General features: G+C 46.1%; 1 long non-coding RNA gene and 1 pseudogene across 2 annotated transcripts; one reads left to right on the plus strand and one right to left on the minus strand.

Annotated features, from left to right (window-relative positions):
- Positions 1-24,951: 24,951 nt before the first annotated feature.
- Positions 24,952-27,277, plus strand: LOC123059019 (uncharacterized; annotated as a pseudogene).
- Positions 27,278-27,309: 32 nt separating this feature from the next.
- Positions 27,310-30,136, minus strand: LOC123059020 (uncharacterized). Of its 2 annotated transcripts, XR_006427345.1 has the most exons (5): positions 29,798-30,136; positions 29,423-29,540; positions 28,477-28,691; positions 28,125-28,248; positions 27,310-27,868 (listed from the first exon to the last, which is right to left on the minus strand). It is a non-coding gene; the product is annotated as an uncharacterized lncRNA (long non-coding RNA). The 2 variants fall into 2 exon arrangements; XR_006427344.1 differs by lacking the exon at positions 28,477-28,691.
- Between the last annotated feature and the right edge of the window lie 41,953 nt (positions 30,137-72,089).

Genomic DNA, 72,089 nt, shown 5'->3' on the forward strand with positions numbered 1-72,089 from the left:
AATATTTCAAGCAAATACCCGAGTTGAGAGATATGAAGTCTCCAACAAGTTCTATAGCTAAAAGATGGAGGAGAATCGCTCAACTAGTGAGCATGTGCTCAGATTATCTGGGTACTACAATCGCTTGAATCAAGTGGGAGTTAATCTTCCAGATAAAATAGTGATTGACAGAATTCTCTAGTCACCATCACCAAGTTAGTAGAACTTCGTGATGAACTATAATATGCAAGGGATAACGGAAACGATTCCCAAGCTCTTCGTAATGCTGAAATTGACGAAGGTAGAAATCGAGAAAAACATCAAGTGTTGATGGTAGACAAGACCACTAGTTTCAAGAAAAGGGCAGAGGGAAGAAGGGGAACTTCAAGAAGAACAGCAAGCAAGTTGCTGCTCAAGTGAAGAAGCCCAAGTCTGGTCCTAAGCCTGAGACTAAGTGCTTCTACTGCAAAGGGACTGGTCACTGAAAGCGGAACTACCCCAAGAGATTGGCGGATAAGAAGGATGGCAAAGTGAACATAAGTATATTTGATATACATGTTATTGATGTGTACTTTACTAGTGTTTATTGCAAACCCTCGGTATTTGATACTAGTTCAGTTGCTAAAATTAGTAACTTGAAACGGGAGTTGCAGAATAAACAGAGACTAGTTAAGGGTGAAGTGACGATGTGTGTTGGAAGTGGTTCCAAGATTGATATGATCATCATCGCACACTCCCTATAATTTCGGCATTAGTGTTGAACCTAAATAAGTGTTATTTGGTGTTTGCGTTGAGCATGAATATGATTTGATCATGTTTATTGTAATACGGTTATTCATTTAAGTAAGAGAATAAATTGTTGTTCTGTTTACATGAATAAAACCTTATATGGTTACACACCCAATGAAAATAGTTCGTTGGATCTCGATCGTAGTGATACACATAATCATAATATTGAAACCAAAAGATGCAAAGTTAATAATGATAGTGCAACTTATTTGTGTCACTGCCGTTTAGGTCATGTTGGTGTAAAGCGCATGAAGAAACTCCATGCTGATGGGCTTTTGGAATCACTTGATTATGAATCAGTTGATGCTTGCGAACCATGCCTCATGGGCAAGATGACTAAGACTCTGTTCTTCGGAACAATGGAGCGAGCAACAGATTTGTTGGAAATCATACATACTGATGTATGTGGTATGATGAATATTGAGGCTCGTGACAGGTATCATTATTTTCTGATCTTCACAGATGATTTGAGCAGATATGAGTATATCTACTTGATGAAACATAAGTCTGAAACATTTGAAAAGTTCAAAGAATTTCAGAGTGAAGTGAAAAATCATCGTAACAAGAAAATAAAGTTTCTACGATCTGAACGTAGAGAAGAGTATTTGAGTTACGAGTTAGGCCTTCAGTTAGAAACAATGTGAAATAGTTTCACTACTCACGCCACCTGGAACACCACAATGTAATGGTGTGTCCGAACGTCATAACCGTACTTTATTAGATATGGTGCGATCTATGATGTCTCTTACCGATCTACCACTATCGTTTTGGGGTTATGTATTAGAGACAGCTACATTCACATTAAATAGGGAACCATCTAAATCCGTTGAGACGACACCGTATGAACTATGGTTTGGCAAGAAACCTAAGCTGGCGTTTCTTAAAGTTTGAGGTTGCAATGCTTATGTGAAAAGATTTCAACCTGATAAGCTCAAACCCAAATCGGAGAAGTGCATCTTCATAGGATACCCAAAAGAAAATGTTGGGTACACCTTCTATCACAGATCCGAAGGCAAGATATTCATTGCTGAGAATGGATCCTTTCTAGAGAAGGAGTTTCTCTCGAAAGAAGTGAGTGGGAGGAAAGTAGAACTTGATGAGGTAACTGTACCTGCTCCCTTATTGGAAAGTAGTTCATCACAGAAATCTGTTCTTGTGACTACTACACCAATTAGTAAGGAAGCTAATGATGATGATCATGTAACTTTAGATCAAGTTACTACCGAATCTCGTAGGTAAACCAGAGTGAGATCCGCACCAGAGTGGTACGGTAATCCTATTCTGGAAGTCTTGTTACTAGACCATGACGAACTTGCGAACTATGAGGAAGCAATGATGAGCCCAGATTCCGCGAAATGGCTTGAGGCCATGAAATCTAAGATGAGATCCATGTATGAAAACAAAGTATGGACTTTGATGGATTTGCCCGATGATCGGCAAGCCATAGAAAATAAATGGATCTTCAAGAGGAAGACGGACGCTGATAGTAGTGTTACTATCTACAAAGCTAGAATTGTCGCAAAAGGTTTTCGACAAGTTCAAGGTGTTGACTACGATGAGAGTTTCTCACTCGTATCTATGCTTAAGTCTGTCCGAATGATGTTAGCAATTGCCGCATTTTATGAAATCTGGCAAATGGATAAACAAAACTGAATTCCTTAATGGATTTATTAAAGAAGAGTTGTATACGATGCAACTAGAAGGTTTTGTCGATCCTAAAGGTGTTAACTAAATGTGCAAACTCCAGCGATCCATCTATGGACTGGTGCAAGCATCTCGGAGTTGGAATATGCGCTTTGATGAGATGATCAAAGCATATAGTTTTATACAGACTTGCGGTGAAGCCTGTATTTACAAGAAAGTGAGTGGGAGCACTACAACATTTCTGATAAGTATATGTGAATGACATATTGTTGACCGGAAATAATGTAGAATTATTCTGCAAAGCATAAAGGAGTGTTTGAAAGGAGTTTCTTTTCAAAGAAAGACCTCGGTGAAGCTGCTTACATATTGAGCATCAAGATCTATAGAGATAGATCAAAATGCTTGATAAGTTTTTTTCAACGAGTACATACCTTGACAAATTTTGAAGTAGTTCAAAATGGAACAGTCAAAGAAAGAATTCTTGCCTGTGTTACAAGGTCTGAAATTGAGTAAGACTCAAAGCCCGTCCACGGCAGAAAATAGAAAGAGAATGAAAGTCATTCCCTATGCCTTGGCCATAGGTTCTACAAAGTATGCCATGCTATGTACCAAACCTATTGTATACCCTACACTAATTTTGGCAAGGGAGTACAATAGTGATCTAGGAGTAGATCACTGGACAGCGGTCAAAATTATCCTTAGTGGAATAAGGAAATATTTCTCAATTATGGAGGTGACAAAAAGGTTCGTCGTAAAAAGTTACGTCGATGCAAGTTTTGACACAGATCTAGATGACTCTAAGTCTCGATCTAGATACATATTGAAAGTGGGAGAAATTAGCTAGAGTAGCTCTGTGCAGAGCATTATAGACATAGAATTCGCAAAATACTTACGGATCTGTATGTGACAGACCCGTTGACTAAAATTATCTCACAAACAAAACATGATCACACCTTAGTACTCTTTGCGTGTTAATCACATAAACAATGTGAACTAGATTACTGACTCTAGTAAACCCTTTGGGTATAGGTCACATGACAATGTGAACTATGGGTGTTAATCACATGGTGATGTGAACTATTAGTGTTGAACCACATGGCGATGTGAACTAGATTATTGACTCTAGTGCAAGTGGGAGACTGAAGGAAATATGCCCTCGAGGCAATAATAAAGTTATTATTTATTTCCTTATATCATGATAAATGTTTATTATTCATGCTAGAATTTTATTAACCGGAAACATAATACATGTGTGAATACATAGACAAACAGAGTGTCACTAGTATGCCTCTACTTGACTAGCTCATTAATCGAAGATGGTTATGTTTCCTAACCATGAACAAAAGAGTTGTTATTTGATTAACGGGATCACATCATTAGAAGAATTATGTGATTGACATGACCCATTCCATTAGCTTAGCACCCAATCGTTTAGTATGTTGCTATTGCTTTCTTCATGACTTATACATGTTCCTATAACTATGAGATTATGCAACTCCCATTTGCCGGAGGAACACTTTGTGTGCTACCAAACGTCACAATGTAACTGGGTGATTATAAAGGAGCTCTACAGGTGTCTCCAAAGGTACATGTTGGGTTGGCGTATTTCGAGATTAGGATTTGTCACTCCGATTGTCGGAGAGGTATCTCTGGGCCCTCTCGGTAATGCACATCACATAAGCCTTGCAAGCATTGCAACTAATGAGTTAGTTGCGAGATGATGTATTACCAAACGAGTAAAGAGACTTGCCGGTAACGAGATTGAACTAGGTATTGAGATACCGACGATCGAATCTCGCGCAAGTAACATACCGATGACAAAGGGAACAACGTATGTTGTTATGCGGTCTGGCCGATAAAGATCTTCGTAGAATATGTGGGAGCCAATATGAGCATCCAGGTTCCGCTATTGGTTATTGACCGGAGACGTGTCTCGGTCATGTCTACATTGTTCTCGAACCCGTAGGGTCCGCACGCTTAAGGTTTTGATGACAGTTATATTATGAGTTTATGAGTTTTGATGTACCGAAGGAGTTCGGAGTCCCATATGAGATCGGGGACATGACGAGGAGTCTCGAAATGGTCGAGACATAAAGATCGATATATTGGACGACTATATTCGGACATTGGAAAGGTTCCGAGTGATTCGGGTATTTTCGGAGGTACCGGGGAGTTACGGAAATACGAGGAAGAAGCAATGGGCCTTAATGGGCCTTAGTGGAAAGGAGCAGGAGGTGGCGCGTGCCCCTCCCAAGCCCAGTCCGAATTGAACAAGGGGTTTGGGGCGCGGCCCCTCTCTCCCTTCCTTCCCCTCTTCCCCCCTTTCCCCTCTTCTCCTAGTTGGACTAGGAAAGGTGGAAACCTACTCCAACTAGGAGTAGGAATCCTACTCCTCCTTGGCGCGCCCACAAGGGCCGGCCGGCCTCCCCCTTGCTCCTTTATATACGGGGGCAGGGGGCACCCCATAGACACACAAGTTGATCCACATGATCATATTCTTAGCCGTGTGCGGTGCCCCCTTCCACCATAATCCTCAATAATATTGTAGCGGTGCTTAGGCGAAGCCCTGCGACGGTGGTACATCAAGATCGTCACCACGCCGTCGTGCTGACGGGACTCTTCCCCGACACTTTTTTGGATCGGAGTCCGGGGATTGTCATCGAGCTGAATGTGTGCTAAAACTCAGAGGTGCCGTAGTTTCGGTGCTTGATCGGTCGGGCCGTGAAGATGTACGACTACATCAACCGCGTTGTGCTAACGCTTCCGCTGTCGGTCTACAAGGGTACGTAGATCACACTCTCCCCTCTCGTTGCTATGCATCACGATGATCTTGCGTGTGCGTAGGAAATTTTTGAAATTACTATGTTCCCCAACACGACGGTCGGGACGGGCCTCGTTCCCGTCCCCGATAAATCTAAGGGACACCTAAGCGATGCATTAAATGTGTCTTGTCTTGTAATACTGGTGATAAGCTCGCAGTACTGTAGGCCTTTCCACCTCCTGTGTGCAACTGTGGCAGCCCCTTTCGACTATAAAAGGAGGCCCATGGCGTACTGGAAGGGGATTCGGCTGTTTTGAACTACATAGCGACCGTAGCTAGTTCGAAAGCCCAAGAACACTCAATACATCCACCAAAGCAAGACTAGGGTTTTATGGATCCTTGCGGCCCGAACCTGGGTAAATGATCTTTGTGCTAATTGTTAATCCTTCTCTTCTCACGACTCCGCGTCCCGGCAACCATAGTAGGGATTCTTGTGGTCCCATAGGTGTCGTTTCCCACCGACAGTGGGTGAACAAATTACTGTTTGGCAATTGATAAAACTTCAAATAATCATGACGATATCCAGGCAATGATCATTATATAGGAATCATGTCCAAGATTAGTAGACCGACTCTTGCCTGCATCTACTACTATTACTCCACACATCAACCGCTATCCACCATGCATCCAGTGCATTAACTTCATGGAAAAATGGAGTAATGCAATAAGAATGATGACATGATGTAGACAAGATCTATCTATCTAGAGATAGACCCCGTTGTTTTATCCTTAGTAGCAACAATACATACGTGTTGGTTCCCTTTCTGTCACTGGGATCAAGCACCGTAAGATCAAATCCACTACAAAGCACCTCTTCCCATTGCAAGATAAATAGATCAAGTTGGCCAAACAAAACCCAAATATCAGAGAAGAAATACGAGGCTATAAGCAATCATGCATAAAAGAGATCAAAGAAACTAAAATACTTTCATGGATATAAAAAGATAGATCTGATCATAAACTCAAAGTTCATCGATCCCAACAAACACATCGCAAAAAGTGTTACATCATATGGATCTCCAAGAGACCATTATATTGAGAATTCAGCGAGAGAGAGGAAGCCATCTAGCTACTAACTATGGACCCGAAGGTCTACAAAGAACTACTCACGCATCATCGGAGAGGCACCAATGGAGGTGGTGAACCCCATCCGAGATGGTGTCTAGATTGGATATGGTGGTTCTGGACTATACGGTGGCTGGAATTGATTTTCATTGACTCCCCTAGGGTTTTTGGAATATTGGGGTATTTATAGAGCAAAGAGGCGGTCCGGGGGCACCCGAGGTGGGCACCACCCACCAGGGCGCGCCTGGGCCTCCTGGCGCGCCCTAGTTTGTTGTGCTCTCCTCGGAGCACCCCCAGGCGCAGCCAGGTCCCATTATGTGTCTTCTGGTCCATAAAAATTCTCCATAAGGTTTCGTTGCATTGGGACTCCGTTTGGTATTGATTTCCTGTGATGTAAAAAACATGCAGAAAACAACAACTAGCACTTGGCACTATGTCAATAGGTTAGTACCCAAAATTGATATAAAAGGACTATAAAATGATTATAAAACATCCAAGATTGATAATATAACAGCATGGAACAATCAAAAATTATAGATACATTGGAGACGTATCAACCGCCCGTGAAGGCGCCAATGAACTCATGGCATGAGTTAGCCCAGGCCGAAATAGAGTTCTCCGGCAGGTGCATCAGCCAAAACTTCACATTTGTCTTGAGTGCCAAAGGGAAGTAGTTGGCAAACACCTTCTCATCTCTTCCCCCGGAAGCTTGAACATCGATAGTGTAGATGCTCAACAACTTTGCCGGGTTCAGTCTCCCATCATACTTCTCGGGTATCTCTAGCTTGAAAGTGCGAGCAGATGGCCAACGAACTTGCTGCAGCTCAAGACTAAAGCCAGGCCACCCAACCTCGAAAGGTAGGCACCCTCCATCTTTGAGCGTGGGCTCATCGACGTCGGGGCCATCGCACCCATTGGTCCGGCGGTGGTTGTCTTGGCGCCGCACGACGGCGACGCGCGCCTTCCCTTTGCCTGTCCTCCGGGGCCTGTTGTTGGCCTGGATGTGCTCGAGGGTCAGAAGAGGCCATCGAGACGTCATCGGGTTCTTGATTTCACGGTTCCCGTGCTGATTGCCGTGGAGGGGACTGTACCGTGAGGGTAGCCCCTTCCGCACGGCCGGTAGTACAAGCTGTTGGGAAACATAGCAATAATTCAAAATTTTCCTACATGTCACCAAGATCAATCTATGGAGTCATCTAGCAACGAGGGAGGAGTTCAAGAGAACAGGGAAGCGTTCAAGAGAACGGGGTTGATGGAGTCGTACTCGTCGTGATCCAAATCACCGATGATCCTAGCGCCAAACGGACGGCACCTCCGCGTTCAACACACGTACGGAACAGCGACGTCTCCTCCTTCTTGATCCAGCAAGGGGGGAGGAGAGGTTGATGGAGATCCAGCAGCACGATGGCGTGGTGGTGGAAGTAGCGGGATTCCAACAGGGCTTCGCCAAGCGCTGCGGGAGGAGGGAGGTGTGTCATGGGAGGGAGAGGGAGGCGCCAGGGCTTAGGTTGGGCTGCCCTCCCTTCCCCCCACTATATATAGGGCCAAGGAGAGGGGGGAGGCGCAGCCTTGGCCGTTCCTCCAAGGAAGGACGCGGCCAGGGAGGAGTCCCACCTCCCCAAGGCACCTCGGACGTGCCTTCCCCCTTTAGGACTCTTCCTTTTCTTCTTCTCTTGGCGCATGGGCCTCTTGGGGCTGGTGCCCTTGGCCCATATAGGCCAAGGCGCACCCCCTACAGCCCATGTGTCCCCCCGGGGCAGGTGGCCCCACCCGGTGGACCCCCGGGACCCTTCCGGTGGTCCCGGTACAATAGCGGTGACCCCGAAACTTGTTCCGATGGCCGAAATAGCACTTCCTATATATAATTCTTTACCTCCGGACCATTCTGGAACTCCTCGTGACGTCCGGGGTCTCATCCGGGACTCCGAACAACTTTCGGGTTACCGCATACTAATATCTCTATAACCCTAGCGTCACCGAACCTTAAGTGTGTAGACCCTACGGGTTCGGGAGACATGCAGACATGACTGAGATGACTCTCCGGTCAATAACCAATAGCGGGATCTAGATACCCATGTTGTCCCCCACATGTTCCATGATGATCTCATCAGATGAACCACGATGTCAAGGACTTTAATCAATCCCGTATACAATTCCCTTTGTCTAGTGGTACGATACTTGCCCGAGATTCGATCGTCGGTATCCCGATACCTTGTTCAATCTCGTTACCGGCAAGTCTCTTTACTTGTTCCGTAACACATCATCCCGTGATCAACTCCTTGATCACATTGTGCACATTATGATGATGTCCTACCGAGTGGGCCCAGAGATACCTCTCCGTTTACACGGAGTGACAAATCCCAGTCTCGATTCGTGCCAACCCAACAGACACTTTCGGAGATACCCGTAGTGCAACTTTATAGCCACCCAGTTACGTTGTGACGTTTGGCACACCCAAAGTATTCCTACGGTATCCGGGAGTTGCACAATCTCATGGTCTAAGGAAATGATACTTGACATTAGAAAAAGCTTTAGCATACGAACTACACGATCTTGTGCTATGCTTAGGATTGGGTCTTGTCCATCACATCATTCTCCTAATGATGTGATCCCGTTATCAACGACATCCAATGTCCATGGTCAGGAAACTGTGACCATCTATTGATCAACGAGCTAGTCAACTAGAGGCTTACTAGGGACATGGTGTTGTCTATGTATCCACACATGTATCTGAGTTTCCTATCAATACAATTCTAGCATGGATAATAAACGATTATTATGAACAAGGAAATATAATAATAACTAATTTATTATTGCCTGTAGGGCATATTTCCAACAGTCTCCCACTTGCACTAGAGTCAATAATCCAGTTCACATTGCTATGTGACTAACACTCAAGGTCACATCCCCATGTGACTAATACCCAAAGAGTTTACTAGAGTCAATAATCTAGTTCACATTACCATGTGATTAACACTCGATGAGTTCTGGGTTTGAACATGTTATGCTTGTGAGAGATGTTATAGTCAACGGGTCTGAATCTTTCATATCCGTATGTACTTCGCAAATTTCTTATGTCATCTTGTAGATGCAACTACTATGCTATATTTGGAGCCATTTCAAATAACTGTTCTACTTGGAGCTATTCTAAATTGTTGCTCCATTATACATATCCGGTATCTCTACTCAGAGCTATCCGGATAGGTGTTAAGCTTGCATCGACGTAACTCTTTACGTCGAACTCTTTATCACCTTCATAACCGAGAAACATATCCTTATTCCTCTAAGGATAATTTAGACCGCTATCTGGTGATCTACTCCTAGATTACCTTTGTACCCTCTTGCCAGATATGTGGCAAGGCACACATCAGGTGCGGTACTCATCATGGCATACCGTATAGAGCCTATGACAAAAGCATAGGGGACGACCTTCGTCCTTCCTCTTTCTTCTGCCGTGGTCGAGCTTTAAGTCTTAACTTCATACCTTACAACTCAGGCAAGAACTCCTTCTTTGACTGGTCCATCTTGAACACCTTCAAGATCATGTCAAGGTATGTGCTCGTTTGAAAGTACCATTAAGAATTTTGATCTATCCTTATAGATCTTGATGCTCAATGTTCAAGGAGCTTAATCCAGGCTTTCCATTGAAAAATACTTTCCTAATAACCCTATATGCTTTCCAGAAATTCTACGTCATTTCTGATCAACAATATGTCAACAACATATATTCATCAGAAATTCTATAGTGCTCCCACTCACTTCTTTGGAAATACAAGTTTCTCATAAACTTTGTATACACCCAAAATCTTTGATCATCTCATCAAAGCATACATTCCAACTCCGAGATGCTTACTCCAGTCCTTAGATGGATTGCTGGAGCTTTGCATACTTATTAGCATCTTTCAGGATTGAAGAAACCTTCTGGTTGTATCACATACAACCTTTCCTCAAGAAAATCATCGAGGAAACAATGTTTTAACATCCTATCTGCAAGATTTCATAAATAATGCAGTAATTGCTAATATAATTCCAACAGACTCTTAGCATCGCTACGAGTGAGAAAGTCTCATCGTAGTCAACTCCTTGAACTTGTCGGAAAACAGCTTAACGACAAGTCGATCTTTCTTAATGGTGACATTTACCATCATTGTCCGTCTTCCTTTTAAAATCCATCTGCACTCAATAGCCTTACAACCATCGAGCTGTTCTGCCAAAGTCTACACTTTGTTTTCATACATAGATCCTCTCTCGGATTTTATGGCCTCGAGCCATTTATCGGAGTCCGGGCCCACCATCGCTTCTCCATAGCTCGTAGGTTCATTGTTGTCTAGCAACATGACTTCCAAGACAGGATTACGTACCACTCTGAAGTAGTATGCATCCTTGTCATCCCACGATGTTTGGTAGTGACTTGATCTGAAGTTTCATGATCACTATCATAAGCTTCCACTTCAATTGGTGTAGGTGCCACAGGAACAACTTTCTGTGCCCTGCCACACACTAGTTGAAGAGACGGTTCAACAACCTCATCAAGTCTCCACCATCCTCCCACTCAATTCTTTCGAGAGAAACTTTTCCTCGAGAAAGGACCCGATTCTAGAAACAATCCCTTATTGCTTTCGGATCTAAGACAGGAGGTATACCCAACTATTTTGGGTGTCCTATGAAGATGCATTTATCCGCTTTGGGTTCGAGCTTATCAGCCTGAAACTTTTTCACATAAGCGTCGCAGCCCCAAACTTTTAAGAAATGACAGCTTAGGTTTCTCTAAACCATAGTTCATACGGTGTCATCTCATTGGAATTACGTGGTGCCCTATTTAAAGTGAATGCGGTTGTCTCTAATGCCTAACCCATAAACTATCATGGTAATTCGATAAGAGACATCATGGTATGCATCATATCCAATAGGGTGCAGTTATGGTGTTCGGACACACCATCACACTATGGTGTTCCAGGCTGTATTAGTTGTGAAACAATTTCCACAATGTCTTAATTATGTGCCAAACTCGTAATTCAGATATTCATCTCTATGATCATATCATAGATCTTTTATCCTCTTGTCACGGCGATCTTTCAACTTCACCCTGAAATTACTTGAACCTTTCAATAATTCAGACTCATGATTCATCAAGTAAATATACTCAACATCTACTCAAATCATCTGTGAAGTAAGAACATAACGATATCCACTACACGCCTCAGCACTCATTGGACTACACACATCAAAATGTATTACTTCCAACAAGTTGCTTTCTAGTTCCATTTTACTGAAAACGAGGCTTTCAGTCATCTTGCCCATGTGGTATGATTTGCATGTCTCAAGTGATTCAAAATCAAGTGAGTCCAAACGATCCATCTGTATAGAGTTTCTTCATGCATATCTACAAACATGGTTCGCATGCCTCAAACTTTTCAAAAACGAGTGAGCCCAAAGATCCATCAACATGGAGCTTCTTCATGCGTTTTATACCAATATGACTTACGTGGCAGTGCCACAAGTAGGTGGTACTATCATTACTATATTTTGGCATGAACATGTGTATCACTACGATCGAGATTCAATAAACCATTCATTTTAGGTGTAAGACCATTGAAGGTATTATTCAAATAAACAGAGTAACCGTTATTTTCCTTAAATGAATAACCGTATTGCGATAGACATAATCCAATCATGTCTATGCTCAACGCAAACACCAATCTCGATGGTATAGGGAGTGTGCGATGCTTGATCATATCAACATTGGAAACACTTCCAACACATATCGTCAGCTCACCTTTAGCTAGTCTCCGTTTATTCTGTAGCTTTTATTTCGAGTTACTAACACTTAGCAACCAAACCGGTATCTAATACCCTGGTGCTACTAGGAGTACTAGTAAAGCACACATTATAATGCATATCCAATATACTTCTGTCGACCTTGCCAGCCTTCTCATCTACCAAGTATCTAGGGTGGTTCTGCTTCAGTGACTGTTCCCCTTATTACAGAAGCACTTAGTCTCGGGCTTGGGTTCAACTTTGGGTTTCTTCACTAGAGCAGCAGCTGATTTGCCGTTTCATGAAGCATCCCTTTTTGCCCTTGCCCTTCTTGAAACTAGTGGTTTCACCAACCATGAACAATTGATGCTCCTTCTTGATCTCTACTTTTGTGGTGTCAAACATCGCGAATATCTCAAGGATCATCATATATGTCCCTGATATATTATAGTTCATCACGAAGCTCTAGCAGCTTGGTGGTAATGACTTCGGAGAAACATCACTATCTCATTTGGAAGATCAACTCCCACTTGATTCAAATGATTGTTGTACTCAGACAATCTGAGCACAAGCTCAACAATTGAGCTTTTCTCCCTTAGTTTGCAGGCTAAGAAAAATGTCAGAGGTCTTATACCTCTTGACGTGGGCACGAGCCTGAAATCCCAATTTCAGTCCTTGGAACATCTCATATGTTCTGCGATGTTTCAAAAACATCTTTGGTGCCTCAATTCTAAACCATTTAGCATTACGCATTGAACTATCATGTAGTCATCAAAACGTGTATGTCAGATGTTCGCAACATCCACAGACGACGTTCGAGGTTCAGCACACTGAGCGGTGCATTAAGGACATAAACCTTCTTTGAAGCAATGAGGACAAACCTCAGTTTACGGACCTAGTCCGCATAATTACTACTATCAACTTTCAACTAAATTTTCTCTAGGAACATAACTAAACAGTAGAACTGAAGTGCGAGCTACGACATAATTTGCGAAGACCTTTTGACTATGTTCAGGATAATTAAGTTCATCTTATGAACTCCCACTCAGATAGACATCCCTCTAGTCATCTAAGTGATTACATGATCCGAGTCAACTAGGCCGTGTCCGATCATCACGTGAGACGGACTAGTCAACATCAGTGAACATCTTCATGTTGATCGTATCTACCATACGACTCATGCTCGACCTTTCGGTCTCTTGTGTTCCGAGGCCATGTTTTTACATGCTAGGCTCGTCAAGTCAACCTAAGTGTTTTGCGTGTGTAAATCTGTCTTACACCCGTTGTATGTGAACGTTAGAATCTATCACACCCGATCATCACGTGGTGCTTCGAAACAACGAACTGTCGCAACGGTGCATAGTTAGGGGGAACACTTTCTTGAAATTATTATGAGGGATCATCTTATTTACTACCGTCGTTCTAAGTAAACAAGATGCAAAAACATGATAAACATCACATGCAATCAAATAGTGACATGATATGGCCAATATCATATTGCTCCTTTTGATCTCCATCTTCGGGGCTCCATGATCATCATCGTCACCGGCATGACACCATGATCTCCATCATCATGATCTCTATCATCGTGTCTTCATGAAGTTGTCTCGTCAACTATTACTTCTACTACTATAGCTAACGGTTAGCAATAAAGTAAAGTAATTACATGACGTTTATGTTGACACGCAGGTCATAAATAAATTAAGACAACTCCTATGGCTCCTGCCGGTTGTCATACTCATCGACATGCAAGTCATGATTCCTATTACAAGAACATGATCAATCTCATACATCACATATATCATTCATCACATCCTTTTGGCCATATCACATCACATAGCATACCCTGCAAAAACAAGTTAGATGTCCTCTAATTGTTGTTTGCATGTTTTACGTGGCTGCTATGGGTTTCTAGCAAGAACGTTTCTTACCTACGCAAGAACCACAACGTGATATGCCAACTGCTATTTACCCTTCATAAGGACCCTTTTCATCGAATCCGATCCGACTAAAGTGGGAGAGACAGACACCCGCTAGCCACCTTATGCAACTAGTGCATGTTCCTCGGTGGCACCAGTCTCACGTAAGAGTACGTGTAAGGTCGGTCCGGGACGCTTCATCCCACAATGCCACCGAATCAAGATAAGACTAGTAACGGCAAGCATATTGAACAAAATCAACGCCCACAACTACTTTGTGTTCTACTCGTGCATAGAAACTACGCATAGACCTAGCTCATGATGCCACTGTTGGGAAATGTAGCAATAATTCAAAATTTTCCTATGTGTCACCAAGATCAATCTATGGAGTCATCTAGCAACGAGGGAGGAATGGATCTACATACCCTTGTAGATCGTGCGCGGAAGCGTTCAAGAGAACGGGGTTGATGGAGTCGTACTCGTCGTGATCCAAATCACCGATGATCCTAGCGCCGAACGGACGGCACCTCCGCGTTCAACACACGTACGGAATAGCGACGTCTCCTCCTTCTTGATCCAGAAAGGGGGGAGGAGAGGTCGATGGAGATCCAGCAGCACGACGGCGTGGTGGTGGAAGTAGCGGGATTCCAACAGGGCTTCGCCAAGCGCTGCGGGAGGAGGGAGGTGTGTCATGGGAGGGAGAGGGAGGCGCTAGGGCTTAGGTTGGGCTGCCCTCCCTTCCCCCCACTATATATAGGGCCAAGGGAGAGGGGGGAGGCGCAGCCTTGGCCCTTCCTCCAAGGAAGGGTGCGGCCAGGGAGGAGTCCCACCTCCCCAAGGCACCTCGGAGGTGCCTTCCCCCTTTAGGACTCTTCCTTTTCTTCTTCTCTTGGCGCATGGGCCTCTTGGGGCTGGTGACCTTGGCCCATATAGGCCAAGGCGCACCCCCTACAGTCCATGTGGCCCCCCGGGGCAGGTGGCCCCACCCGGTGGACCCTCGGGACCCTTCCGGTGGTCCCGGTACAATACCGGTGACCCCGAAACTTGTCTCGATGGCCGAAATAGCACTTCCTATATATAATTCTTTACCTCCGGACCATTCCGTGTAAACGGAGAGGTATCTCTGGGCCCACTCGGTAGGACATCATCATAATGTGCACAATGTGATCAAGGAGTTGATCGCGGGATGATGTGTTACGAAACGAGTAAAGAGACTTGCCGGTAACGAGATTGAACAAGGTATCGGGATACCGACGATCGAATCTCGGGCAAGTATCGTACCGCTAGACAAAGGGAATTGTATACGGGATTGATTAAGTCCTTGACATCGTGGTTCATCCGATGAGATCATCGTGGAACATGTGGGAACCAACATGGGTATCCAGATCCCGCTGTTGGTTATTGACCGGAGAGTCATCTTGGTCATGTCTGCATGTCTCCCGAACCCATAGGGTCTACACACTTAAGGTTCGGTGACGCTAGGGTTATAGAGATATTAGTATGCGGTAACCCGAAAGTTGTTCGGAGTCCCGGATGAGATCCCGGACGTCACAAGGAGTTCCGGAATGGTCCGGAGGTAAAGAATTATATATATGAAGTGCTATTTCGGCCATCGGGACAAGTTTCGGGGTCACCGGTATTGTACCGGGACCACCGGAAGGGTCCCGGGGGTCCACCGGGTGGGGCCACCTGCCCCGGGGGGCCACATGGGCTGTAGGGGGTGCGCCTTGGCCTATATGGGCCAAGGGCACCAGCCCCAAGAGGCCCATGCGCCAAGAGAAGAGGAAAAGGAAGAGTCCTAAAGGGGGAAGGCACCTCCGAGGTGCCTTGGGGAGGAGGGACTCCTCCCTGGCCGCACCCTTCCTTGGAGGAAGGGCCAAAGGCTGCGCCCCCCCCCCCCCTCTCCCTTGGCCCTATATATAGTGGGGGAAAGGGAGGGCAGCAACACCTAAGCCCTGGCGCCTCCCTCTCCCTCCCATGACACATCTCCCTCCTCCCGCAGCGCTTGGCGAAGCCCTGTTGGAATCCCGCTACTTCCACCACCATGCCGTCATGCTACTGGATCTCCATCAACCTCTCCTTCCCCTTGCTGGATCAAGAAGGAGGAGACGTCGCTGCTCCATACGTGTGTTGAACGCGGAGGTGCCGTCCGTTCGGCGCTAGGATCATCGGTGATTTGGATCACGACGAGTACGACTCCATCAACCCCGTTCTCTTGAACGCTTCCGCGTGCGATCTACAAGGGTATGTAGATCCACTCCTCCCTCGTTGCTAGATGACTCCATAGATAGATCTTGGTGACACGTAGGAAAATTTTGAATTTATGCTACGTTCCCCAACAAAACAGTGCTATCATACCTAACTCTGCAGGCTGATAGAGCACATTAAATGCGCCGCTCAATGTCACATCACGGCACGCCCGGCAGGCCCAAGCGGGATGTTTGCCAGCTTCGCGCCTGCTTGCTTGACACATCTCAGGACGGGTGTTGCCTGGAGGTATTTCTGTAGGAACTGGCTGCCATGTGGCAAACAACAACCACTTAGTCACTTTGCGGCTTGACACCACACGGATCGATGACTTGTGTCACTCGTGAGGTGGAGCGGTGGAGTGGTTAGCCTCCGTGAACCCCGGCAGGCCCGCCGAGACGATCCAAAATCTTACTTCTGGGGCAAACCCAACCTCGCCAGGCTCACCTGTCTGGCAAGGGAGGTCCTTCTCGTAGTTGCATTCTTGTCTCTCTGGCTAGTTTTGGTCTTCTCGATCTTCACCTTGATCCTCAAAGAACAGAGCTCTCGTGCTCTGATCTGATCTTGGTGTTGAAGTCTTGTTCTCGCGCCTGTGCATAGTTTGGGCAACGAACCCAGGGTTTGTTGCACCGACAACATTCAATTACTTTTCTTGTTTATCAGCCATTTGAATTAGAGAGGGTGATGGCAGTATCTAAGGGAGTAACAACATGGTCTTCAGAAAAGATGGTGCTAGCAGTCGATGTAGATAGAACCACAGTTGTACTTGCCCAAGAACCAGCCCTACCACACATAACCCAGACTCTCACAGATTGTACCCCTACCCAGTTGGATAGAGAACCAGCTACACCCCTTCTAACCCCAACCCTAGTAGATAGTAACCCAGTTCCAGTTGACACAACACTGTCTCCACTACAAAGCACCCAAACATGAGCAATTAGTAAGGGAACTGCAGTGCCCAAAGCACGAGGATGACCACTCTGAACCCCAACTCAACGCTTAAAGCAGAAGAAGAATTGTTCTCACATGAGGTTCTATAGCTATGGTTCATACTCCTTTTCTCTTGCATCATTGTATTTACTATACCAACTATTTTCAATTTTGAAGGATGGAATTGAAACTCCAATGGCACAACAGGTATGTTTTAAACCTATTTCTTTAAATGGTTTGCTGTTGTAACTTGCTCTATGTTGATTTCAATTTCAATTGAATAAACAGTTATGTTCTCATGCCATGCACATTACAAGTGTTGTTATTGCTCTGTAGTTTCTCACACTTATATTCTATCCATTCTGCTTTGTCTTAAATAGATATTATTTGAATTGTGTCTCTATCTTGATTTGGCAACAAAAACTAGAATGATATAGACCATACAGTGACCATGGTACATAGATATATTTTTGTTTCATGTTGTTATCCTGTCCACTTTACTACTGAACTGATTTACCAAAATGAGTTTCATATACAACATGGTAAACCTGTGATGTGTCTGCTTGTTTCTCTTTTAGAATGCAGACAAAATATTGGAGAAGAGTACCCCGTTATGCAGTGGTAAAGGAAGTAATGCAGATAAGGTTCAAGATAGTGAGATATCCTTGTTGGTTTCCATGAAAGCTGATAAAAACTATCTTGACGACAATAAGACAACCCAAATATCATGTCCTGATGTAGTGTTCAACTTACTAGCCACTACTGCTGGCACAAGCTCTTCAAACTCACTGCCTGAATCAGTTCGTCTTCTTGAGTTTCAACTTCAAGTTGAACGACATCGATCAGATGTGCCGCGACACGAAGCCGAATGATTGGGGAAGTCCCTACAGAATTCAGATGCATACTTTCTGGTGCAACAGCAAGCGCTGGAGGATTTAAGTGCCAAACAAGAGAAAGTTAATAAGCTTGCTAAGCATCTTGCCAGCATTATTGGTACCCATGATATTGTTTCTTGAGCTCTTCTGAAGTGGTTCAGTTCTGGACTTGTTTTTCTGCGGAGTTTATTTGCACTGGTCTCCAACTTTGACAACCAGTGTATGTGATATGCTGCTTTGTTTCCTATATTTGCACAGGTGGCGAACTTTGATGCCCTGTGGATGTAATATGTGTAATAGTCGTGATAGCCTAGCGTAAGTTTCTTGCTTATTTATTTCCTTGTTATCTTATTTATTTGTTTGCTTGTAGTCAGTGCAGTTCTTTTTCTGCGGTTTACTAGTGGCCGCAATAACCTATTTTTTAAAACTAGGTCACAATAACCATGGGCTACATATTTACTGTAGTGACCATGGGCCTCCTACGGGCCGTAGAAATAATGGGCCTTCTACGGACCATAGAAACAATGGGCCTTCTATGGGTCGTAGAAACAATGGGCCTTCTACGGGTCGTAGCATCAATGGGCCTTCTACAGGCTGTATGATTGATTGGCCAAACACGGGTCAATAACGGACCACATTATGGGTCGTAAACGGGCTAGAGTTGGAATTGTCCATTCATTGGCCGACCATAACAGGCTGTGGTTAATCGATCGTATTTGATGACGCTATGAAAATGGCCCAACGGATTAACGGGCCAAAAACGGGTCGACTGTAACCACGGGCTGAATTTGGCCCATAAGCAGAAAATGCCAATAATGGGCCGTAAGTAATCGAATGCTAGAAATGAGCCCAAGAATAAATGGGCCCTGAGAAGGCCGAAAGATAACACGGGCTGGAAACGGCCCAATGGAATAATGGGCCGTTAATGGGTATAAAGCGATACACTATTCATTATGGGCCAATTTCACCACAGGCCGTTAATGGGCCAAGAGTTAAGAAGGGCCTCTTATGGGCCGAAAGATGTCATGGGCCATACATGGGCCGGAAGTTACAATGGGCTGGAATCATATTGGACAGCCCAGGTGACGCTAATGGGCCTAATTCGGATAGGCCGTAACGGGTCATGAGTTAGCGGGCCGTAAATGGGCTACATACGAACATGCCGTTAACAGGCTTTCTGTGGGCCGACCCGCTACCTTTTGACCAAGTCAAACGGGCCGACCTTTTCACCAGAATGGGCCTCTGTTGGGCTATGCGACATGTCGACGTATCATAGGCGCCTCCGATCCAATGAGTGGATGACATCTGTCCCAACGGTGAGCCGACACGTGGTTCCTCTAGCCAATGAGAATTTTACACATGGAAAATCCCCATTGGTCTGAGCTGTTAACAGGTTATCGGATCCAAAATCAGACCCAATAGCTTAATGGCGACCCGTTACGGTGGATGCCACGTGTCGGTTACCCTTGACGAAAGCACTTCCATGACGCGCCATTTATCGTCATGGAAGTGGACACTTCCGTGATGATAATTTTGGTAATGTCATGGAACACTTCTATGACAGCACAGGTATGACTATCTTGATTCTGTCGTTAAATCATCATGGATGTACATGCATGACATAAAACGTGACCTACTGTGACAAAGACGTATCATCACGGAAGTGTATTTTTTTGTAGTGTAATGTCCATGTATACCATGTTCCATGGTATATTATATATGTTGTCCAGTCTTGCATAATTATGCTAGTATGCCCTGTAAATCATGCTTCTAATTTATTAGCTTGGTTTGTGTTGCTTCCTTTCCAGGGGAAGCTTCCAACGAGCATGTGAACACAATACTATCTCTGGGGATAAACTCTAGTGATGCTCAAACGGAAGTGTCCAACATCAGCTTGGTAAGAAACTAAGAACTGTACACTGGACTTCAGCAGTATCATGTTGCAATAGTTTTATCAGCTCATCACTACTACCCATGGCAACGCAAGCAATCCATGCACCTGCTAATAAGGAGGTCTCAACGGAACCAAAGTTTAGCTGTCCATTCCGCTTCGATGAGCTAGTCGATGCATCATCGACTATCTGCAGCCACATCTTCTGCCACAAGTGCATCAAGTTCTCCATCCAGGCTCAAAACAGGTTCCCTACCTGCCGGATGACATTAATAGTTCAGATAGGTTTATGGTTACCATTGAACTATTGGCATTTTATTCATAGGGTTATGATTACCATTCAACTATTGGTATTCAGGAGGTGTGTTACTGATCTGCATCCCTTGCTTGTAATAAACCGCAGTCTCTTCCTGTGGGAAATCCAAACATGTGCTTGTGACCATGAAAACATAGTCTCGGAATGTACCAACTGAAGCAATCGGGGCAGGAGGGTGCAGAACCACTCGGTGCTTCAGCATCTAGATCTTCCCTTAGAGATCGACATCTGTCGACCAGGTTCTGAGCGAGAACGGATCTTGCATTAAATGACGGGTCTCAGGCGTCCTTCGAGTGATGAGGAGGACTCGGCCTTCGGTCGCCGCCATGCATCTATCGGTCGTCGTAAGGCCGGCGCCCGTACGCGTCGTCACGCGGCGGGGGCATCAGAGTGCGGTCATGGTCGCCGTGCCGCCGGGGCGACGCTAATCTGTCGTGCCTTTGGTCTTCGTAATGATCTCTCAAGGAGGATAATGCTCGATGCTTCCATGAGTCGAGTGGGCTGTGGGCCGATTGAACGGTCTCTCCCCACACCGACGCATTATGGATGCGATCCCTTGATTGGGACACCGCCGCATTTTGCGACAACGCCATCTTCAGGAGCACTTGGATTTGGTGGATCCCTTTCCCAGCGGTGGAGCTAGAGGGCTGTATGGAGTCAGCGATCCGAGTAGCCGCAGCTAGATTTTGCAGCGGAGTACTGAGGACCTGATACTTCCAAGGCTGATCTCTCGGGAAAATCCGGCGCTTGTGCCGACTAGAGCTGGGCTAATGGCGAGTGCGGTCATCCAGATCATTCTGAAGCCCCTCGAGGCGGTCACGTTCGGCCAAAAGTGGCCAAGCGCATCGACTCCATGGCCAGGGCTCCAGGAGTCGTCCTCGTGACAGGGGTGTTCAAGAATTGTTCGTTCCTGCGACGAAGCTCCTCACGTTGCTCCCGAGTGAGAGCTTAAGGGACGTACGACTCGTGAGCACGGACGCAATTGTCATTGCCGCCGCCATTGTTTTTCCCGTGTGAAGTGTCACGTGTCCATCCCGGGGCTCCGTGTATCCCGGGGGCGGATGACGCTCGGAGTTGTTTGCCATGAAAACTTCAGCAGTTGATTTGACGCTCCCGCACTCGGACTCATCGAAAGAGCCGTCGACTAGCCCATCACAGAGGTCGAGGGCGGGCTCATTGGACTTCAGAGGCGCCACGTGCTTTTCCGTGGCCTGAAGGGCCAGGGCGTGCCTGATCCAGCGTTGTAGCTGAGAGCATCTGGAACGCTTGCGGCGGCGTGCGGCAGGAAGGCGAGCGGCCACTCGGGACGGAGCCGAGGGCTACTGGAGGAGGACTCCATACGAGGATGCATGGAAGTGCGCTGCGCCGTGGACAGGCGGCGCTTCCACGTCTAGCGGGGTCTCGCAAAGCCACGCTGAGTCGTCGGCGATGAAGCTGAGTGTCCCGAAATGGATTACGCCGCCGACCAACATGATGATGATCCACCTACGTCGTGAAACTTTGCTAGATGCCTAGCCCCATGGTGGGTGCCAACTGTTAGGGTTACGATCCTAACAATGAGTACCAGGGGTACGAAAGAGGGGCAGAGCCTATCTACGGCGCAGGCGTAACACTCGATGTTTAACGAGTTCAGGCCCCTCTCGGTGGAGGTAATAGTCGTACATCGCGTGCTCTGAGGCATGCTTTCCTTGAGGGTTGTGATTACAGAGATTTCTTAACCCCAGCTCAGGAGGAGGAGTGTGGCTTATATAGAGTGCGTTGCAGCTCCAACGTCCCCACGTCGCTAGGGCACTTAATGCTCATTACTATGGAAGTTATAGGTATAAAGCACCACAACTACAGCAGTTACGGGTAACGTTAGCCATGACTCCACTTTAAGGGTGACTTAGGATTCCTCGACCATTGCAGCTCCCACGTCATCCCTCCATCTCCCTTGTCCGAGTGGTAGTTGTCATGCCGACTAAAGAGTGGTCGCCAAGTGAACTCGAGGTTGTTGGGAAACGTTGCAAGGAAAACAAAAGAAAATCTACGCACATGCAAGATCTATCCATGGAGATGCATAGCTATGAGAGGGGGAGAGCATCTACATACCCTTGTAGATCACTAAGCGGAAGCATTTATCAAGCGGTTGATGTAGTCGCACAACTTCACGATCTTTTACGATCAAGAATCAAATGTACGGCACCTCCGCGTTCAGCACACGTTCAACTCGATGACGCCCTCGCCTTCTTGATCCAGCAAGAGGAGCGAAGTAGTAGATGAGTTCTGGCAGCACGACGGCGTGGTGACGGTGATGGTGAAACTATTTCCGCAGGGCATCGCCAAACACAACAGATTTAAAGTGGAGGATGAACTAGAGGGAGAGGGGGTGTCGGCACACGGCTCGGTGAATCATGGTGTGTGCTGCCCCCTACCGGTCCTCCTCGCATATATATAGGTGGAGGGGGGGAAGCAGCCTAGGGAGCACCCCAAGGGGTGCCGGCGGCTGCCCTAGGGCGCCTGCCAAGGCACGCCCCCCTTTTCCATACTTGGCACATGGGGGGAGGAAAGGGGGGCCGGCGGCCCATAGGGAGCCTCCCCTTCCCTCTTCCTTGCGTGGAGAAAGGCAGGAGGGGGACGGCCCCTCCTCCTTCCTTCCTAGGGATGACGGCCAGGAGGTGGGGCGTGCCAGCCCCCTTGTGGGATGGTGTGCTCTCCTCCTTTTGGCCGTTAGGCCCAACAACTCCCCGCGGCCTTCCGGAACCCCTTTCGATGGTCCGATAATTATCGGTGTATTCCGGAACCCTTCCGAAGACCGAATATTATCATCTCATATATCAATCTTTACCTCCGGACCATTTTAGAGCTCCTCGTCGTGTCCTTGATCTCATCCGTGACTCCGAACAACATTCGGTCACCAACACACATAACTCATATAGTACTACATCGTCAACGAACGTTAAGCGTGCGGATCCTACGGGTTCGAGAACGATGTAGAGTTGACCGAGACGCTTCTCCAGTCAATAACCAATAACGGGACCTGGATGCCCATATTGGTTCCTACATATTCTACGAAGATCTTTATCGGTCGAACCTTTATGACAACATACGTAGTTCCCTTTGTCTGTCGGTATGTTACTTGCCCGAAATTCGATCATCAGTATCTCCATACCTAGTTCAATCTCGTTACCGGCAAGTCTCTTTACTCGTTCTGTAATACATCATCTTGTAACTAACTCCTTAGTCACTTTGCTTGCAAACTTCTTGTGATGTTGTATTATTGAGAGGGCTCAGAGATACCTTTCCATCATACGGAATGACAAATCCCAATCTTGATCCATGCCAACTCAATAGACACCTTCGGAGATACCTGTAGAGCACCTTTATGATCACCTAGTTACAAAGTGACACTTGATACACACAAGGAATTCCTCGAGAGTACGGGAGTTTCATGATCTCATGGTCGAAGGAACATGTATTTGACATTAAGAAAGAGTAGCAATAAACTGAACGATCATATGCTATGCTAACGGATGGGTCTTGTCCATCACATCATTCTCCTAATAACGTGCTCCCGTTATCAAACGATAACCCATGTCTATGGTCAGGAAACCTTAACCATCTTTTGATCAACGAGCTAGTCTAGTAGAGGCTTACTAGGGACTTGGTATTTGTTTACGTATTCACACATGTATTTAAGTTTCTGATCAATACAATTATAGCACGAATAATAAACCTTTATCATGATTAAGGAAATATAATAATAATAACTTTATTATTGCCTCTAAGGCATATTTCCAACAGAGGTGTCCGAGTGAGCTTCCTGGTGCTCGCGTATGGACGCGAGTGTGGTCTTGAGACCAACCCACGATGGTGTGGGGCCCTAGGTGGACCCCGTATGACAGGTCCTTGACCCTACCTATAGTAGGTGACCGCATCAGTGGTGGAATAGACAAGGTTGTTTCTCGTGGACCCTTTATGGGTGGAGTCCTCTGTGGACTCTCGCAGCCATTACCCTCCATGGGTTGAAGTCTCCATCGACGTGGATGTACGGTAGTGCGACCTATCGAAACCACACTAAAAATTGTCGTGTATTCATTGCGTTTGATCTTCCTATCTCTACCTCCCTTTACATTCTTGCACTTGCATGTTGTTCTTTATCCGTTGCATATACTCTAGATGTGCATGTGAAGATTCTATTAGTTGCCATTTAACTTGTGCTAACATATTCTTAAATTACAAGAAAAATTAAAAGTTGCACCTTTGCCTTGTTAAGTGTCTATTCATCCCCCTCTAGACCTATCTTCTCGATCTTTCAGCTTCTCCTGAAGGAAGACAAGTGTCACGTGTCCCATGCTACCACCTATGAAAATGAGGTCACCCACTAAAAAATAAAGAAAATGGGAAAGTTTGTGGGACATGAGGGTGTGTGTGTGTGCGCGCGCGTGTGTTATTGGGTCCACCTATCGCCGCATGGTGACCAAAGGCAACGAGGTGGTGATGTTCGTCAAGGTCCAATGTCAACCCTATCCGTCGATGTCGTGACGTGAGAAGATCACGACGTACTCGAGCGCCGCTTTGCGATGAGTCTCATGCCTCCCTAACCAAAGACGACGACAAGGAGCTATCTGGATAGCAAATAAACAAAAGAGGAAGTTGGGTTGGTATGAGCTGGCTCTGCGGCAAGCGCGTGTGTGGGGTGAGTGGGCCCACTTGTTGGTGTTTTTATTTGCTTGTAATCAAAAGGCAAGGGATGCTGAATGAAAGTGTTTGTGAACACCTCGCGCTCTTCCCTGTGTTCTCATCCTGTTCTGCGTCTCTTCTCGCCCCGAATTCTGCAATTCCTGATCCAAATCAACGCCCTTCGCCACACGACCTGGCCCCAAGTTTTGATTGCGGCTGGCGGCAGAGGTGAGCGAGATCAGGCGGCGCGGATGAATCTGTTTGGCGGCAGTGGCATTGGGAGCGGCGACATGCCACCGCCGCAGCATCAGCAGTTGGAGGAGGTGATGGGCCACGGCGATCCCATGCTAGTGGCGATGCGCAACAATTACCGCCAGAGGATGTAAGCGCTTTACTATTTGTATATATCTCCGTAGAAAATTATGTAGGATGTGGTGGTGTTCGCTAGTTATTCGGTCATGGGTTTCAAGTGTATATATGCTCTGAATAGTAGAATCAACTTTCACACGGCACCGAGGTTGATAACCTTCCCTTATTTTGCAAGGTCATGTTTGACATAATTTTCGAAACGCGCGGGGTGGGAGAACTTGAAAACTTTCTTCATTTGATCATATATATATTTCCTTGTTCTTGAGTTTCCAGATTGGAGCATGCAGAAAGGGTGGTAACTGCGAGATTACATAAAGGATTGAGGGTACCTGCTGACTGGCAGCGGGGGCTGCCGGAGCTTGCTAGGCGGGTCGAGAAAGTCTTGTTTGAGAAACACCCAAACAAGGTGTGCCATCTCTTGACTAGGAAGGTAAATCGCTGTCTCATCGTTTTTCCTGATGATGAAATCTCCTGTTGTTTCGGCAGAGGGAGTACTACAACATGACGAATGAACCAATTCATCCACATTTCGAGTTTGCTGTCACGACCTCGCTTGCTCAGACTGAGAGGCAGAGAGCATCTTCCACTGCCTATGCTCGTGTCACCCAAGGTGCTTACTACAAATCGTTCAAATTTTTTTGTGAGTTGTGACAAACAACATCCGGTGCAGTCCTGGTTCTCCATCCAGAGTGCCGGCACCCGTACCTCGCTGCAATTTGCATATAATGTTTCACTGAGCTTCTGCTCATATATCCTTCTGGATGTGTGCCTTAACTTGATATAATTCTGTAGCCATCGTGTAGTCTGTAGGTACGGGTGCAAGCGGAAGCCAGCTTCGTCCCTTGAAACTATCAATTAGCTTCAAATTTGCTCATCACCTGCCTAAAATTAACACTAAATTTGTACTATGCTATTGTCCGCTAGCCTGCCCTGTTTGCATCCCTACCTGTTCTAGCCTGCAAATCCAATTGCTAGCAATATGTTTGACAAATTTCTACTACTTATGTGCTGAAAAGAACACATGCTTGTATGCTTGAGAAAAGCCATGCACTGAATTGCTGTTAATACGATGATGAAAGTGCTCTAAGTAAAATTTGAAGATTAAAGATCCATTACCAGAAATTAGCATTACTTATCTTCCTTCAGACTCTTAATTTACCTTTTGTTTAGTACTCCCTCCGTCCCAAAATAAGTGTCTTAACTTTATGTTAATTTTAGTACAAAGTTGTACTAAGGTTGAGACACTTATTTTGGGACGGAGGGAGTATGATGTTATATATGCTATTCAGTCTTGCAGAATTATGCTAGTGTGCCCTGTAAATCAAGTTTCTCATTTATTAGCTTAGTTTGTGTTGCTTTCTTTCCAGGGGATACCACCAACGAGCTTGTGAGCACAGTACTATCTCTGGGGATGAACTCTAGTGATGACCACTCGCAAGTGTCGAACAGCATCTTGGTAAGAACTGCACACTGGACTTCACCGGCATCGTGTTACGCTAGTTTTATCAGCTCATCACTGCTACCCATGGCAACGCAGGCAAACCGTGCACCTGCTAATAAGGAGGTCTCAAAGGAACCAAAGTTCACCTGTCCATTCTGCTTTGACGAGCTGGTCGATGCGACGATGCGTCATCGACTATCTGCGGCCACATCTTCTGCGACAAGTGCATCAAGTTCTCCGTCCAGGCTCAGAACAGGTGCCCTACCTGCTGGAGGGGCCTCACCATGAAAAGCTTCCACCCCGTCTACCTCCCTGCCACGATGGACTAAACTGATCCAGCCCTTCTCGTCACTGGCATTTTGTGATCCTATCTGAAATATACTTCACCGGGTTATTGTTACCATTGAATTTCTGGTACTCGGAAGGCGTGTTACTGAGCCCTTCTTGTCTGCATCCGTCGCTTTTAAATAAACCGCAGTCTCTTCCTGTGGGAAATCGAAACATGTGCTTTGTACCGTGAAAACATATTTTCTTATCATTAAAGGTATATTTGGTTGTTTGCGCGCTCTAAAGTATGGCATGCCACATATTTGAAGATTTGGTCTTGCGTTGTCGCCCTTTTTTTTCGAATCTCACAAGTCACAAAAACCTTATTGATTGGCAATAGTTCTGGAGGTACAAACGCTGAGTGAGTGGCGGAGGGCCAAGCCATACATGGAGGCCGGGGGTGCCACAGATAGTAGAACTTGCATAAGGCCACCTCGGAGAACTCACTTAGCATAAGCCATACCTGGAGCTTCCTTGTTGCACTCACTTAGCATAAGGATAACGAGGATAACTCCGAGGCTCACGCCTTATCTTATCATATGATTTGTCCATACCGACAGAACCATGATCCCTTGTCACCAGCTGCCTCCCTTCTAAGTCGAGAACTCCTTCTGGAGGTAAAATGTGGCTTGCACACAAAATTGAGGTGATCATGAATTTTAGAGAGAGAAAAATAGGTATAGTACTGTAGTGGAACTGGAATCAGTTAGGTATCTTCGATGGACTGGCGATGAGAGACAGATCTGGCTGTCGGTGAGCATGTTGCTGACATTGGATGCTAAAACATCCAAAAATCCCGCCATTTGTTCCAGGGTTCCTTCTCCCCTGACCTGGTTCTGGAAACACCGAAGCAAGCATGCAAATAAAAATTAGTCGTGGGTTACCACCTTTTACACATGAACAAATCACATGCTAAAAACAAGGATAATGAAGATCACTTACTAGAGACTAGCAAAAATTCTAAACGAACCATGTGGCTTGCAAACAGGAAAAATTGCCTTGAAATAAAACTGAGGAGGAGATCATCATCTCTTTCAGAGGAAAAAAAAATAGATAGAGCAAGTGTGGTGGAGCTGAAATCAATTAAGTTACCTTGAAAATCAACCGCAGAGATGAGAGACGGGTCTTGGTTGGCCCTTGTTCTAGAGTAAAACTAGATAGATTGCTCTTGTTCTCTGGGAAGTAGTGGCAGGGTTCAGTCGCACTTGAGCTGGTACTGAAAACAAGAATACAAACAAAATTAGTCATCTTTATTACTAGTTTAAACAATTCCTTCAGATGAACAATCCCATGCTAAAAAGAAGGATGATGAGATTCAGTAACTGGAGACCAGCAGCAATTCCTTCTAAAGGAAAAATGTGGCTTGCAACAAGAAGACTGCACACAAAATTGAGGACATCATCAATTTCAGAGAGAGAAAAGTCAAGGTGGTGTGATGAACTACCTTGAATGGGGCCGAGAGATGAGAGATGGATTCTTGTTGGCCCTTTGCTACAGAGCAAAAGCTATCTAGATCTTCCCTGCTCTTAGAGAAGTGGTCATGAGCAGCGAGTGGCACTTGCTCTAGTGGAAAAAGCTAGGTAGATATCCGTTGCTATGTGAGAAGTAGTAGTGGTGAGGGAATTTTCTTTCAGATAACAGCCAGTAAGTCAGATTTCCCTGTGCTAAAACAAAAAGCTCTTGTGAGTCAGATCGTTTGCTTTGTTATCTGAAACCTGAAACTAAACTGGAGACAGTGACACATGAAAATGCCAGATAAATCAAGTGCAACACCATCTAAACTTCATGTGATTGTGTTGACAAAACAACACAGACACATCGTATTGTCATAACAACATAACATGACATGGTCCAAGGATCGGACTAAATTGAATTAGTCATCTGATCTCTCTCTACTCTGCTTGCTCACTCTCTACTCTGTGTATTAGAATAGCAAAAGCAAAGAAGTAGAACCACCCTTCTGTTGGCAATACAAATTGAAATTACTAGCTAAATGTTAATCTTAATACGCAAGAACCGCCAAGCCTTTCTATGCTAAATGAATTATTAGCTGAACTTTGAGGTTAAATAATACTGCAGCTTCACGGAACTTCACTACTCTTGGTTCATTATCCAAGAAATGCCAACAGCCTTACTGTGGATTGCTGAATACATTGTGAATTCTGGCTATAAATACAAGAGCACCACTTGACTGCTAAGGTAGGATGAACGATTCAACCTCGTCCTCGTAATTAATGAGACATTCCTATCCTTTTCGTCCTTTGACCAATTAAAATCGAAATTCCTATGAGAAATAAAAACCATAATTCACCGCGTGTACGTGTAGATAACAATGTTCAGTACAGAAAAGGCTAGGTACAGTAGAACAGCAATAGAGGGCCGGGACATACATATCCATGCACCTTGTCTCCACTAGATAATAGTCCTTCCTCTCACCGAGTAAATAACTACTCCTCTTCATAATCAATCGTCCGCTCAGTCCTCTTGATGTTCATCCCCCGACTGATCCTGCCAAACGAAATCAAACAGCAGGAAAATATATATTCAGAGTCAGCTAGCTCTAGCATACAAATGAAACCAACAATTCTGACACAATTATATGCAATGCACAAATTTACACCATATGCAACAGAGATGAGTCCATAATTGCCGATTCTGATCTGATGGAGTAGCAAAAAGAAATACGCATGATGGTGTAGCACAAGTACAAATACGCATGATGGGTGCAGGGAAAAAGAGAGTAAGGAGTAACGGATGGGGGAGACCTTGATGGCGACGGCGGTGAGGAAAAGTGCTGGAGCGGCGGGCCTACTGCTCCGAGAATTTCTCCGGGCCTTCTCCGAGGGTTTCGCGGAAGCGCAGCCGGGGAGGTTGGTGGCTCGCGTCGGCGTCGGCGCCGTCGCGGGATCCGGCATCGCCACGACTGGATAAAGCCGGAATTGCTCCTCCAGTCGAAAAAATCCAGCTTTTCCACGAGAGTGCAGAGTCGAACTCTGGTCGCTGGATGCACTACTGCGACTCAGACCATTCGAGGGGAATTTGAGGATTTGCCACGCCTTATTTTGCAGTTTGAGGATTTGCCCCTGTTTTGGCTGTAACCCAAGATTTGCTACATCTTTACTGAAAGATCGAGGATTTGCCCCTAACACAACTGGCCCACAACAACATGACCAAAATGCCCTTGTGTTTACCTACGTGAGAGGAACCCGGTCCAAATGTTGCCCTCGATAACTCTCCCATCTCATCCTACCTGTACCTGTGTCGGCGTCGGCGATCTGCGGCGGCTACGACGACAACGACCTCGATCTCCCTGACGGCGGCAACCTGGTAAGATCGGCTACTACCCTACGTTCCTTCGACCACCTCCAGCTCCTGAACGTATGGAGAAAATCTAAAAAAAATCAGAGATTACATTCACACTTCATAGTGAACATACAGACTGAAGACATACTGAAAAAAAAACAGTGAGTATTCTTCTGGGAAAGTTTCATCACCTTTTCTTTTAATCACAAAGTACATTCACACTTCTTAGTTCACAACATCACAAATTACATTTGCATTTTTTAGTGACATCAGAAGGTACATTAGCCCTTACTAGTTCACAAGTTAGAACAAATGCACACTAAAACAAGGCACAACACGATGCGTCATCAGCAAGCTCGGGGAGGCACAGCAGGAACTCGGGGGAGACTGCCAATGCCGGTGTAGCCACGGTGAGGTTGCACGCCGCCGACGTTGCGTGGTAGCCAGCCGACAGGGCGAACAGAGTACGGGAACAACGAGCTCATGCCCGATTGATGAGGATAACTAAAACAGATTGGGTTGGGGGTATTTTGGTCACCGAATTTGTACTATAATGTGCCAAATGATCCAAACAATACATCAGGGGCAAATCCTCAATCTTTCAGCAAAGATGTGACAAATTCTAGGTTACAGCCAAAATAGGGGCAAATCCTCAAACTGCAAAATAAGGTGTGGCAAATCCTCAAATTCCCCATTTGGATACTCCCCTGTTCTCATCTTATGTCCTTCAGTACACCGAGTCTGTTCCGTATTTTTGTCGTCTGCTGTTCTATTGCTAGCCCGACCCATATTGTGTGGGCTTCATTTACTTTTGGATGTATCTAAAAAAAGAAAAAAAAACTTTTAGATGCTTTTCTGATCAAGTTCTTGTTGCGTGGAGGTTGTTTTGAACTTCCGGTCTTTTCTAGGGAAGAATCTTTTGCTTTTGGTTTCAGATTACGCGCGCCTATTGAGGACAATGTTGCTTGCTTTTCTTTTCCTGGTCCATTAATTTTAAACTGGTTTCTTGTTTTTTTGCGGGGTCTGATTTCTTGTTCTTCTTGACAAATATTATAATCTCAGACATCTGTGCGCTGGTTGACTAGTTAGCTTGTGGGTGTTTGTGTAATATAACTGCACGACAATGCTCGGGACAAGCGACGTGTTCTTCAAGCAACACCCACAAACAACACCTTTACTTGGGAATATCAAGCAAAACCTGTGTGATATGTACTGATGGAACAAGACACTATCTCTACTTTGTTCTTCTACTTTTTTCTCGAACTACGCGCTACAAGAAATATGTAAAAAATAATACAATCTCAAATGCAATGCAAGGGTTTCGCTCGCTTGCATCATATGAAATCATGGTCCTGGTCGTCACCTTGCCGGGAGCTCTCTCCGTCAAGCATCCACTTGGTCATGTTGGCCCTCTGTACAAGCCGGACCAACGCCTCCACCACCTCCGACATCGATCGGTGGATTGAATTCCGGTTCATCCTGCAAACACACACATTTCGATAGGATCAGTGATAGATATATAGATAGGAGACTTTTACTTGCATAGCAAAAGTGATCCAACAATACATTATCAGCTAGCTCTTGCAGTGGGAGATGAGGTAGCTTGGAGACGCACTTGGTGAATGGACTTGGCGGGGAGCCGCGAGAGGAGTTCGGTTCCGGAGGATGGAGGCGGCGGCTAGCTCGGGTGGTGGGAAGAGGAAGGACATGGAAGCAGCAAGGGAGAGGGAATGCGAGCGTGCTACCTCGGGAGATGTGGGGGCCAGACTTGCGAAGGCGCTAATGAGTAGTGGCGGATGACCTTCACTTGTTGGGCGGCGGTGGATGGACATCTTTTTTTTCAAAGCGGACTCTCCCCCTAAAGAGGGAAAAACAAACGCATGTCTATCAACACGAAGCGGCGGCGGCGTAGCAGAAGCGCCTTTCTTAGATAAAAAAAAGGACAAAAGCAAATGCTTCCCACAAAAAAAAAAACGGACGCATGTTTTATTTTTTGAGGCAAAGAGACGCCTCCTGTCTCGAGGCGGTGGCGGTGGCGTCTGTGGAAGAGCGACCTTTTTTAGCCCGTGGGGTGGAAGTGGCCGGGCGGAACGAAGGAAGCGACAGTGGCGACATCTGTCAGAGAGCGGAGTTTTATTTAGCCCGTGGGAGTGCAAGCGGCTGGGCAGGACGAAGGAAGCTTCGGCGGGAGCCTTTGAATCGGGCCAGCCTTTTACTGTAGCTGTAGCGCGAGAGTATTTTTCCTGCGGTTTTGCTTATCTATTTTTCACTGTTTGCAGCGGTTTACATTAGTTTTCTTTGTTTTCCTTTTCATTTCCTTTTTTTCTTTGGTTTTCTTTTCAGTTTTTTTATGTTTCTTTCTCGGTTTTCTTTGGTTTCGTCTGCTTTTCTCTTTTTCCTTTTTTCTTTCTTTAACACATGTCTACCTTTTTGTCACATGCAATGTACATTTTTAGTATCATCACGAATATTATTTGTACACGTTTAACATTTTACAAATATGTGGTTAACATTTTTTTCAAATACATGTTCCGATGTCTGTTTTTTCATACACATTGTACATTTTTGTATGCATGTGAAACATTATTTGTATACATGTTTAATATTTTTCAAATAAAAAATTAATAATTCTTTAAAAAAAATACATGTTTTGATGTCTGCTTATTTTTTTACAAATTGTATATTTTCATATACATATGAAACAATTTTTATACACATTTAACAATTGTCAAATACATGATTAACAATTTTTTTCACATATATGTTTCGATATGTACTTCCGCCATACACGTTGTACATTTTTGTATACATTAGGAACATTTTATTATACACATATAGCATTAGGTACATGATTAACATTTTTAAAATATATGTTTTGATGTCTATTTTTCCCTAAATGTTGTGCATTTTTGTATAAATCAGAATCACTTTTCTGTACAGGTTTGACATTATTTTAACAGTACTACAACATTTTTAAAACAATGAACACTTTAAAAACTATAAAGCAAAAAATGATTAAAAAAACAACAGGAAAAAACATGTGAAAAAGCTGGAGACAAAACGAAAACCACAAGAAAAAACGATCTGCAAAAATAAGACTGCGCATACATGTGGCAGATGTGCGTGTGTGCTCCTGGGGATCATGCATTGCATGGTGCTTCCACCAACTATATATAGCACAATCTCATCAATCAGCTCCTTGTGCTTGTCCAGCTGAGCCTTTTTCATGTCACTGTCCACCAATGCCATGACTTTAAGGAACAAGTCATGTTGTTCAGCTCCTCAAACTCGGCCCTTGACACTCCCAGTCCGTGTCCTAGAGTAATTAGGGCTAGGTTGATTAGTTAGCCATTAGTTAGCCAAAGTCCTCCCTCTGTACGTGGTGTGCTAGCTAACTAGTAGAGAAGGGGGCTTTGGTTCAGGCCGGGTAAGCCCATTAGTCCCGGTTCAGTCCAGAACCGGGATCAATGGGTGCATTTATCCCGGTTCGTGCGGCTAAGGCATTAGTCCCGGTTCACCTGGACCCTTTAGTCCCGGTTGGTGCCACGAACGGGGACTAAAGGGTGCGATGCCCATTGGTCCCGGTTGATTCCACCAACCGGTACTAAAGGTTAGACCTTTAGTCCCGGTTGGTTCCACCAACCGGGACTAATGGGCTTTGAGGCATTAGTACCGGTTCATGGCACGAACCGGTACTAAAGGTCCCATTTTCAAACCCCCCCCCCCCCCCCCCCCGTGGACCTTTAGTCCGGTTGGTGCCACGAACCGGAACTAAAGGGTGCGATGCCCATTGGTCCCGGTTGGTGGCACCAACCGGTACTAAAGGTTAGACCTTTAGTCCCGGTTGGTTCCACCAACCGGGACTAATGGGCTTTGAGGCATTAGTACCGGTTTATGGCACGAACCGGTATTAAAGGTCCCATTTTCAAACTCCCCCCCCCCCCCCCCCCCCCCGGACCGCCTTTTCAGTTTTAGAAAAAACAAAAGAAAATGATGGAAATGTCAATAAAAATAAAATAAAATAAGTTTTCCATGTGATATGTGGTCTAGTTGTTGGGAAAATTTACAAATATGAATTTCGACTTTATTTACAAAATCTCTCTGGAATTTGTAAAATGGGCATAACTTTTGCATACGAACTCGGATTAAAAAGTTTTTTATATGAAAAATCATCTACTCGGATTAAAAAGTTTTTATATGAAAAAAACATAAAATTTATGCGTACATACCTTAACATTATTTTTTTCTCTACATACCCATAAAAATGTACATACCCCAACGTTAAATTAATGTATACATGCACCGGCATATACTTATGTGTACATACTCTGATGAGAAATATATGTGTATATACCTGAACGTAAAATTTGGAAGATTTAATCCATTTATGACTATCTATTAATTTAAATATAAATGGTTGTCATGCATGCATGCACGCTTACCATACTTATTAATTACTGCCATATATAATCACATTAATTATTTACCATATCAACACAAATGTCATACATCAACTCACCATCTAACGGCTACGAGATAAGGTGTCCAAGCACCTAGGTGTCCCAAACTACCATCCTATATATAGGATGCATGAAGTGAAGAAATTAGGTTTGATTCAGTTATGACTTGTAGACTTCCTTGGTTTCCTTCAATTCCCATCTCAGATTCCTGCGACCGACTCCAAAGTACAAACGAGGTCGTATGGGAAATCCGTATGTGGCTCTTTCTCTTAAGATATACCAGGGATGCTTGGAGCAAGGTCACACGGTGCATGCAGTATATTGATGTGTTGGTTCGTCTAAATCCCCATGGCCGACTATGGCGGGGTACATTTGTGTATGGAGAACCTAAAGCTAGTGAGAGACACCACATGTGGGATCTCCTGCGTAGAATCAAACCGAGGTCTAATAAACCTTGGTTCATGATAGGAGATTTTAACGACAGCTTGGCAACATGAGCACTTTTCCCAATCTCAGCGAAACGAAAGGAACATGGCAAATTTCAGGGAGGTGCTTGCTGACTGTAATTTGTTGGATCTTGGTTTCAAAAGCTCGAAATGGACATATGACAATAAACAGAGCGGAGCGGACAATGCGAAGGCAAGGATAGATAGAGGGGTGGCTGATCAAGAGTGGAATGCAATTTTTCCAAATGCTTCAATCGAGCACTTATGTACGTCCAGATCAGACCACCTTCCTTTATTGCTCAGATTTGGTCAGAGAGAGGAATGGCGTCCTATTAACAAAATCTTCCGATACGAGTACATGTGGGAAAGAATGGACTCGTTGACTGAAGCTATAGTGAGCAAGTGGAATGAGGATAAATCGGCTGAAAATTTGTCTGAGATATCACAAAAACTGTCAGTCTTGCAAAAAACTCTGAATGATTGGGCAAAACGAAATTTTGGGTCCATAATTAAGCAAACCGCGGCCATGAGGAAGCAACTGGAGTATCTTTGGTCTAGACCTGCTTCAGCATCCAGAGATAAAGAAATTAAAGAGGCAGCTAAGAACTTGGACGAACTGTTGCATCGCGAAGAAATGATGTGGAGGCAAAGGTCGAGAGCTCTTTGGTTGCGGAAGGGAGACAAAAATACAAAGTACTTTCAGCGCAAAGCTACGTGGAGGAGGAAGAAAAACAGCATCAGTAAATTAAAGGATGGAGATGGGAATTGGGTAGAGGATCGGGCCAAGCTTCAGGAGATGACAACAAACTTTTTCAAAAATCTGTACACTAAAGAAAGTGGAGTGGACCCTAAAGTCATTGTAGACTGCTTGACTAACAGAGTGTCAAGTGACATGAATTCCGCACTGGTTAAAGAGTTCTCAGAGAAGGAAGTTAGTGACGCACTTTTTTAGATCGGCCCTTTAAAGGCTCCCGGACCCAATGGTTTTCCCGCCAGATTCTACCAAAGGAATTGGGGCACAGTTAAGAGAGATGTGGTGAACGCGGTCCTGAAGTTTTTTCAAGAGGGAGTTATGCCGGAGGGTACCAACGATACAGTCATAGCTCTCATACCCAAAGGAAACAGGCCGGAGCAATTGAAGGACTTTCACCCTATCGGTCTATGCAATGTGATATACAAGGTAATCTCTAAGTGTATGGTGAATCGCCTAAGACCCTTTCTGGATGAGCTCATTTCGGAAACCCAAAGTGCCTTCATCCCAGGGCGTCTAATTACGGATAATGCTACAATCGCTTTTGAGTGTTTTCACAAGATCCAGAACAGCAAATTGCCTAGGAATACTCATTGCACCTTTAAATTGGATTTGGCGAAAGCTTACGATCGTGTGGATTGGGGCTTCCTGGAAGAGGCTCTATTGAAGTTGGGTTTTGATCACAAATGGGTTCAGTGGGTTATGTGATGTGTTATGTCAGTGCGATATGCAGTCAAATATAATGGGGAGCTGCTGGACTTTTTCCTTCCCTCGAGAGGACTTCGCCAGGGCGACCCGCTGAGTCCCTACCTTTTCCTCTTCGTCGCCGATGGCCTGTCCTGCCTGCTGGACAAAGAGATTCGGCGGGGAAGGTTAACTCCTCTTAAGATCGCTAGAGGCAGCCCGGGTGTGTCAAACCTCCTGTTTGCCGACGACAGCCTACTCTTTTCCAAAGCTTCCAAAGAGGAGGCCGAGGGTGTGAAGCAAGTGTTGGATGAGTTTCAAAGGGGTTCGGGTCAACTCCTAAGCTACAGCAAGTGCTCAATCATGTTCAGTGAAGTGTGCCCAAGTGATGTCCAGGAGGAAATCAAAAGTGTACTTGAGATAATGGCTTCTACATTCGAGAGTAAGTATTTGGGGCTACCTACGGCAGAGGGGCGTATGAAAGAGTCATCTTTTCAACCAATCATGGAGAGGTTCATCAAGAGATGCTCGGATTGGTCTGAAAGATTCATGTCCCATGCAGCAAAAGAGGTCCTCATCAAGTTTGTTCTTCAAGCCCTCCCAACGTACTGCATGGGGGTGTTTAAGATGACACAAGGTTTCTGCGATAAATATGAGAAACTTATCCGGAACTTCTGGTGGGGAGAAGAAAATGGGCAGAGGAAAGTCCACTGGATGTCTTGGGAGAGAATGATCAAGCCTAAAAGAGGAGGGGGTATCGGTTTTAGAGATATGAAACTCTTCAACCAAGCTTTGTTAGCGAGACAAGCTTGGAGACTTATTCAGTGGCCCGATAGTCTGTGCGCGAGAGTGCTGAAATCAAAATACTATCCTAAGGGGGAGCTGCTGGACACAATTTTTGCTTCTGATGCTTCTCCGGTTTGGCGGGGCATTGAGCATGGTCTCGAGCTCCTGAAGGAGGGCATTGTTTGGAGGATCGGAAATGGGAGAAAGGTTAATATCCAGCGGGACCGGTGGATCCCTCGTGAGAGTGGTCTGAAACCTGCTAACCTCATTCGTCGATCCAGATTGCGTTGGGTGAATCAATTGATGCTTGCAGATGGAAGTGGATGGAATTCAGAACTGATTTACTAGCTATTTTATGGTTTTGATGCGGATGCGATATGTAGCATCAGGATCCCGAATTCGGCTGCGGAGGATACTTTGGCGTGGAATTATGAGAAGTCTGGAGTTTTCACTGTCCGGAGTGCATATAAGCTGGCGGCCTCTCTTCAAGATCAGTCTGAGGGTGCGGCATCGAGTTCTACGAACACATCACACAACCGTAGCATTTGGGACATCATCTGGAAGGCCAAGGTACCAGAAAAGATCAAAATCTTCGGGTGGAGGACGGCCACCAATACGCTGCCGACCAAGCTGAACAAATGGAAGCGTACTTTGGATATGGACAGTACCTGCAATATTTGTGGAATGGGAGAGGAAAACGAACACCATGCTGTAGTCTCTTGTATCAAGAGTAGAGCCCTAAGAACGGAGATGAGAAAGGTCTGGAACATCCCCAGCGAAACGCTCTTTCATACTGGGGAGGACTGGTTACAAAATTTATTAGGGCTATGCAATATGGAAACAAGAACAAAAGTATTGTTGCTGCTGTGGCGTTGCTGGTTTCTTCGGGACGACTATTTTCATAGTACAGGGAAAGAGTTGGTTAGTAGATCGGCTTTATTCCTGCAGCAATACGTAGAGGAGATAAACGACAACAACTATGTTTCTATTTCAGATATGAAAGACAAGCAAGGTCTGGGGCAGCTCAGGAATGCTTCTGTTGGAAAGGAGTCAGCGGGAGGAGCTATGGAGGTGAGATCGGGCTGCAACTTGGCGTCCTCTGGTGCTTGGTGCCCCCCAAGTAATGGCCTGGTGAAACTGAATACTGATGCCTCTTTCTTGGCTAACAGTGGGCAGGCATGTATTGGTGCAGTAGCTCGCGACCACAGGGGCCTGGTGGTCTTCTCGCAGTCTAAAAGTATCGAGTGTTGCTTGTCGGTCGAGGAAGCGGAGGCCCGAGCTCTCTTGTCGGGGCTCCAATCTTTAGCGGCTCTGTTCAGAGGGCCCATCATTGCGGAAACAGACTGCTCCTTTTTAGCAAAAGAAATCCAATCTGAAGCCAGCAACCGTTCTGCCTGTTTTTCGGTCATACACGATGCCAAGATTGAACTATCAAAATTCAGAAATGCTCGGGTGGACTATGTCAACAGGAATCAGAACAAATTGGCTCACTGCTTGGCGGCCCGGGTGAGAAAAAAAGGAGACGCGTACAAAGTTGCAGGTGTCCCGGATGATTTAGTGGAAGAGATGAGAGCTGACATGGAATCGGCTCAAGAGTAATGGAGTGTTACTCTTTTTCCTCAAAAAAAAAAATCAACCATTCAAAAGGAGAGTATTGTGGATGCAAAGGTATATAGACTCGTGAATGTGTTTCTTCAAGTACTCCGTCCAATTTCCCCACAAAAAAGAGTGCATCCATCCTATTAGCTGGGAGTCCATACACAGTCTTGTGTGCATCACAAGTTTGAGCTATAGATTCCATCATTACAAATCAATACCTACAAATTTCGTGACGTAATCAATCGCTTTTACCATTAACAAGTCGCTTCATATTTTCTTCACTGTTTAAGTTTGTCCGTCGACCTTCTGTACTATGTGTCACACGCTTGAGACTCTTCTGATTGGAACAACGTTCCAAAGTACATATGCATGTTCTCTTTTACTTTGATTTTTTTTCTTTGATGACCTGTCCTTAAATGCTAACTGGGGTGAAAGCTGATTAAATGTTTCTTTTCACGGAAAAGTTGATCGTGTGTTATTTGGGATATTTTCATCTTAGATACAAGTTCTTCTTTCTCTAATTTTCTAACTTTTACCTAAACACTGCTAGCTACAACTTCTTCATTCTCTAATCTTCTAAGTTCTAACCTTTACCTAAATGCAGCTAGCTACAAATTTGATTTGAAGAATACCTACTCGAAGCCGCATTGCTTGATTCCTCTTCAAGAGCTACTGAAATCATCTCCTTTTCTAGTTGATGATAGTTGTGTCTTTGGTGTGGAGATATTAAAAATCGATGTCTCTTCTCCTGAAAAGAAGGATGTTGTGGTTCAGAAGAAGGCTACCACAGTTCAGAATCTCTTTGTCCAGAAGAAAGGGTTCATTAAAGGGACATACACTTGGACCATGGACAATTTCCTTGAATTGGAATTGAAGCACTTCGTCCGTTCTCCTACATTTGAAGTTGGCGGACTTAAATGGTATACATCTAGTTACATCACAAATAATTTATATAAATAGCATGCATGTGTTATCCAACATTTTAGCTTATATGTATCGATCATTTAACTTACGTACCAGTCCTTCAGATATTCCAACAACCGGATATTTTAGCTTGATCCCTAAGCATGCAACCAAGATATTTACAGATATGGTAGCACATTCCAGTTTCAATACAGAAGGGGTTTTGCATGGTGTACGAAAAATTCAGGAACAAATTAGAAACAATGTAGTACTAAAATCTATGTTGGCGTATAAGATTTCATGACTGGATGTTATGTTGTTTAGGAGGAAAAATAATCCAGAAATTTTATTATCATGTATATATTTGGTACAACCGGTTCTTGTATGTGTCACATACTATCAATTATTTTCTCAAATTGTTTTAGCGTAACATTGTAATATCTTGTACTGTAGTCATGCTTTGCTTAGTTTTGTTGTACAATTGTAATGCCACCAAGTTGTGACCAAAGTTTCTCCTTTCAGTAACCAATTATATTTTCCTGGGTACCAATTATATTTGAAGTGTCACTTCCCATTCTTGTCAACAGGTACGTCGGCATGTACCCGCGTGGTGACAAGTACAGCAATGATTGCCTCAGCTTGTACTTATGCCTGGATGACTCGATTGAGCTCCCTTTGGAGTCTGGGAAGTTGGTTGAATTGACACTATCCATCCTGGACCAAAAGAATGCGAAACACCGGACTGTAACTTCAGGTTCAGCTCTCCTTAGCAAGTATCAGTGCTACTGATATGTGTGATTCAAGCAGCTGGTATCTGTAACTTCATGATGATTATAGGATCTTACTTTTGTGGTGATCGCAGGTCTCTGGGTATGTGGACAGGGACATGGATCTGTACGTGGACTGGGATTGGGATCGCGTAACTTCTTTGAACTCAAAAAACTCAAGGACCCATCGGGGGGCTATGTTGTGGGATCCAGTAGCGTTGTGAAGGCAGATCTCACCATCGTCGGTTCATCCAATGATAGCTAGATCTTTAACTCATGGCTTGAAGAAGAAATAATGCGCCTTCATCCTAGCAGTTAGAGATGTATATATGAGATGGTGTTGTGAACTTGTCAGATGTTCTTATGTTCACAAGGAGTCCAGAAATGATTTCTAGGTATATTTTCTGTGATATTATATCATTTGGAAATACTTCAATGTTTGTCAGTTGATGAGTTCCGTTTGCATGCTGTGTGGTTCCGCGATCCTATTTTCATGGCCTCATGTATTCAAACATCGGCCCACAAGAGGTTAACTGTCATTTGATTCTGCTTCCTTTCGATCCAATAGACCAAAAAATTGAACTCGAAGTTTAGTTGGCAGGAAGTGCTGCATGGACATTTGCACTTAATTTGAACCATGGAGCCATGCATGACAGGACTACGCAGAATACATATTAAGAAATGATCTCTTAGAAACAATATCTCTCGTCATATTTTTTAGGTATATATCTTGTATATTGTAGAGAAGTATAAGAGATGACCTATTGTACATCACTAGCAGGTAGTGCGCGGCGGCACGCCGCACTATGTTGATTGGTTCAAGAATTGTTTATGCGATTCTCAAAAAAGGAGAGAATTTTTTATGCCGAGTTTTTGAGAATTCATTGTGCATGCTGCAGGGATGAAAAAAATAAGCTAGTTTTTATTTAGAAATTTTACATAATGCAAACATAAATACAAAAACCTGAAGGGGTACGATTACTCGGTGGTGGCTTAAATCATGTTCGTGTATAGTTTTTAGTATTTCATCAAAACTTCTATTTTAGTTTTTCTGGTCGTTTTTGTTTTCAGGTTTTGTTGTGCAAATTAGTCAGATGGAGGTATGGGTGCAGTCTTGAATAAGCTTGACATTTCCCCATGTTCATAATTCACAAACCTAGCTACCATAGCATTACTTTACAAATTACGAGAACATGACATGACTCTAACATTGTAAGGTACACACGAACATTACAATCCCTTTGACAAAAACAATGGAACACTACTATGCCATTGACTGAACATTTCCTAGAAGTCGGGTGGGGCCCTGTTAGGCAAATCCATACTATACCATTGACTAAACATTTCCTAAAAGTGAGGATGCAGGCTAGGTGTGATGCGGCTGCACGCCAAACACCTAAGCGGGCGCCAGGAACTCCCAGCCTGCACACATGAGCCCACCACAAACCCACAACCAACTGAGTTTCACCGATTGCAACAACAAAGCATACAACAAACAGCACTTTAGATGGTGAATAGCAGAATATATATTTGTTTCAGATAAACATGATAGTAAACATCAACATAACATAAGGATATCATTTTTTTAAAAAGGATGTCCCCCAGCCTCTTCATCTAGGAGATGCATGTAGTCACTTTATGAATTATTCATAAAGACCTTATAAAGTAATACATCAATATGTCTGAATCCGCTATCTTGGCAACATGTGTCGCTACTCCTACCATTGATGAAGGGGTGTAGAAAATGTGGGCCAAATACCCAGACTTCTCACCTAAGCCTAACACCTAAAGCTGGAGGCCCCAAACAAGCCACACACCAAGTTTGGGGCACAAACCAGTCTGACACATTCTCATGGGTCCTCACGGCCGCCTTCCATCGATCCATCTTTAGAGCAAATACTGACCGCATCGACCTTGTCAGGCCTGCTATCGACTCCACCACGGCGCTAGACAACACCTCCTTCCTACGTGCGTCCATCATCACACATCCGTCGCCGAGACTCCACGTCGTCGATCCGTCACATGGAACGCCGGTCCACCGCAGATGCCGTCCGCTGGTCCCTCGAGCCTATGCATACCTCCAAGAATGACGCTCCCAAGAGGATATGGTCAAAGAGCACCGCCTTCATCCAAGTGACTGATCTAGGGATTTCCGGGAGGTGATGGATAGGGGTCTAGAGCTTCTCCACGACGATGCCCTCAAGCAGGGGACGACGCAGAAAATGCCACCATCGTTGGCCTTGGCAACGAGCCAAGAGTAGGGTTTTCATCTAGATCCGCTGGAGGAATCGAAGGAAATATGCCCTAGAGGCAATAATAAAGTTGTTATTTATATTTTCTTATATCATGATAAATGTTTATTACTCATGCTAGAATTGTATTAACCGGAAACTTAGTATATGTGTGAATACATAGACAAACAGAGTGTCCCTAGTATGCCTCTACTTGACTAGCTCGTTAATCAAAGATGGTTAAATTTCCTGACCATAGACATGCGTTGTCATTTGATGAACGGGATCACATCATTACAAAATGATGTGATGGACAAGACCCATCCGTTAGCTTAGCATAATGATCGTTTAGTTTTATTGCTATCGCTTGAAGGAAATATGCCCTAGAGGCAAGAATAACGTTATTTTTTTTATTATTTCATGATAAATGTTTATTCGCTCGCTCAACTTGACCGTTGGTTTGCGGGTGATAGACAGCAGCATAATCGAGCTTGATGCCCATGTTGCTGCACCAAAGTTTCACTTCGTCGGCTCTAAAGTTCGTGCCGTTGTCAGTGATGATGCTGTGGGGGACGCCATAACGGTGTACGACCCCGGATATGAAGTCTATCACTGGTCCGGATTCAGCCGTTTTGACAGGTTTGGCTTCTATCCATTTGGTGAATTTATCCACCATGACCAGTAAGTATTTTTTCTTATGGGTTCCCCCTTTAAGGGGTCCGACCATATCAAGCCCCCAGACCGCAAAGGGCCAAGTAATGGGGATTGTTTGGAGAGCGGTAGGCGCCATATGGCTTTGGTTTGCAAAGAGCTGGCAACCGACGCAATGCTGGACCAGATGCTGCGCATCTGCCCGGGCCGTCGGCCAATAGAAACCTGTACGGAAAGCCTTGCTTACAAGGGCCCGGGCTGCGGCATGATGGCCGCCGAGTCCGGCATGGATTTCTGCCAAAAGCTTCCACTCTTCCTCTTCGGGGATGCACCTTTGAAGGACTCTGGTAGTGCTTTTCTTATAAAGCTCTCCCTCGTGGACCTTGTAGGCTTTAGATCGCCGCACTATGCAGCGTGCCTCATTTTGGTCCTCGGGTAGTTCCTGCCTAGTTAGGTAGGCCAGGAATGGTTCTGTCCACGGGGCGATGATGACCATTATTACATGGGCTGAAGGTGTTATTTCGATGGCAGAGCCTCCGATTGTGTCAGAGTGTTCGGTATCTGGGGTTGTGGCCGGGTTCGGACTATTGTTGCCGGTGTCCCCTTCCCATACCACAGATGGTTTAAACAGTTTTTCCAGGAAGATGTTAGGTGGGACAGGGTCGCGTTTAGCACCGATACGGGCGAGAATGTCCACCGCCTGGTTGTTTTCCCGAGCCACATGGTGGAATTCAAGCCCCTCGAACCGAGCTGACATCTTGAGGACGGCGTTGCGATATGCCGCCATTTTTGGATCCTTGGCATCGAAGTCTCCATTTATTTGGGATATTGCGACGTTCGAGTCCCCACGCACCTCCAGGAGTTGAATGCCCATGGAAACTGCCATCCACAGACCGTGTAACAGGGCCTCGTATTCGGCTGCGTTATTGGAGTATGTATATAGTATTTGGAGTACGTATTGCATCGTATCTCCGATGGGGGACGTCAGGACGACACCAGCCCCCAGACCAGCTAGCATTTTAGAGCCGTCGAAGTGCGTGATCCAATTGGAGTATGCGATGTACTCTTTAGGGAGTTCAGCTACTGTCCATTCGGCTACGAAATTAGCTAGTACTTGCGACTTAATGGCTCGCCGTGGTTTGTATGTTATGTCGAACGGGAGGAGCTCAATAGCCCATTTGGCAATCCAGCCCGTGGCATCGCGGTTGTTTATTATGTCGTTGAGTGGTTCGGAGGCCACCGTAATTGAACACTCTTGAAAGTAGTGTCATAATTTCTGGGATGCCATGAATACCATGTATGCTATCTTTTGATAATGTGGGTATCATGATTTGCATGGAGTGAGGACGATGGATACATAATATACCGGCTTTTGAAGTGGGAATTTATGTCCGTCCATCTCTCGTTCGATGACGAGCACTACGCTTACCACTTGGTGAGTTCCCGCTATATATAATAGCATTGGTTCGCCAACATTTGGCGCGGCCAAGATTGGGTTGGTGGCCAGGATGGCTTTTATTTCTTCTAGTCCGGCCGTGGCTGCGTCCATCCACTCTAAGTGTTCGGTGCGCCGAAGAAGGCGATAAAGGGGGAGTGCCTTTTCTCCTAGTCGGGAGATAAAGCGGCTTAAAGCCGCCACACATCAAGTTAACTTCTAATTTGCTTGAGTTCAGTTGGGATAGCCAACTGCGACAGAGCCCGGATTTTGGCTGGATTTGCTTCAATTCCTCTGCTGGAGACGATAAAGCCCAGGAGCTTTCCGGCGGGTACGCCGAAAACGCATTTTTCCGGATTGAGCTTAATGTCGTATGTTTGGAGATTGTCGAACGTGAGCCTCAAGTCGTCTATTAAGGAGTCGACGTGTCTGGTTTTAACGACCACATCATCGACGTATGCCTCCACTGTTTTGCCGATCTGCTTTTCCAGACATGTCTGAATCATGCGTTGATACGTTGCACCGGTGTTTTTGAGCCCGAAGGGCATTGTGTTAAAACAGAAGGGGCCGTATGGGGTGATAAATGTCATTGCGGCTTGGTCAGACTCCGCCATCTTAATTTGGTGGTAACCGGAGTATGCGTCGAGGAAGCACAATGAGTCGTGTCCTGCGGTAGCATCGATAATTTGATCGATGCGAGGGAGGGGGAAGGGATCCTTTGGGCAAGCCTTATTGAGGTCCTTGAAGTCGACGCATAGGAGCCAGGATTTTTCCTTCTTTGGCACCATCACCAGGGTTGCTAGCCAGTCCGGATGCTTTATTTCTCTAATGAATCCGGCCTCCAGTAATTTGGCTAGCTCCTCTCCCATGGCTTGTCGCTTAGGATCGGAGAAACGCCGAAGAGTCTGCTTGACCGGCTTGAATCCTTTTAGAATGTTAAGGCTATGCTCGGCCAGCCTGCGTGTGATTCCTGGCATGTCTGAAGGATGCTAGGCGAATATGTCCCAATTCTTGCGCAGGAACTCCCGTAGTGCGACGTCTATGGTGGGGTTTAACTGTGCCCCAATGGATGCTGTTTTTGTGGGGTCCGTTGAATGGACTTGGAATTTGACTATTTCATCCGCTGGTTTAAAGGAGGTGGACTTGAATCTTTTGTCTAGTATCACGCCGTCCCTGTCTACTGTGGAGTGCAACGCGGTTAAGTCCTCCGCCACAAGGGCTTCGGATAATGCCTCGAGGGCCAGTGCGGCTGTTTTGTTCTCGGCGCAGAGTGCTATGTCCGGATCACTAGCTAGAGTGATGATTCCATTGGGTCCGGGCATTTTTAGCTTCATGTACCCGTAATGGGGTATGGCTTGAAAAATCGTGAATGCCCCCCGCCCTAGAAGGGCGTGGTATCCGCTACTGAACAGGGCCACTTGGAATGTGATTTCTTCGGACCTGTAATTCTACGGAGTGCCGAATACCACATCTAGTGTGATTTTCCCAATGCAACGTGCCTCCCGACTAGGGATAATTCCTCTGAAGGTCGTGCTGCTTTGCTCAATATGGTTGTTGTCTATTTCCATTTTTTGAAGAGTTTCCTCATAAATGAGGTTTAATCCGCTGCCGCCGTCCATGAGTACTTTAGTGAGCCGAAAGCCGTCCACAATTGGACGGAGGACCAAAGCGGCTGGTTCTCGGGTTGTTCGGAATTTAGGTTCTTCACTGGCATTGAAGGTGATGGCTGTGTCGCTCCATGGATTTATTGTTGCCACGTGGCAGATTTCGGCAAGGCCGCGGAGTGTTCGCTTACGCCTATTATTTGAGGCGAAGGTCTCGAAGACCGTCAATACCGTATTGTTATCCACGGGGAGGTGTTCTGAGGTATTTTGGGTGAGGAGATCCTCACCGCTCTTGGCCACCTGCCGGAGTACCCAACATGCTCTAAGGCTGTGTGTTGATATGGTATCCGTTGTACTATGAATTTTGCAGGGCCCGTTAAGCCATCCCTCCAATACGGTTCCATGCCCTGTAGTGGGCTTTTGCTTCTTTGTAATTGAGTCGGGCGACTTATGAGAGTGCACCCTTTTAGTTCGGACTGGCGGTTTTGCCAGAGCCGGATTATCCCAAAATTGTGTTTGGGTTTTCCAGGCGCTTTCCATTGCACAGTATTTCCGTACTATGGCCGCCAAGTCAGCGAAGTGTGCTATGTCATGGCAACTTATGGCGTTGAGGATTCCCTTGTCCGTGCAATTGTTGCAAAAGAACAAAATTGCGTCTTCCTCGCGACAGTCCTTGACCTTGTTCATTACAAGGAGGAATCTGGCCCAATAGTGATGACCTGTCTCTTGGGGCGCTTGCCTAATGTGGGAAAGATCGTTTGCATCTGAGTGGGTGGGTGGATTTAAGTCCAGACCTTGACGCAATCTAACATCCCGGGGCAGGGGAGTTTTCGATCTTGAAAGTTCGGGCTCGGGTTGTTGCCCCGCGGGTTCGGTATGCGACCTGATTCTAGGTTCAGGGTTAGGGCGATGTCCTCCCATGAGCGGGTATCCGGCTCGGAGAGCTCGGAAATTCGGACATAGTTCGTCCTCAGGAGAGAGGGTGAATCGCCGCATTGCTCCTCCACCACCGCTATCTGATGGGTGACTGGCGGAGAGTTAATCTCCCTTTGGTCGGGTTTAAGCCCGATCCGATCGTAGTCCGTAGCGACTCCCAGAGCGGCAATGCAATCCAAGAGCTCGTTCAAAGAGGAGAGCTCCATTGGATCCATCTGCTCGGGGAATTTCGAGCCGATGTGGATGCTATTTTTGATGACCTGAGAAGTCACCGTCGGTGCAGCGGCCGAGCGGGCGGTCATGATGAAGCTGCCTAGTTGGAGAGTTTGGTCTATAGCCAGGGCTCCCCCAGAGGTGATGTTGTCCTTGACAACGAGACGAGCCATCTCTACTTATGATGACGACACAGTGGAACTCTCAATGAAAGCACCAATGTCGGTGTCAAAACCGGCGGATCTCGGGTAGGGGGTCCCGAACTATGCGTCTAAGGCGGATGGTAATAGGAGGCAAGGGACACGATGTTTACCCAGGTTCGGGCCCTCTTGATGGAGGTAAAACCCTACGTCCTGCTTGATTGTTCTTGATGATATGAGTATTACAAGAGTTGATCTACCACGAGATCATAGAGGCTAAACCCTAGAAGCTAGCCTATGGTATGATTGTCTCTTGTCCAACGGACTAAACCCTCCGGTTTATATAGACACCGGAGGGGGCCAGGGTTACATAGAGTCGGTTACAAGGGAGGAGATCTACATATCTGTATTGCCTAGCTTGCTTTCCATGCCAAGGAGAGTCCCATCCGGACACGGGACGGAGTCTTCAATCTTGTATCTTCATAGTCCAACAGTCCGACTAAAGGATATAGTCCGGCTGTTCGGAGACCCCCTAATCCAGGACTCCCTCAATTATCTTGAAGAAAATCACACCGGTTGGAAAGAATTGACATGACAACCGCGATGATCAAGAAGGATTGGTATTCACATAGAAGTGTGAGAACACCACTTAGGGAAGGTATGGAATCAACACTTGACACTGAAGCAACTCGAATACCACAACTCAAAACAAAACAAAGGATTCGCTTGTAAAATAAGCCAGAAACAAACATATGATAGATCCCATATCTTATCATGTGTCTGTTGGAAAGATATCCTACGAGATACTTGAATTCCCACTTATAAACTCCCAAAACTTCCTGGTTATGCAACCAGGTGTTGGGGATACAAGGGAAGCAATATATCTCACCCAAACTAACAATCCCTACATCTAGCTGTATCCATCCTTCAACACATAACCAAGAAACCTTCGAAAATCGTGTACCTCAACCTTCGAAAAGCATCAGTTATACGAGTTATGGCAATACTCCCAAAATCCCGCCCTAGTACTGGGTGGCGTCGAGGTTATCTCACCAACAACTGCATAAAAGTGATTTTTGATGTCGACAAACTCAGGTATTCCAGAACTGCAACGATAAAATTGTGATGACAACACCTCGGAGCTCAACTCCCCGGGACACTGCGACAACCCCTAAATGCAGGAGGCACCAAGAACAATGTTCTTGTCACAAAACTATCGGAACGATTCCACTATACCCGCGTGATGCTAAAAAAATTCATGAAATTTGATGAGAGGAGAGTCAAAACTTCTACGTCAGGAGGCCTCACCAGAGCGACGAAGGGACTGGGGAGTAAAAATAATCCTATTCTCCGATATATATAATCCTAAGACTCAAAATATTTTGTTCTAGACTCAACAACGTTAGCGATTCGATCAAGCAGGGGGATCCTAAGTCGGGGATGGCTCTGATACCAACTTGTAACACCCACAATGCGGCTATATCTCCCATGTATCAGGGCACGACTTAGAGGCATAGCCACATGGTAGGTTTGTCGCAAGAGGGGTAATCTTCACACATCCCATGTACTGAATAAGAAAGGCATAAAGAGTTGGCTTACAATCGCCACTTCACACAAATACAAGTTAAACATACATCATCTAGATACAATCAAGGTCTGACTACGAAACCAAAATAAAAGAAGACAACCCCAAATGCTAGATCCCCGATCGTCCCAACTGGGCACCACTACTGATCAACCGGAAAAGACACAAAACAACGATCAAGATCTTCATCGGGCTCCCACTTGAGCTGGGTTGCGTCATCTACACTGGTATCGTCTGCACCTGCAACTGTTTGGAAGTATTTGTGAGTCACAAGGACTCAGCAATCTCACACCCGCGATATCAAGACTATTTAAGCTTATGGGTAGGAGAAGGTAATGAGGTGGAGCTGCAGCAAGCGCTAAGCATATATGGTGGCTAACAGACGCAAATAAGAGCGAGAAGAGAAGCAACGCAACGATCGAGAAGCTAGAACTGATCAAGAAGTGATCCTGAAACTACTTACACACAACCGCAACCCCAAAACCGTGTTCACTTCCCGGACTCCGCCGGAAAGAGACCATCATGGCTACACACGCGGTTGATGCATTTTAATTAAGTCAAGTGTCAAGTTCTCTACAACCGGACATTAACAAATTCCCATCTGCCACATAACCGCGGGCACGACTTTCGAATGTTCAAACCCTGCAGGGGTGTCCCAACTTAGCCCATCACAAGCTCTCATGGTCAACAAAGGATATTCCTTCTCCCGAGAAGACCTGATCAATCTTGGAATCCCGGTTACAAGACATTTTGACAATGGTAAAACAAGACCAGCAAAGCCACCCGATGTGCCAACAATCCCAATAGGAGTCCCACGTATCTCATTCTCAGGGCAACACCGGATGAGACTAGCTATGAGTAAAACCAAACCTCAAGTTTCCCCGAGGTGGCCCCACAGGCAGCTCGGTTCGGACCAACACTTAGAGAAGCATTGGCCCGGGGGGGTTAAAATAAAGATGACCCTTGGGTTAGCCGACCCAAGGGAAGGGTAATAGGTTGTTAGGAAAATGTAAAACCAAGTTTGGGCCTTGCTGGAGGAGTTTTATTCAAAGTGAACTGTCAAGGGGTTCCCATAACACCCAACCACGTAAGGGACGCAAAATCAAGGAACATAACACCGGTGTCGGTGTCAAAACCGGCAGATCTCGGGTAGGGGGTCCCGAACTGTGCGTCTAAGGCGGATGGTAACAAGACACAAAATCAAGGAACATAACACCGGTGTCGGTGTCAAAACCGGCGGATCTCGGGTAGGGGGTCCCGAACTGTGCGTCTAAGGCGGATGGTAACAGGAGGCAGGGGACACGATGTTTTACCCAGGTTCGGGCCCTCTTGATGGAGGTAAAACCCTACGTCCTGCTTGATTTATTCTTGATGATATGAGTATTACAAGGGTTGATCTACCACGAGATCGGAGAGGCTAAACCCTAAAAGCTAGCCTATGGTATGATTGTATGTTGTCCTACGGACTAAAACCCTTCGGTTTATATAGACACCGGAGGGGGCTAGGGTTACACAAGGTCGGTTACAAAGGAGGAGATATCCATATCCGTACTGCCTAGCTTGCCTTCCACGCCAAGTAGAGTCCTATCCGGTCACGGGACAAAGTCTTCAATCTTGTATCTTCATAGTCCAACAGTCCGGCCAAAGGATATAGTCCGGCTGTCCGGAGACCCCCTAATCCAGGACTCCCTCAGTAGCCCCTGAACCAGACTTCAATGACGCTGAGTCCAGCGCGCAGTGTTGTCTTCGGCATTGCAAGGCGGGGGATACACCATAGAAGAGTTTGAATAAAAGGATAGTGTCCGACCCTGCAAAATAAGTTCCACATACCACCATAGAGAGAATAATATTTACACAAATCTAATCTGCTGACATGCTTTGGCAACATGACATCATGCCATGGCTCAGTGATTATTCGAACCGTGTTTCTTTAACCACCCCCGCACATAACACGAGGCAATTTCTTGACACATCTTGTCAAAGTAGTAACCGTGTCCCCCTTATTACGGGATTCTCATCAATACGGGCGTGGGTAACCCAACCGCGCCATCAATTACGGCGCTTGGGGGATAAGCGAGTTTCACCAGGCTAGTGGGGGCGCATAGTTTCGGCCGCCCTTATAAGGGGATAAGGTTTAACCTTTTTCTACCCACGCCTTCTTCCTTCTCGCTCATCCATTCTTGCGCACTCGAGCTCCAACGCCCAAGTACACATCCTTCTCCTCAACCTTCTCCAAACATATCCGGAGCGGGAGGCAAGTGGATGGCTTCCTCCGTCACGGAGGGACACATCAAAAAGCTGCGCGGAGCCGGATACTTAGCCGTGAATATCGCGCATCGGCTGCCCGCTGCGGGGCAGATCGTTCCTACCCCGGAACCTCACGAGAGGGTAGTTTTCCTCCACCACTTCCGCCGTGGACTGGGGTTTCCCCTTCATCCATTCGTCCGCGGTCTTATGTTCTACTACGGGTGGACTTTCATTATCTGGCCCCGAACTTCATCCTCAACATTTCGGCGTTCATCGTCGTGTGTGAGGCTTTCCTCCGCATCCGTCCCCATTTCGGCCTATGGCTGAAGACCTTCAATATCAAGCCAAAGGTGGTGGGAGGCCAACAAGCGGAATGCGGCGGAGCCATGGTGGGCAAGATGCCCAATGTTATATGGCTTGAAGGCTCCTTCGTGGAGACATAAAGGGGTGGCAATCAGCGTGGTTCTACATCACCGAGCCACGCGACACCAACTGGGGGGCCGAAGGGTGAGGAGGCCCAATTTCATACTCGCGGGCCACCACCCAGTTGGTGTCGCGCGGCTCGGTGATGTAGAACCACGCCGGTTGCCACCCCTTTATGGTCTCCACGAAGGAGCCTTCAAGCCATATAACATTGGGCATCTTTCCCACCATGGCTCCGTCGCATTCCGCTTGTTGGCCTCCCACCACCTTCGGCTTGATATTGAAGGTCTTCAGCCACAGGCTGAAGTGGGGCCGGATGCGGAGGAAAGCCTCACACACGACGATGAACACCGAAATGTTGAGGATGAAGTTCGGGGCCAGATCATGAAAGTCCAGCCCGTAGTAGAACATAAGACCACAGACGAATGGATGAAGGGGAAACCCCAGTCCGCGGAGGAAGTGGTGGAGGAAAACTACCCTCTCGTGAGGTTACGGGGTAGGAACGATCTGCCCCGCAGTGGGCAGCCGATGCGCGATATTCGCGGCTAAGTATCCGGCTCCGCGCAGCTTTTTGATGTGTCCCTCCATGACGGAGGAAGCCATCCACTTGCCTCCCTCTCCGGACATGTTTGGAGAAGGTTTAGGAGAAGGATGTGGACTTGGGCGTTGGATCTCGAGTGCGCAAGAATGGATGAGCGAGGAGGAAGAAGGAGTGGGTAGAAAAAGGTTAAACCTTATCCCCTTATAAGGGCGGCCAAAACTATGCGCCCCCACTAGCCTGGTAAAACTCACTTATCCCCCAAGCACCGTAATTGATGGCGCGGTTGGGTTACCCATGCCCGTATTGATGAGAATCCCGTAATAATGGGGACACGATCTCTGCTTTGACAAGACGTGTCAAGAAATTTCCTCGCGTTATGTGCGGGGCTGGTTAAAGAAACACGGTTCGAATAATCACCGAGCCATGGCATGATGTCATGTTGCCAAAGCGTGTCAGCAGATTAGATTCGTGGAAATATTATTCTCTCTACAGTGGTATGTGGAACTTATTTTGCAGGGTCAGACACTATCCTTTTATTCAAACTCTTCTGTGGTGTATCCGGAGGAGGAACCCGCCTTGCAATGCCGAAGACAACACTGCGCGCCGGACTCATCGTCATTGAAGCCTTGTTCAAGGGCTACTGAGGGAGTCCTGGATTAGGGGGTCTCCGGACAGCCGGACTATATCCTTTGGCCGGACTGTTGGACTATGAAGATACAAGATTGAAGACTTCGTCCCGTGTCCGGATAGGACTCTACTTGGCATGGAAGGCAAGCCAGGCAGTACGGATATGGATATCTCCTCCTTTGTAACCGACCTTGTGTAACCCTAGCCCCCTCCGGTGTCTATATAAACCGGAGGGTTTTAGTCCGCGGGACAACATACAATCATACCATAGGCTAGCTTTTAGGGTTTAGCCTCTCCGATCTCATGGTAGATCAACTCTTGTAATACTCATATCATCAAGAATAAATCAAGCAGGATGTAGGGGTTTACCTCCATCAAGAGGGCCCGAACCTGTGTAAGACATCGTGTTCCCTGCCTCCTGTTACCATCTGCCTTAGACGCACAGTTAGGGACCCCCTACCCGAGATCCGCCGGTTTTGACACCGACATTGGTGCTTTCATTGTGCCGTCATATGACGGAAACTAGGGCGGCAAGAGTGGAACTAAACACTAGGCATAAGGCCGAGCCTTCCACCCTTTACCAAGTATATAGATGCATTAAAGTAAATAAGATATATTGTGATATCCCAAACATATCCATGTTCCAACATGGAACAAACTTCAGCTTCACCTGCAACTAACAACACTGTAAGAGGGGCTGAGCAAAAGCGATCACTTAGCCAAACAATGGTTTGCTAGGAAAAGGTGGGTTAGAGGCTTGACATGGCAATATGGGAGGCATGATATAGCAAGTGGTAGGTAGCGTGACATAGCGATAGAGCGAACAACTAGCAAGCAAAGATAGAAGTGATTTCAAGGGTATGATCATCTTGCCTGAAATCCCACAAGGAAGAAGAACGATTCCATGAAGAAGACAAACGGACGTAGTCGAACGGGTCCTCACAAACGCGACGTTACCGGAACTAACAAGAAGAAGCAACACCGAAAAGGAGCAAACAACATGGTAAACAACCATCACATAAACATGGCATGATGCACAACCAAGTATGACGCATGTCCGGTTTAATTATATATGGCATGGCAAAGTGCACAAACAATACTACAAGTTAAATGGAGCTCAATATGCAACGAGTTTCATATTGACGAAACACTAGATTCGATTATTTAGTTCGATCTCGTTTATGTATCCCACAATATTAAATGTTGATTAACATGGCAAGAGGTGAAGCATATGAAAACTACCTATCTAGACAAGTTTAAATGAGGCCGGAACAACAAACAACAATTCCATAAAATCCCCATGTGCATTTAGCAATTGAAGCAAACAATTTAAACATTCTTGATGTTGTTATCATGATGCGGATGACATGTGCAAGTTTTATGCAATTTTCTGAAGATGTTGGCAAGTTATAAGATGTGGAGCATTTTGGTCACCACAGCGGAAAGAAAGGGGTGCCATGGCAACAACAACGGAAATGATGCACGACAGCATTCCGATGATCCGACAACTCATCGAGATGTCGGTGCAAAAGAAAAAGCGACGAGAGCATGTCATGCAAGGATGGTGGGGTGATCCCGGATATCGGGTTCCCATGGGTCGATGACGGTGTCAAGCGAGGGAAACAACTAACGTTCACGGGAGGATACAACATCCAAACATGCATCTCAAACAACACATGCATTCGTAAATGGGCGGTCGTCTCAGGGTTATACCTTCGAAGCGTGCAAATGGGACGGTTCTCGTTCGGTGCAAAGTAGAGGAAGTATACGTTCTCGGGATGTTCGTAGTGGAAGTAGTCGTTCTCGCTTCGTAGTTGTACACACTCCGTAGGTGTTCGGGGTCACAACGAGGAACTTGACATCCACGGGGTCTTCATCGATGGTTGTGGTACATGTTGTGTAGACATTCGGGGGGCGGTAGTGGGACACATTTTGAAGGTGAACTTGACGAATACGAATTCCTTCGGGGTTGTCGTGGTACTCAGGGTCTTCGGACTTGACAGATCCGAGGGCTTTGGGATTCACCGTTGGACTTGACGAAACCCACGACGACGGAGAGGTACGCGTCGGTGGAAGTCGTTCAGGCGGAGAGCGTCATCGAACTTGGCGGGCATCGTGTAGTCGTACACCTAGATGGTAGTCGTTCATGTTTGTATTGGTACTTGTCGTCGAGGGACTTGGTGCATCCAAGATCTTCGGACTCACGGTACTTGGCGCTTGAGGTTCCAAATCCGGTTTCGAATGCGTCCACGCAAGACATCACAGGTGCAAAGAGGCAATGACTTGGCGCGGTTCTGGTCATCGTGTGAGGGTGCTCCTGACGCTCGCGGACGGTGTGTGGAGGTGCTGGAAGGATGCGACGGGGTCGTTCTTGACCTGCCAGTCAAAATGAGGGGGCCGGCAACGCTGGAAGAAAGCAGCGGCCATGGCAGGGCTTGAGCTCCTGCTGCTGGTCGGGACGAGGGATGGTGAGGCGAAGAAGGTGCGCAGCTGGGCTTGACGGATCCGGATGGGGCAGCGCTAGACGGCAGAGGAACGACCGGACCGGGGAAACAACGTCACGAACGGAGCTCGGGGCGGCTCGATGTTGTGGGACTTGGTGCGACGGAGGGGCACGAAGGCGCGGTGGCAGCCTGACGCAGTTCCAGTGAGGAACTTCATAGGAGCGGCGGGGAGAGGCTCCAAGCGGCGGAGGGCGCAGCAAGGAGGCGGGCGTCCATGAGGGACCTCCTGTCCAAGGCGCAGCGGCGGCATCTCCGTCTTGGGTGGTCGGGGACGAGGTGCAGGAGAGGAAGGCGGGACGCGAGCCGAGCGTGAGGGAGGAGGTCGAGGCCGGCGCTGGTCGGGACGAGGGATGGAGGAGGTCGAGCATGGGGGAACGGGAAGAAGGTGCTCCTCTCTGTCTGACCTCCTGACGACGCAAGGGGGAAAGGAGAGGATCAAGACAAGGGGGAGGAGAGGCTGCAAGGGTTTTGGGCTAGGGTTGGCTATAGGTGCGGCTGGGCTTCAGGAGAGTTGGTGGGCCGCGGGGATGGGCCGGCTTGGATGGGCTGAGGTCCTGCTCTCTCTCTCTCTCTCCTAGATCCCTTTTCCTTGTTTTAGCAATTAAACAGAGGGTTTGGAAATATATATATATAGAGAGATATGAGAAGAATTTGAGCACGAGGCAAATTTCCTTGGACTCACAAAAATATGCTTGGTCCGAGAAAATTAGAAGTGGCAAGATCAGAAGATATGAATTCAAACTCATTTGAATTTAATCAAATGGTTTGAACTAGGACTAAGGTTTTGAAGTGCTAAAAAATGTTGGGATTATAGAAAGAGCCTTGATGGATGGGAAAAGAATTTGGCAAAGTAAGAGAATCAAAACTTGAAGAAGGAAAGGAAGGGATTTAACATGCACGTGTCTTGCAGTAAATTCCAAATTAATGGAATATTTTTTATAGCCCCCGAATAATATTGGGAGGATATATTGTAAAGAGAATCACCATGTGAATTCCCTTGGTTTAAATGGATCGAAGCTCCATGCAATTTATTTAGTTGAGTTTTACAAAATTAAATGACATGATGGCAAGATGACATGATGCAATGCAAAAGATGCAATGATGAATGCAACAAACCAACAACTCACACGACGAAAGTCGGAAAACATGGAAGGCGTCCGAAGCTCCGGTCTTGGGGCATTACAAGGGCGGCCTCCGCAACTCTGGAGGCGGAGGCGCCCAAAAGGGGGAAGGGCTCTCTCGCGGATAACTCCGCATGGGACGTCGAGGATAGTCTGGAGAGATGCCCCCGCGCTAAGCCTCGGGCCGCATCATAAGTACTAATACCTTATCCGCCCATGAAGTTTCCCCTCCTCCTTGTATCAAGATGATTAGTTATATTAATGTGGTCCGGCCCACAACAGTCCTCTGCGATCCTCGTCAGGAGGCTCGCTAGATTCCAAGGCGATGGCCAGTGACTCCCCGCCAGCTGCACACTCCCCCAAGACTAGGGATGAAGCGGAGGTGCTGTCCTGAAGAACTGTTCCCGTCGGAGGAGAGGCTAAGGAGGTGCCCGAAGATGAAACCCCCGTCGCCGGACACCAAGGGGAATCAATCCCCCCGGAGACTGGTGATGAGGGCCATATACAATTTGGGCCTCAACCGGACTCAATTCCGGAGACCGAGGCGGCTCCGGAATCCAGCACGCACCCTCCTTTGAAAGGAGGGGTGATGCCTGTTCCACCGGTGCCCCCTGTCCAACTGGGGCACCGGATAATCAGCTGGAAGCGCTGCGAGGCACTACCATTATGGATGAGCATCGTGTCCTTATGGGCACGGTGATTGAAAGGGTTTAGTCTGCCAAGAGCGGACTAACCGAGGCCTGCAGCAACCTACTGACAGGTTTTGGGGTAAGTGACGCCAAAAGGAGAGAATCCAATGTAGATAGCAGCCCCCGAGACACTATCCGGTGTTCGAAAACAAAAAACCGGACAGAGGATCAATCTCCTAAGATAGGAAACTAACTAATTTTTTCTTAAATACAGGCGTCGTTATTGGCCGCGGCCTCGCATACTGCCCAAGTCTCCGGACTGAAGCAGAAACTGGCGGAGGCCGAGGGAGAGCTGAGCCAAGTGAAGAGGCAGCTCCAGGAGAAACAAGGTAAGCAATGACCTTTTATATATTTCAAAAAGAAGAAAATGATACGCGATGACCAAAATGCCATGATTTGTACAGAAGTGACGACCGAGGTCGAGGCCTTGAGAAAGGCCCTGGCCAGAGCTGAGGGGAAGGTTGTCCAACAGCAAGCTGCCCATAAGAAGCTCAAGGCCTGGGTCGGCGAGGTCCAACAAGAGCTCCAGGACGTGGTGAAGAGGTGTGAGGCCTTGGAGCGCGAGGCGTCGGCTCGAGAGGCCGAACTTACCAAGGCTCGTCAAAGCGTGAAGGCCACACAGAATGAGGCTCGGGACGCTCTCCAGGAGATCCAGGAGGCAAAGAAGATCGCAGCGGGTAAGGCGTTTAACATGCAAAGCAAGCGGAGAGGAAGTACCTTTTACTAACCCAGATTTGGAGTTGCCCAGGGGCTTTTGTGGATCTGCCGCGCAGTGTATCTGATGCTGCGGAGTTCTTCCGAGCCAGGGAAGGGGATTCTCCAGAGAAGCTGTTCTGGTCGTAGTATGCTGTGCCGGAACATCCTGTGGCCTTTGTCGATCAACAGAAACAGTTGGTCGAGCTGCACAGGATGGCCGAACTGGCCATGAAGGATTTAATAATCCGACTATGGCTAGCCGAAGCTATACTAGCAGTTATTTTGGCCTCGTGAAGCGGTTGGTGGAGGCTTGTCCATGGCTAGACATCGTCAAGCGATCAGTCTGCATCCAAGGTGCCCGCATGTCCTTCGCTCGTTGCAAGATGTGGTGGGCGAAGATGGACGCTAGCGAGGTGGCCCCGGGGCCACCAGAGGGCAAGGAGCACCGCACACGTGAGCAATATTTTGTGGATGTCTTGGAGGGATCTCGACTTCTAGCAACGCAGTGCGGGAAGGACATTATCCTCGAATGAACACCTTCATATTTTACCTTGTGTGATGAAAACAAATCCGCTTTGTAATAAAAAATTTATTATGTTTTGATTGTATCCTCCTGTGCGGCCGTATTTGTATGAAATATGAGGGTTGGCCAGTCGTCGGCTTCTGCCCTCACATAGGTACTACGGAGGTGTTTAGGATGGTATCTAAACAATCTTGATCCAATTATATGGTCCTTGAAGGAGTTGTTTAGCGCAACGAACCAGTCAACCAGACTATACGGCTTGAATGCCCTCACTTAGCCATAGGAGTTCTATAATAAAACATAGACGCAACCCCTGGTATACAAACCCGAGTGTTGTCAGCGTCTGATTGGGAAGTACGATCCTTCGCAAAATGCGGAAAAACCTCCAATGATTTGAGACCTCCGAACAGCTGACCGGCTCTCGGCGCATCATGACAGTCTGTTTTCGGCTTTCTCTATTGAGGTGCTCATCCGGTTTAGACCAGGGCACAATCGCAGTAGTTTTCCCTTTACTACCCTAGCCGATTTAGCGGAATGTAGGATAGCAAGCATAGGAGCCGGGCAACCCAACTATTGACCAAAGACATGATTCGGAGCCAATGCATATAATGCTAAATTCAGGGTGCCGAACTATACTTATAAGATGTGTTCGGACTTTTGTTGCCGTAACGTGGGGTGCTGTAAAGCCCCTGGCAAACATCAAAACGTACCAAAGTGTAGGGGTGCTACCTGATTGGGTTATCCACAGGGAAACTAAAAAAATAAAGAAAAGAGGGAAAGAAAACAGAAAAGATATAAAGGTAAAAAACCGGGGTCCTACAGCCCCAGCTATAAACTGTTTTCATTTCAATGTAATTAGTACGTCAAGGCACATTGATACAAGTAGTGCAATAATAAACGTCCTATTTAACATGCCGAAACCCGGGGAGAGCTGTGTGTGGGTCATGGAAAACAGGCAGAGTTATTGTTAAAGGAATCACCTAAAAAGTCCCCGTATGTCTGCGCTCCTCGCCATCTTGGTGTATTTATCCTTCAAGAGGACCGATAGCCAGACCCCCCCCCAATGGGGCCTGTAGGATTAAAGCCTGAAAGAAAACAAACAAAAGTGAAGTATGTGTGTATCCGATGTTAGTTGAGCCGTGCTGTGGATCGCAAGCTAGCTATGCCACCATCGATGCCCATGGAATTTTGAGTGCGTAGTTATGTACACGCGACACGTATGCCACTGCCTGTTCGGGACTGAGACGGAGGCCGGATTGCTAGTAGAGCTCCTGACGAGCTATGCTCTCCTGCTGCAGAGTAGTTCGGACCTTCTTAAGGGTGTCCGAGGGCTCGGCAGCCGAATGAAGGTTCTGCTTGAGAAGGCCGCTTTGTGCTTCTGTAGCCAGGGCAGCTGTGTGCTCTTCTGTACGGAGAGAGCGTTCCGTATTGCCATCGACTGTTATGACGTCGCGTGGGCCGGGAATCTTGAGCTTGAGATAAGCACAGTGTGGCACTGTGTTGAATCGAGCGAATGTAGTTCGTCCGAGCAGTGCATGATAGCCGCTGCGAAACGGGACGATATCGAAGACTAACTGCTCGCTTCGGATGTTGTCCGGAGATCCGAAGACAACCTCTAGTGTGATTGAGCCCATACAACGGGCCTCTACGCCTGGAATGACTCCTTTAAAGGTGGTCCTTGTAGGCTTGATCCTTGACGGGTTAATGCCCATTTTTCGCACTATAGCCTGATTGAGCAGATTGAGGCTGCTACCGCCGTCCATAAGGACATGAGTCAGGTGGAACCCATCAATTATTGGGTCTAAGACCAGTGCGGCAGAGCCTCCATGACGGATGCTGGTCGGGTGATCCCGGCGATCAAAAGTGATCGGGCATGACGACCATGGATTGAATTTCGGGGCGGCTGGCTCTATCACGTAGACGTCCCTGAGCACACGCTTGCACTCCCTCCTGGGGATGTGGGTAGCATATATCATGTTCACTATTTTAACCTGAGGGGGAAACTTCTTCTGTCCCCCTGTGTTCGGTTGCCGGGGCTCTTCGTCGTCGTCCTTGCTTTGCGGCCCCTTTTCCCAGTTCTCGGTGTTTAATTTGCCGGCCTGTTTGAAAACCCAGCACTCTCTATTTGTATGACTAGGAGGCTTGTCGGGGGTGCCGTGAATCTGGCATGGACGATCAAGTATGCAGTCCAAGCTGGATGGGCCCGAATTGTTCTTTCGGAACATCTTCTTCCGCTGACCGGACATAGAGCCACTGAATCCGGCGTTGACCGTGTTGGGGAACGTAGTAATTTCAAAAAAATTCCTACGCACACGCAAGATCATGGTGATGCATAGCAACGAGAGGGGAGAGTGTGATCTACGTACCCTTGTAGACCGACAGTGGAAGCGTTAGCACAACGCGGTTGATGTAGTCGTACGTCTTCACGGCCCGACCGATCAAGCACCGAAACTACGGCACCTCTGAGTTCTAGCACACGTTCAGCTCGATGACGATCCCTGGACTCCGATCCAGCAAAGTGTCGGGGAAGAGTTCCGTCAGGACGACGGTGTGGTGACGATCTTGATGTACTACAGTCGCAGGGCTTCGCCTAAGCACCGCTACAATATTATCAAGGATTATGGTGGAAGGGGGCACCGCACACGGCTAAGAATATGATCACATGGATCAACTTGTGTCTATGGGGTGCCCCCTGCCTCCGTATATAAAGGTTCAAGGGGGGGTGCGGCCGGCCAGGAGGAGGGTGCGCCAGGAGGAGTCCTACTCCCACCGGGAGTAGGATTCCCCCCTTTCCTAGTTGGAATAGGACTCGAGGAGGGGGAAAGAGGAGAGAGAGAAGGAAGGGGGGGGGGCGCCGCCCCCCTCTCCTTGTCCTATTCGGACTAGGGGGGAGGGGCGCGCGGCCCAGCCCTGGCCACCTCTCCTCTCTTCCACTAAAGCCCACTAAGGCCCATATATCTCCCGGGGGGTTCCGGTAATCTCCCAGTACTCCGGTAAAATCCCGATTTCACCCGGAACACTTCCGATATCCAAATATAGGCTTCCAATATATCAATCTTTATGTCTCGACCATTTCGAGACTCCTCGTCATGTCCGTGATCACATCCGGAACTCCGAACAAACTTCGGTACATCGAAATGCATAAACTCATAATATAACTGTCATCAAAACCTTAAGCGTGCGGACCCTACGGGTTCGAGAACAATGTAGACATGACCGAGACACATCTCCGGTAAATAACCAATAGCGGAACCTGGATGCTCATATTGGCTCCCACATATTCTACGAAGATCTTTATCGGTCAGATCGCATAACAACATACGTTGTTCCCTTTGTCATCGGTATGTTACTTGCCCGAGATTCGATCGTCGGTATCTCAATACCTAGTTCAATCTCGTCACCGGCAAGTCTCTTTACTTTTTTCGTAATACATCATCTCGCAACTAACTCATTAGTTGCAATGCTTGCAAGGCTTATGTGATGTGCATTACCGAGAGGGCCCAGAGATACCTCTCCGACAATCGGAGTGACAAATCCTAATCTCGAAATACGCTAACCCAACATGTACCTTTGGAGACACCTGTAGAGCTCCTTTATAAGCACCCAGTTACGTTGTGACATTTGGTAGCACACAAAGTGTTCCTCCGGTAAACGAGAGTTGCATAATCTCATAGTCATAGGAACATGTATAGGTCATGAAGAAAGCAATAACAACATACTAAACGATCGAGTGCTAAGCTAATGGAATGGGTCAAGTCAATCACATCATTCTCCTAATGATGTGATCCCGTTAATCAAATAACAACTCTTTGTCTATGGTTAGGAAACATAACCATCTTTGATTAACGAGCTAGTCAAGTAGAGGCATACTAGTGACACTCTGTTTGTCTATGTATTCACACATGTATTATGTTTCCAGTTAATACAATTCTAGCATGAATAATAAACATTTATCATGAAATAAGGAAATAAATAATAACTTTATTATTTCCTCTAGGGCATATTTCCTTCAGTCTCCCACTTGCACTAGAGTCAATAATCTAGTTCACATCGCCATGTGATCTAACATCAATAGTTCACATCTTTATGTGGTTAACACCCATAGTTCACATCGATATGTGACCAACACCCAAAGGGTTTACTAGAGTCAGTAATCTAGTTCACATTGCTATGTGATTAACACCCAAAGAGTACTAAGGTGTGATCATGTTTTGCCTGTGAGAGAAGTTTAGTCAACGGGTCAGCCATATTCAGATCCGTAAGTATTTTGCAACTTTCTATGTCTACAATGCTTTAGAAGGAGCTACTTTAGCTAATTGCTCCCACTTTCAATATGTATCTAGATGAAGACTAAGAGTCATCCGGATCAGTGCCAAAACTTGTATCGACGTAACCCTTTTACGACGAACCTTTTGTCACCTCCATAATCGAGAAACATGTCCTTATTTCACTAAGGATAATTTTTGACTGCTGTCCAGTGATCTACTCCTAGATCACTATTGTACTCCCTTGCCAAAATTAGTGTAGGGTATACAATAGGTCTGGTACACAGCATGGCATACTTTATAGAACCTATGGCCAAGGCATAGGGAATGACTTTCATTCTCATTCTATTTTCTGCCGTGGTCGGGCTTTGAGTCTTACTCAATTTCACACCTTGTAACACAGGCAAGAATTCTTTCTTTGACTATTCCATTTTGAACTACTTCAAAATCTTGTCAAGGTATGTACTCATTGAAAAAAACTTATCAAGCGTCTTGATCTATCTCTATAGATCTTGATGCTCAATATGTAAGCAGCTTCACCGAGGTTTTCTTTGACAAAATCCTTTCAAACACTCCTTTATGCTTTGCAGAATAATTCTACATTATTTCCGATCAACAATATGTCATACACATATACTTATCAGAAATGTTGTAGTGCTCCCACTCACTTTCTTGTAAATACAGCCTTCACCGCAAGTCTGTATAAAACTATATGCTTTGATCGACTTATCAAAGCGTATATTCCAACTCCGAGATGCTTGCACCAGTCCATAGATGGATCACTGGAGTTTGCATATTTTGTTAGCACCTTTAGGATTGACAAAACCTTCTGGTTGCATCATATACAACTCTTCTTTAAATCCATTAAGGAATGTAGTTTTATTTATCCATTTGCCAGATTTCATAAAAATGTGGCAATTGCTAACATGATTTGGACAGACTTAAGCATCGCTACGAGTGAGAAAATTTCATCATAGTCAACACCTTGAACTTTCTCAAAAATCTTTTTCGACAAGTCTAGCTTTGTAGATAGTAACACTACTATCAGCGTCCGTCTTCCTCTTGAAGATCCATTTATTTTCTATGGCTTGCCGATCATCGGGCAAATCCATCAAAGTCCATACTTTGTTCTCATACATGGATCATATCTCAGATTTCATGGCCTCAAACCATTTCGCGGAATCTGGGCTCATCATTGCTTCCTCATAGTTCGCAAGTTCGTCATGGTCTAGTAACATGACTTCCAGAACAGGATTACCGTACCACTCTGGTGCGGATCTCACTCTGGTTTACCTACGAGATTCGGTAGTAACTTGATCTGAAGTTACATGATCATCATCATTAGCTTCCTCACTAATTGGTGTAGTTGTCACAAGAACAGATTTCTGTGATGAACTACTTTTCAATAAGGGAGAAGGTACAATTACCTTATCAAGTTTTCTAATTTCCTCCCACTCACTTCTTTCGAGAGAAACTCCTTCTCTAGAAAGGATCCATTCTTAGCAACGAATGTCTTGCCTTCGGATCTGTGATAGAAGGTGTACCCAACATTTTCTTTTGGGTATCCTATGAAGACGCACTTCTCCGATTTGGGTTTGAGCTTATCAGGTTGAAACTTTTTCACGTAAGCATTGCAACCTCAAACTTTAAGAAACGATAGCTTAGGTTTCTTGCCAAACCATAGTTCATACGGTGTCGTTTCAACGGATTTAGATGGTGCCCTATTAAACGTGAATGCAGCTGTCTCTAATGCATAACCCCAAAACGATAGTGGTAGATTGGTAAGAGACATCATAGGTCGCACCATATCTAATAAAGTACGATTATGACGTTCGGACACACCATTACATTGTGGTGTTCTAGGTGGCGTGAGTAGTGAAACTATTTCACATTGTTTTTAACTGAAGGCCAAACTCGTAACTCAAATACTCTTCTCAACGATCAGATCATAGAAACTTTATTTTCTTGTTACGATGATTTCTCACTTCACTCTAAAATTCTTTGAACTTTTCAAATGTTTCAGACTTATGTTTCATCAAGTAGATATACTCATATTTGCTCAAATCATCTGTGAAGATCAGAAAATAATGATACCTGTCGCGAGCCTCAATATTCATCGGACCACATACATCAGTATGTATGATTTCCAACAAATCTGTTGCTCGCTCCATTGTTCCGAAGAACAGAGTCTTAGTCATCTTGCCCATGAGGCATGGTTCGCAAGCATCAACTGATTCATAATCAAGTGATTCCAAAAGCCCATCAGCATGGAGTTTCTTCATGCGCTTTACACCAATATGACCTAAACGGCAGTGCCACAAATAAGTTTGCACTATCATTATTAACTTTGCATCTTTTGGTTTCAATATTATGTTTATGTGTATCACTATGTTCGAGATCCAACGAACTATTTTCATTGGGTGTGTAACCATATAAGGTTTTATTCATGTAAACAGAACAACAATTTATTCTCTTACTTAAATGAATAACCATATTACAATAAACATGATCAAATCATATTCATGCTCAACACAAACACCAAATAACACTTATTTAGGTTCAACACTAATCCCGAAAGTATAGGGAGTGTGCGATGATGATCATATCAATTTTGGAACCACTCCAACACACATCGTTACTTCACCCTTAACTAGTCTCTGTTTATTCTGCAACTCCCATTTCAAGTTACTAATCTTAGCAACTGAACTAGTATCAAATACTGAGGGGTTGCTATAAACACTAGTAAAGTACACATCAACAACATGTATATCAAATATACTTATGTTCAATTTGCCATCCTTCTTATCCACCAATCACTTGGGGTAGTTCCGCTTCCAGTGACCAGTCCCTTTGCAATAGAAGCACTTAGTCTCAGGCTTAGGACCAAACTTGGGCTTCTTCACTTGAGCAGCAACTTGCTTGATGTTCTTCTTGAAGTTCCCCTTCTTCCCTCTGCCCTTTTCTTGAAACTAGTGGTCTTGTCAACCATCAACACTTGATGTTTTCTTATTTTCTACCTTCGTTGATTTCAGCATCACGAAGAGCTTGGAAGTTGTTTCCGTTATCCCTTGCATATTATAGTTCATCACGAAGTTCTACTAACTTGGTGATGGTGACTAGAGAATTCTGTCAATCACTATCTTATCTGGAAGATTAACTCCCACTTGATTCAAGCGATTGTAGTACCCAGACAATCTGAGCACATGCTCACTAGTTGAGCGATTCTCCTCCATCTTTTAGCTATAGAACTTGTTGGAGACTTCATATCTCTCAACTCGGGTATTTGCTTGAAATATTAACTTCAACTCCTGGAACATCTCATATGGTCCATGACGTTCAAAACGTCTTTGAAGTCCCGATTCTAAGCCATTAAGCATGGTGCACTAAACTATCAAGTAGTCATCATATTGAGCTAGCCAAACGTTCATAACGTCTGCATCTGCTCCTGCAATAGGTCTGTCACCTAGCGGTGCATCAAGGACATAATTCTTCTGTGCAGCAATGAGGATAAACCTCAGATCACGGATCCAATCCGCATCATTGCTACTAACATCTTTCAACACAATTTTCTCTAGGAACATATCAAAATAAACACAGGGAAGCAACAACGCGAGCTATTGATCTACAACATGATTTGCAAAATACTACCAAGACTAAGTTTATGATAAATTTAAGTTCAATTTAATCATATTACTTAAGAACTCCCACTTAGATAGACATCCCTCTAATCCTCTAAGTGATCACGTGATCCAAATCAACTAAACCATGTCCGATCATCACGTGAGATGGAGCAGTTTCATTGGTGAACATCACTATGTTCATCATATCTACTATATGATTCACGCTCGACCTTTCGGTCTCCGTGTTCCGAGGCCATATCTGTATATGCTTGGCTTGTCAAGTATAACCTGAGTATTCTGCGTGTGCAACTGTTTTGCACCCGTTGTATTTGAACGTAGAGCCTATCACACCCGATCATCGCGTGGTGTCTCAGCACGAAGAACTTTCACAACGGTGCATACTCAGGGAGAACACTTCTTGATAATTAGTGAGAGATCATCTTATAATGCTACCGTCAATCAAAGCAAGATAAGATGCATAAAATATAAACATCACATGCAATCAAATATAAGTGATATGATATGGTCATCATCATCTTGTGCTTGTGATCTCCATCTTCGAAGCACCGTCGTGATCACCATCGTCACCGGCGCGACACCTTGATCTCCATCGTAGCATCGTTGTCGTCTCGCCAATCTTATGCTTCCACGACTATCGCTACCGCTTAGTGATAAAGTAAAGCATTACAGCGTGATTGCATTGCATACAATAAAACGACAACCATATGGCTCCTGCCAGTTGCCGATAACTCGGTTACAAAACATGATCATCTCATACAATAAAATTTAGCATCATGTCTTGACCATATCACATCACAACATGCCCTGCAAAAACAAGTTAGACGTCCTCTACTTTGTTGTTGCAAGTTTTACGTGGCTGCTACGGGCTTAAGCAAGAACCAATCTTACCTACGCATCAAAACCACAACGATAGTTTGTCAAGTTGGTGCTGTTTTAACCTTCGCAAGGACCGGGCGTAGCCACACTCGGTTCAACTAAAGTTGGAGAAACTGTCACCCGCAAGCCACCTATGTGCAAAGCACGTCGGGAGAACCGGTCTCGCGTAAGCGTACGCGTAATGTCGGTCCGGGCCGCTTCGTCCAACAATACCGCCGAACCAAAGTATGACATGCTGGTAAGCAGTATGACTTATATCGCCCACAACTCACTTGTGTTCTACTCGTGCATATAACATCAACACATAAAACCTAGGCTCGGATGCCACTGTTGGGGAACGTAGTAATTTCAAAAAAATTCCTACGCACACGCAAGATCATGGTGATGCATAGCAACGAGAGGGGAGAGTGTGATCTACGTACCCTTGTTGACCGACAACGGAAGCGTTAGCACAACGCGGTTGATGTAGTCGTACGTCTTCACGGCCCGACCGATCAAGCACCGAAACTACGGCACCTCCGAGTTCTAGCACACATTTAGCTCGATGACGATCCCCGAACTCCGAGCCAGCAAAGTGTCAGGGAAGAGTTCCGTCAGCACGACGGCGTGGTGACGATCCTGATGTACTACCGTCGCAGGGCTTCGCCTAAGCACCGCTACAATATTATCGAGGATTATGGTGGAAGGGGGCACTGCACACGGCTAAGAATATGATCACGTGGATCAACTTGTGTCTATGGGGTGCCCACTGCCTCCGTATATAATGGTTCAAGGGGGGGTGCAGCCGGCCAGGAGGAGGGCGCGCCAGGAGGAGTCCTACTCCCACCGGGAGTAGGATTCCCCCCTTTCCTAGTTGGAATAGGATTCGAGGAGGGGGAAAGAGGAGAGAGAGAAGGAAGGGGGGGCGCCGCCCCCCTCTCCTTGTCCTATTCGGACTAGGAGGAGGGGCGCGCGGCCCATCCCTGGCCACCTCTCCTCTCTTCCACTAAAGCCCACTAAGGACCATATACCTCCCGGGGGGTTCCGGTAACCTCCCGGTACTCCGGTAAAATCCCGATTTCACCTGGAACACTTCTGATATCCAAATATAGGCTTCCAATATATCAATCTTTATGTCTCGACCATTTTGAGACTCCTCGGCATGTCCGTGATCACATCTGGGACTCCGAACAAACTTCGGTACATCAAAATGCATAAACTCATAATATAACTGTCATCAAAAACTTAAGCGTGCGGACCCTACGGGTTCGAGAACAATGTAGACATACCGAGACACGTCTCCAGTCAATAACCAATAGCAGAACCTGGATGCTCATATTGGCTCCCACATATTCTACGAAGATCTTTATCGGTCAGACCACATAACAACATACGTTGTTCCCTTTGTCATCGGTATGTTACTTGCCCGAGATTCGATCGTCGGTATCTCAATACCTAGTTCAATCTTGTCACCGGCAAGTCTCTTTACTTGATTCGTAATACATCATCTCGCAACTAACTCATTAGTTGCAATGCTTGCAAGGCTTATGTGATGTGCATTACCGAGAGGGCCCAGAGATACCTCTCCGACAATCGGAGTGACAAATCCTAATCTCGAAATATGCCAACCCAACATGTACCTTTGGAGACACCTGTAGAGATCCTTTATAATCACCCAGTTACGTTGTAACGTTTGGTAGCACACAAAGTGTTCCTCCGGTAAACGGGAGTTGCATAATCTCATAGTCATAGGAACATGTATAGGTCATGAAGAAAGCAATAGCAGCATACTAAATGATCGAGTGCTAAGCTAATGGAATGGGTCAAGTCAATCACATCATTCTCCTAATGATGTGATCCTGTTAATCAAATAACAACTCTTTGTCTATGGTTAGGAAACATAACCATCTTTGATTAACGAGCTAGTCAAGTAGAGGCATACTAGTGACACTCTGTTTGTCTATGTATTCACACATGTATTATGTTTCCGGTTAATACAATTCTAGCATGAATAATAAATATTTATCATGAAATAAGGAAATAAATAATAACTTTATTATTGCCTCTAGGGCATATTTCCTTCAGACCGCCGTATCCTCGGTGTTGTCACTGTTGTTCCAGCGCTTGTATCTATTGCATCGAGACTTGTCTTTGTTGCTTTTAACTTCAGGAGTGCCGGCATCGCTTGTATTGTTTTTGCTACGGGCCAACCAAGTGTCCTCGCCTGCACAAAACCGGGTCATGAGTGACGTGAGGGCTGCCATGGATTTTGGCTTTTCTTGGCCGAGGTGGCGAGTGAGCCATTCGATGCGGATGCTATGCTTAAAAGCTGCTAGAGCTTTGGCATCCGGACAGTCGACAATTTGGTTCTTTTTAGTTAAGAACCTTGTCCAGAATTTCCTGGCGGACTCTCCGGGCTGTTGAACTATATGGCTTAAGTCATCAGCATCCGGAGGTCGAACATATGTACCTTGGAAGTTATCGAGGAAAGCCTCTTCCAAGTCCTCCCAGTTGCCAATGGAATTTTCAGGAAGACTATTTAGCCAATGCTGAGCTGGCCCTTTAAGTTTTAGAGGGAGGTATTTTATGGTATGGAGGTCATCTCCGCGGGCCATATGGATGTGGAGAATGAATTCCTCAATCCACACCGCGGGGTCCGTGGTTCCGCCGTATGATTCTATGTTCACGGGCTTGAATCCTTCTGGGAATTCATGATCCAGGACCTCATCAGTGAAGCAATGAGGATGTGCGGGCCCTCTATATCGGGCCGTATCGTGACGCGGCTCTGATAGAGTCTGTCTATGGTGTTCGGCCCACGCATGACTAGGCTTGTCACGTCCGAATAGGTGTCCGTGCTCACGTGTCAAGGCGCGTCCTCGCGATCCATAGATTGATCTTGTATATCCTGCTTTATTGTTCAGGTTCTGCCGGAGGTCATATGTATGGCCATGGGCTAATTTACCTCTGCCTGAGCGATGAAGCGGGGCAGGCTGGTGTTCGGCATGAGTTGCCGTTTTGTCCCGACCACGTGGAGGTCGGTCGGCTGTATTGTGCGATGGTGGTATGTATTTCGGCACCTCCTCGTCGAACTGAGGTAGCAATTTTCACTTTGGGTAGCTTTTGGTTGGGCGCTTCAGGCCATATTCTTTGGCTACTAGGACATCAGTCCATTTATCATTGAGCAGATCCTGGTCAGCTTGAAGCTGTTGCTGCTTCTTTTTTAGGCTCCTTCCCGTGGCTATTAGCTGGCGCTTGAAGCGCTCCTGCTCAAGAGGTTCCACGGGCACGATGAAATCTTCAGTGCCAAAGCTCACCTCGACTTAGGAGATCGAAAGGTGATTATCGTCCTCCGAATCTTCGTGTGTGGCCTGTTCAACAGGGCTGACCTGTTCATCTTCCCGTTCATTTTGTTTGTTTGCTTCATCGACGGGGTCTTCGTTGTCTTCAACACCTTTTGGAGTGTCATCTTCTCCTGTGCCGATGTTGCTGTCTTTACTACGGCGTGACCTAGAGCAGTGCCGCTGACGTTGGCGCTTGGACTGTATTTTGGAAGGTTTATCCTCAGCTGGGTCTTCCTTATCATCGCCGCTGTGCTCCTTTGGTGCATCCACCATGTATACGTCATACAAGGAAGTGGCCGTCCAGCGTCCGGTGAACGGCGGGTTCTGGGCCCCCTCTTCTCCGGCATCTTCATACATACCATCGATGTCCTCGGAGTCGTAATCAAGTTTGTTGGTCAAATCCTTGATCATGGCTATAAAGTGGGTGGCAGGTGGGAAATAAAATTCTCCATCGTCAGCCCCTAGTTTGAGCCGGATATAGTTCAGCTAAGAGTCCTGTGCCAAGGACATGTTTTTTAATGAGTTTAGACATCGCCCAAAGGCGAGTGCTGGAAGATGTCTGTGGCGCTGAATTTGAAGATCGATAAACAATCAAGCTCGGCGTCCGTGGGCTAGCACGGTTCGGAACCTATGGCCGGAGACGAGTCCAGCGTTCCGGTGGCATAGGCATCGTGTGAGGCTAGGTCCATGTGAGACTCCAACGCCATGGGATCTGCGGCCTCCGGGGTGGGGTTAATCTTCCCGTCTTTGGATGGCGTGGCCTGCTCCGGCTCTAGGGACAGAGTGGTTATAGGAGCGATCTCCTAGATGCGGCCCGATGATAGATTTGGGTCATGATCATCGGGGTGACCGGGAGCGGCCACCGCGGTATCGAATCCAGCGAAGATCAAGTCTCCAAAGATGTTCGCGACGTAGGTCAACCTCCCGAATCTGACCTGATGGCCAGGGGCGTAGTTTTTGATCTGCTCCAGATGGCCAATTGAGTTGGCCCGCAGGGCAAAGCCGCCGAACACGAAGATCTGCCTGGGGAGGAAAGTTTCTCTGCAGACAGCGTCGTTATTGACAATTGAAGGGGCCATCAATCCTTTCA

Source organism: Triticum aestivum, chromosome 3A (assembly GCF_018294505.1).
Source record: "Triticum aestivum cultivar Chinese Spring chromosome 3A, IWGSC CS RefSeq v2.1, whole genome shotgun sequence".
In the NCBI taxonomy this organism is placed as follows: Eukaryota; Viridiplantae; Streptophyta; class Magnoliopsida; order Poales; family Poaceae; genus Triticum; species Triticum aestivum.